The sequence below is a fragment of the Peromyscus maniculatus genome, chromosome 2 (assembly GCF_049852395.1).
Source record: "Peromyscus maniculatus bairdii isolate BWxNUB_F1_BW_parent chromosome 2, HU_Pman_BW_mat_3.1, whole genome shotgun sequence".
Lineage (NCBI taxonomy): Eukaryota > Metazoa > Chordata > Mammalia > Rodentia > Cricetidae > Peromyscus > Peromyscus maniculatus.
In genome coordinates this window covers 162,599,367-162,671,455 of record NC_134853.1, presented here as the reverse complement: position 1 = coordinate 162,671,455, position 72,089 = coordinate 162,599,367, and the positions used below count along the sequence as shown (strand labels likewise).

Here is a 72,089-nt window from a genome sequence, read left to right as displayed (position 1 = left end):
CAGATGGAGACTGGAGGATTTCTGAGCATTGGAGCTCAGCCTAGGCCACAGGAGTTCCAACTAACCTTAGCTACACTTTAAAACCCTGATCAAAACATTTACAACATAAATACATAGATCAGCAATTAATGACTCTGTTTGTGTTTGGATCGATGAATGAGTTTTGTTGTTCATGATGTTCCTGCTTTTGTTTTCCTTTTTTTCTTTTTTTTTTTTTTTTTTTTTTTTTGGTTTTTCGAGACAGGGTTTCTCTGTGTAGCTGTTCCTTTCCTGCAACTCACTTGGTAGTCCAGGCTGGCCTCGAACTCACAGAGATCTCCTGATTCTGCCTCCCGAGTGCTGGGATTAAAGGCGTGCGCCACCACCGCCCGGCTTCTTTTCCTTTTTCTAGACAGGGTGTTGAAGACGAATTTCTAAACAGTCTTATTAAATAAGAAACACAGAGCCAAATACAGGGGTGCAATCCATAGAGATCAGAGCAATCGCCACCAACTCACCTTAGCTCACCACTTCACCATAGCTGCCCAAGGGAGCCTCTTCCTGTCTAACCTGTGCCTTTATTGCCTTCCTGTTCTGCCTTCTGATTGTCTCTAAGCCCAGCCACATCACTTCCTCATCACTGCCTGTATATACAGACCTCCAGGCCTCTATGGTTGGTACTGGGATTAATGGCGTGTGTCACCAAGATTGCCTGTGTCCTTGAACACACAGAGACTCTCCCTGCCATGTGATAGGATTAAGGGCGTGTGCTACCACCACCTGACTTCTGTTTATCGCTCGCTATGACTTCTGATCTCAAGGCAAACTTTATTTATTAACATAAGAATAAAAAATCACATTTCAGCACACATAAAATATCACCACAGGGTATCTCTTGATATCTGTCTGTCTCTCTTTCCTAATAATAGGATTAAAGGCATGGGCCACCATAACATGGCTTCAGTGACTATCAGCTTCAGTGACTGAAGCTTTTTTCTTGGATTTAGAGTTGATCCTATACCATGTAAATCCCAAAAGCATTAAGTGGGTGGAGATTCAGTTATTGATTCAGACTGCAGGCTTAGGATGGGAGGGTGTGGCCACAATGGGGAGGGGTCAGTAGAAACCTATATAAAAAGTTAGAGCAGCCAGAGAAATGCTCAGTCTTGGATCCTGGAGTCACATCCTGCCCTTGCCTGAGTTTGGAGGCCTCTCACCAGTGTTCAGATCAGGTAAGACCTTCAGCTCTACAGGAAACCCCATCTCCTGCGGCTTAGTCTAGGCTTGTCCTTACTTCAAATATAGTCATTGTATTATTTCATCGTGTGGGGGTTAGTTGTTATATGTTTATTTGTTTGTTTGTTTAGTGTTGTTGATTTTTTAAGATAAATTCAAACAGATTCATCTACCTCAGCCCTTTAAGGTCAGGATAATCAGAATATGATATTGTGCTCTCGTTTATATACAGTAATGAATTTGGTCATTTATGGTTTTTGTATTTATTGGTTTAGAGTCTCACTAAAAATGTGAGGGTATTATTCCCAGCACTCAGGGGGCAGAGAGGCAGGCTGATCTTTGTGAGATCCAGGCCAGCCTGGTCTACACAGCAAGTTCAAGAATAGGATCCAGCAGGGCGGTGGTGGCACACGCCTTTAATCCCAGCACTCTGGAGGCAGAGCCAGGCGGATCTCTGTGAGTTCGAGGCCAGCCTGGGCTACCAAGTGAGCTCCAGGAAAGGCACAAAGCTACGCAGAGAAACGCTGTCTCGAAAAACCAAAAAAAAAAAAAAAAAAAAAAAAAGATCCAAAGCTACTCAATCCCCTCCCCCCCCAAAAAAAAGTCAGGATGAACTTGAACTCAAGGCTATTCAGGCAGGTCAGAACCACAAATGTGAGTCACTTAAATCCCATGACTAGGCTGATCTTTATGTCAATTGAACCCAGGCATTTTTGTGCATGCCTTTAATCTAGGAATGAGGGAGGCAGAGGCAAGCTGATCTCTGTGAGTTTGATGCCAGCCTAACCTAAATGATCAGTTAATTTTTTTGTTGTTGGTTTTTTGAGACAGGGTTTCTTGGTGTAGCTTTGGAGCCTGTCCTGCAACTCCGCTTGTGGACCAGGTTGGCATCACACTCACAGAGATCCACCTGTCTCTGCCTACCGAGTGGTGGGATAAAAGGCATACGCCACATCACCAGGGATATCAGTTGATGTTTAAGTTGAAATACACTCCCCCCACCAAAGTCCTACATCTTGGGGGTTTCTGTAGACCTCATGTAGGCTGCCGTGGTGCTCTAGAAGTAAACAATTATGGCATTGAGTAAGTGATTTTCCTACTTCCAAAATGTGAATTATCATTTCCAATTCCTAGTCTTCTCCTTTATACTAGTTTTGTATTCAGATTTTTGCTGGTTGTTCATATTTGTCCTCCCTCCCTCCCTCCCTCCCTCCCTCCCTCCCTCCCTCGCTCTCTCTCTCTCTCTCTCTCTCTCTCTCTCTCTCTTCTTTCTTTCTTTCTTTCTTTCTTTCTTTCTTTCTTTCTTTCTTTCTTGTGTCCTCTTTCCAGATACTTTACAATTGATTACAGACAAAGACAATGGCTACTGAGGTTGGCTGATTCTGTTTAGTGTTTTTGTCACACCCAGTTCAGCTCTTGAGCTTGGAGAGCTGGAGCTTGCAGCCCTTTGGACTCCTTTGCCCATACCCAAATACGATGGGTAACCAACAACTGTAGTCAGTAAGTAACAATACCCATTTCACAGATGGCCCTCAGTTGTTTCAGCCATGGTCAGCTGCTTGAGAGGAGGCAGAGAATAGGTTAGGAAATGGGTGATTCCTTTGCTTTCTTTGAGGACCTGGAGAGTTGACCAAAGTCTATTTTCAATATAAAACCTTGGGCTGAGCCTTGGTGATATTTCAGTTGTGATCTAACAGATAAAAGATCAATGTGCAGAACTAAGCCACTAGTTAGTCATAGAGGCCAGGCACTAGTGGCACAAACCTTTAATCCCAGCACTTGGAAGGCAAAAGCAGACAGATCTCAGTGAGTTCAAGGCCAACCTGGGCTACACAAGATTGACCCAGTCTGGAAGAGAAACAGAGCCAGGCACTTGTGGCACACACACCTTTAATCCCAGCACAAGGAAGGTGGAGGCAGGAAGTGACATGGCTAGGGTGAGAAAGGAATACAAGGCAAGAGACAGGAGTCAGTCTCTTTCAGGCTGAGGCTCCCAAAGGGGTAAGAAGTCTCTCTAGTGGCTGCTAATCTGCTTCTCTGATTTTTCAGCTTTCACCCTGGTATCTGACTCTGGGTCTTTATTGACAAGACAATTAGGATTCCTGCTACACTGAGTCTTCAAGGTTCTTGTGGATCCCATCCCAGTGGGATGGATCCACCCACCTGAGCTGTGTTTGGAACAGGATGGGGTCTGTGACAATGAGGGTGCTTTGGAAAGACTTGACACCCCAGACAGGAGAATTATGGCTTTATATCCAACAAGAGACGATCAGAATTGATACACTGAATTCTCCAGCATCACTTCAGCAGTGATCTTGCCCTGACAGTTCCCTGTGTGTGCAGAAAGGTTTCCCAAGTTTCCAGACATTAATACTGTATTTGTTTCCATGCTTCCCCAGGATATTGACTCCCAAAAGCCAGTCACAATGGGAAACCAAGCCCCACCAACACTCCAGCAGCTTGCAATAAAAGGGCTACTGAGGGAGGAGGCCTTGGCCATTTCTGCTCTGCAGGTGATGCCCTGGATGCTGCTCCCAGCAATGTTTGATATGGCCTTCAAGAACAGACAGACAAATATCCTGAGGGCCATGGTCCCTATATGGCCATTCCCTTGCCTTCCTGTAGGAGCCCTGATAAAGACCCCCCACCTGGAAATTTTGAAGGCTCTGCTTGATGGACTAGATGCCTTTACTACACAGATGGCTTGCTCCAGGTAAACACCATCATCTGGGGTGGAGGGATGCTCTGTGTGTGCTGAGAGAGAACTAGCGGAGACGAGGAGTATTTGACCAAAGGGAAATTAGAGGATTCTGTTAGCATCAGCTTAGAAGATTCTAGAGGCTAGAGCCCAGTCTCAACCATCTCGGGAAATAATGGCAAATGGGGAGGACAGAAAAGATTAGATTAGACAAGGCCACCTAGGAATACCCCAAGGAATACTTGTACTGCAAAAATACAGGTAGAGTGAGTGAGGCTGGGATTTAGGGGAATGAAATGGAAGGAAGTGAGACAGGGCTGAGGATACCAGCATGGGAACATTCCCTTTTGACAGAGCAGGAGGCTCTGGGCTTGATTTTACACATAGGGAGGAAGAACTATTTGGAAGGGATACCTGAAGTGTGAGATGTGGTTTGAAGAAGCCTGTAAGATGAGTCTTGTCTGATTGCTGAGGATTCTAGTCATTTCTCCCACAGAAAGGGGAAAGTCAGAGTGCTGGATTTGATGACCACGGACACTCACTTCTGGAGCATATGGGCTGGAAACTATGAAGGAGACTGCTCTCAACAGGTCAAGAGACATGAGCAGCCCATGGAGACATGTCATGACCCAGGGATGAAGAACAATTTGAAGGTGATAACTGACCTCAAACTTGTGGACAACGACACCAAAGATTATGCCAATCACTTGGTGCAGTGGGCCCAGCAGAGAAAAGGTTCCATTCATCTATGCTGTCTGAAGCTTCAGATTTGGGAATCATGCATCTCCAATGTCATAGAGATCTTAAAATCTGTAGATCTCCACTGTATAAGGGAGCTGCACCTGCGTGATTTGTGGATAGACGACATGGCTGCTTTTGGACCTTACCTGGGGCAAATGAGAAACCTTCACACTCTAGTCCTAGAAGGCATCACCAATACCTTCAGGATGGATGAATCCCAAGGGCTGGAAGAGGAGTGGATAAGCACATTGCTCTCTCAGTTCCCCAAATTCCATTGCCTACAGCATCTCTATATAAATGATATCTACCTTCTAGTTGGCTGCATGAGAGAATGGCTCAGGTAAGGAAGGATAGAGAGGGTCCACCCGACCAGATAGAACTCACCTCTTTTTCTTGTAGGTGAGTAGGTTAGTAGGCCAGTCCTTGATGGTGTGATGTTTGTGAGCAGACCACCAAGGGGGTTGACATCCATGGGCAGAATGAATTTGGTAGAAGTGCCACCTGCTTCCTTATCAATTCTACCATCGTCTTCAACACCATGTGACAGAAACCCATCTCTGTTCTCTCACCAGGTCCCTGAAGAAGCCCTTGGAGACCCTATCCATTACTTACTGTCACCTCTCCCAGGCAGACTTGGATCATCTGCCCCAGTGCCTGAACCTTTCTGAGCTCCGGCATCTGCACCTGAACTCTGTATTTTTAGATGAGTGGCTTGGACCACTTGGACTTCTCCTGGAAAGAGTCAAAGCCACTTTACAAGACCTAGAACTGGAGAAATGTTGGCTGGAGGATTCACAATTCAGGATGCTCTTGCCTGCCCTGAGCCAATGCTCCCAGCTCACCAAGGTCAATTTCATTGATAATAATCTGTCTCTGCCTCTCCTCATGCAACTGCTTCACAATATAGCCAAATTGAGCAAGCTGACCCAGGAGCTTTATCCTGCACCTCTGGAATGCTACGACCACAGGGGCCTAGTACTTGTAGATCAGTTTGACCAACTTTGCCCCGAACTCTTAAGTATAATAATGAGAAAAAGAAAGCCCAGAAAAGTGACTTTTGCTACAAGACAATGCTATAAATGTTTCAATCATTCTATCTATGAGCTGGAGAGCAGGCATTGCCTGTGCTGGCAATAAATTGGGAAAGTTTACTGCTTGGTACTGTTGTATTGTTTGTTGGTGTTCTGACAGATCAAGCTTGCTCTGAGACCAGGGGGCAGAGCTAGCCTTGGTTAACTATAGAGGCCAGTCAGTGGTAGCACACACCTTTAATCTCAGCACTTGGAAGCTCATTCCTTTAATTCCAGTACTTGGGAGGTGTAGACAGGATCTTGGCCTCTCATTAGGTCAGAGTAACTGGAGAGGTAAGAAGTCACTGGTGGTTGTTCCTTTGCTTCTCTGATCCTCCACGTTATTTCTCCATACTTGACTCCTGGGTTTCATTGATAAGACTAAATAGGATCATGCTTGAGTTCTAAGCTATGGAAGCCTACTGGGGGTAGGGGGTGGGGATGGAAGAAATCCTCCCTGGGATTATTGCAGCTTGAGACTGTTCCTCACAGAGATCCCGTAGCATGAGTAGCTGTACCCTTTTGCCCATTGCATATAATAATGTTCTGTGTTTTGGAGTTCCTGGTGCGGGTCCTTCACAGCACACTGACCACTCATCCCCAGCATTTCTCTACCTGTGTCCATGGTTTGTTTTTTCCCCATCACACTAAGCTAGTCACACTCAAAGGTGTGCAGGACATGAAATCCTAGGGAATTGTCTCAGCATTGGAACTCAGAGCACATGGCTTCACACGATGCTGAATGCTTTCGAAACAAAGTTGTATGAAATGAATTCTGACAGTTGGCAATATAAGAACTTTGTATTGCACTATTTTTTTTCTTCCTCATGTTTCTTGTTCTTAGAACTAGAGACAGGAAGTCCTACACTTGATGTGTCATGGTTGTTATGTGTTTGTTGACCTAAACCATGACTAATTGTGAAGGAATATCCATCAAGGATACTACATACACAAATAGTGGAAACTCTATTGTCTAATGACAGCACCTTCCATAGTTCAAATCAAACTAGAGGGAATTCATGAAAGCTGGATCAATGGCTCTGGAGCCTACATGGGACTGGACTAGGCCCCTTTGCATGGTAAGACAGATGTGTAGCTTGACCTGCTTGGGAGCCCCCGTGGTGGTAGGATCAGAATCCATCTCTGGTGCATGAGTGGATATTGTGGAGCCCACTACCTATGATGGGACACCTCATGAAGCCTTGAGGCAGGGGAAAAGCTTGGACTTGTCTCTCTACTGAATGTGCCTCCACATGGGAGGCCTTGCCTTCTTGTTGGAGGGAGTAAGGTGTGGTTTGGGAAAGAAAGCTGGGAGGGGGCAGGAAGAGGAAAGATGGAGAACATTGATTTGTGTGCAAAACAAATTCAAAAATTTCTAAATAATATATAAAAGAGGTACAAGGCAGTTTGTGTTTTGCATTTCGTGGTGGTGCATGCCTTTAACCCCAACCATTGAGTGGTTGAGGCAGGCCAAACTCTGATTTCACACCTAGCTGGGTCTACATGGAGTGCTCCAGGACATCCAGGTCTACAAAAAGTGACACCCTGTCTCAAAACAAACAAATACACACAACAAAAATAATCCCTGTGTTTTCAGGTCACATACTTTATTCCCTTCAGTGTAGGGGAAGAAAAAAGCAGGGAGATCTTCATGTGTTTGAGGCTGCCTGTATAAGATATTTATCAGTATCTAGATGAAAAGAGTTTTTCTTTCTTTCTTTCTTTTTTGTCTTTTTCTTTTTTTTTTTTTGGTATTTTTCGAGACAGGGTTTCTCTGTATAGCATTGTGCCTTTCCTAAAACTAACTTGGTAGTCCAGGCTGGCCTTGAACTCACAATGATGCACCAGGCTCTGCCTCCTGAGTGCTGGGTTTAAAGGCGTGCGCCACCACTGCCTGGTGAAAAGAGTTTCTTTTGGGAGAGACAAAAACCTGAGATTTGCCTGAAAGACAGGAGCCCATTATACTCAATTGTATTTGTTCATTAATTTAGTAGCTGTTTATGTACTCCATTTTTATTTCTTTTTCTAATGAAGAGTCTTGCTAGGTAGCTTTGGAGATCTGATACTCCAGTGCCCGACAATCCTCCTAGTTCAGCATTCCACCTAGTAGGTGAATTCCTGTGAGCCAACACACCTGGCTTAATTTCATTCATATGTGTTCTGAGTGTTGGTCAGATTGGCATTACTAACTTCCTGACAAGAGACATACACACAAAATCTCCTAAACATATCCTCACAGAACTTTGTGGCAAACATTGTCACAACTGTGCGATCTGTTCTAGAATATATAACCAAGTTGCATGTTCTCTCATTCTTTAGCCATGTTAGCTACTCAGAATGCTGAGGCAGAAACATGGCTTGCATCTGCTCCTGTAGGCCATGGTTCTGAAGATATAGCCAACTGGAAATGTATTTGCCTAGCATCACAAACTGTAGGCTCTCTCTAAAGCATTGCATGGACTAGACAATCTGGAATAAGCCTGTCATCCAGAACTAAGGTCATCTCTGGCTATCTGACAAGATAGAAGCCAGCATGACTATATAAAAACCATTTCTTAGAACAGTTTTTTTTTAATGAGGAATGCTGTTTGTTGAAGGAGGGAAGAGGTCTTAAATACAGGCTTACAGCACAATGGGAGAACCCGGGAGGGCAGAAGTATGCTACAGATGTTTTACAATCTTGCATCTAAGCTGTTAATGCCCATTATGTAGGATACACAAACAAGGAACTTATGTTAAGCATTCAGGAGGGTGGAACCTGGCAGGGAATTAGCATACAGAGGATATCAAGATCAAGGTCAACAAGCAAGGCAACAGTTACCCAGTCCAGGGGCCAGGGCCCTACAGATACCTCTTTTACAAAAAAAATGAGCTTCTGACTTAGGTTGTGTGGGAAGTCAGCAAGTCACTTTACCCGTCATGGAGTCCCCTGCCCAAGCCATACAGGCACTCTGTCTTAGGTTGGTGAGCACCCCCCAGGCATTACCCATCTCTGAATACTCATTATAATACAGGCTCAATCATATGTGAGCTGCAGAGTTTACTGCTGCTGAAGATCTCAAAGTGGCACTGGGCTTGCAATCTGTGTGTTCGACACAGAAAAGACCAATAGAAGTCCTAGCCCACCCATAGCCAGTAGGTTAAAGGCAGCTGAGCCATTCCCTTCCTTAATGAGCCTTACTTCATATTGGAGTCCTTGTACTCAGAACAGTTTTAAATCTGTGTCATGGAAGGAAATGGTGCCCTTGGCTTTCTGACAGAAGAGGGTGTTTCTGTAAAGACCAGTCCAGCAGAGTGAACAGAAAAAAAGTCACCAATAAAAGGAGCTGAATCAGGCATTGGTGAACACACTGTTAATGCCAGCATCATGGATGCAGAAGCAAGCTGATCTGCATAATACGGTTCAGAATAGGGCTGGAGAGATGGCTCAGAGGCTAAGAGCACTAGCTGCTTTTCCAGAGGTCCTGATTTCAATTCCCAGCAACCATATTGTGGCTCACAACCATCTCTAAGGAGATCTGGTACCCTCTTCTGGTGCCCAAGCATACATACAGGTGGAACACTTTATACATAACAAATAAATAAGTCTTTAAAAAAGAGTTTCAGAAAAGCCAGAACTACATTAAAACACCCTGTTTCAAAAACAGACTGTGGTTTGGATCAGATGCTGCCTCACATTTTTCACAACAGGAGACAAAAAGAGGATTGTCACTTCTTCAAGGCAAAGAAACAAATTTTGAACCCCTTTAACTTTAGTCCTCCAAGAAAGAAGGGAGCTGATCTCTGTGTGCAGGGCCCACAGGGCTACATGGTGACCCCAGGCCATTTGTGTCTGCACAACAAGACCATGTCTTCATCAACATTTATGAGCTGGATGGTGGCTCAGGTGTTTAGAGTAGAGATTGCTATCTGAGTACCCAACTAAAATTGTGAGCATCCATATCATGTAGCTCAAAACCACCTGAAACTGTGAATATAAATGGATCCAATGCCTCTGGCCTCTGTGGGTAACTTTATCCCTATATACATTTCTCATCACAGACACATGCATGTATATAGTTAAAAATAATAAAAACAAATGTTTAAAAAGTGGGGAAAATGAAGTTTTCTTCACTTATTTAATAAACAAAATAAATGTATTGCACAACATTAAATTAAATACGTATTCAGTAATTAGTTTGTATATTCACATCCCCAGCTACACCTTTAGAAGAAAAAAAATCTGTTAGTGGCGAGCATTGGTGAACACCTTTAATCCGGGACTCAGGAGGCAGAGGCAGGTGGATCCCTCTGAATTCAAAGCCAACCTGGTCTACAATGGATATTTCAGGACAGTTAGGGCAGTTACATAGAGAAATCCTGTAAAGAAAACTAAAAATTCATTGATATTCTCTTATTTTCAATGACACTACCTACATGTTATAGGTAAGCACTTTCCTACTGAACCATCTCCCTGGCCTTTACAAAATCTATTCGGTAATTAGTTGGAAGACTCATTCATGTATTCTTGCTGTTTGAGACAAGATTTCACTCTGTAGTGCAGGCTACCCTGAGATTCTAGGATTAGACATGTTGGTTGCAAATACAAGGAAACCTGCCTGATTGACTCAGCCTACTGAGTGCTGAGTTACACATTAGCCTGTAACCAGTTGTTTCTACTGTCATGAGTAGGAAATGGACATGCATCCAGGGCTACCCACTAATTCACACTGTGAACCATGCCGCCTTCCAGCTAGTGGTACTGAGCCTTTAACTTTATAGTATTTCAACGAGTTTTACAAACAAAGTCTGAAACATTTGTGTTGGATAAGACAAGCAGGGATATGTTCCATCACCCTGAGGCAGGAATCATCCCTGAAGGTGGCCTGTGGGTACTAAACTCAGTGGTCTCTGCATGGGGCGATCCACCTCCAGAAGGTCAGGCAGTGACTCAAGCCTATAGAATTATAAGATTTTTCATTGCTTTATATGATAGTTATTTTTGTTGGCTTGCTTGATGGATTTTGAGTGTTTACTTTTGTTATGAGACAGGCTATCAAGTGTCCCAGGCTAGCCTTTAACAAGCCATGTCCCTGGGGGTTGACTTGAACTTCAGGAGCTTCATGCCTTGCCACCCTAATGTAGGAACTGCAAACATGTGCCACCATGAATCACCTGTGGGTAAATGTCTAAAAGACTTTGAAGTTACATACACCCTTCCCTAAAACTGGCTTCCAATGTTCATCAGATTCCTGAATCCCCACTCAGAACATCCACATTGTTTCCTAAACCAACTTTACTTCCATTTCATGGCATACCTAATTCTTCTGACTTCCTAAGGCTTCAGACACACACATAGGTAAAATACTTAGACACATGGTGTAAAATACAATCATTCTTCTTTTGTTTGTTTTTTTTCACAAACAACAGTATGTCCATATGTTACTATGGCTGGGCTGGAATTCACTATGTCGAACATGCTGGGCTCCAGGTCACACAAATTCACCTAACTCTGCAGGGACAAAGGCCTATGCCACCACTCCCACAAAAAATAAAACTTTAAAAATTATTTTCAAAGCCCAGACATACTAATCTGAAGTGAGTCATGGGGGAAAACAAAACAAACATACAAACAAATAAACAAACAACACTCTAGGCTTCTTCTACATATTTTAAATATTTATCTTATCTTCTGTGTGTGTGCATCAAGTTCATGCAGTGCCTGGAAAGGTCATAACAGGTGTCTGGTCCCTTGGAACTGGAGTTACAGAGGGTTGTGAGTCACCACATGGTTACTGGGAACCTAACTTAGGTCCCTGAAAAGATCAACTGCTTTTGACTTCTCAGCTGTTTATCCAGCCACCTTCTGTTGACATTTCTACTTTTTTTCAGAACATAATAGGTGGCCCTGGAAACATACATACAAATGACACTATACAGATGTACCAGGGTATATTGAGGAATATTTATATATGTACATATACATATATGCATGCAATACCATTTAATGAAAAAGGAGATCATGCTTTTGAACATCAATGAGAAATATACAGCAGGGTTTTTAAGGCAGAAATGTTTAATTATATTAAAATCTCAAAAGAAAATTTATATAATTGGTGAAGGACATTCACAATTATGTTTTATGGAATTCAGCATCCACTCACAATATTGAATCATGGGATCATTAAGTATGTTTATTTAGTATCATCTTGTAGAGCTGCAGAAGCCTGGACAGCTCCCAAGGGTCCTGGTAGTGAATGTCTGTTAAGTATGCTGCACTGCTTGGAGCTGTAGCTACAGGAGAATGAGTCTGTTCCTGTGTCTCCACCAGCTAATAGAAACAGTGACAGCAGAAGTCCAGAGAAATGAGTGGAGGAAGCTGGGCAGGTCTCCAGAGCCTTTGCCTGGCTGGCTCAAGTTACTGTGTGGAGACCCAGCACTGGAGAGAATAAATATGTAGAAGACACAGCAGAGCAGGGAACAGCTGACATGGGAGCTGCCTGAGAAAATATGACTCTGGGTTGGGTCTTTTGTGTCTCCTGACACTTCTGTTCTACTCACAGGAGGGAGAAGCTTCAAGTGCTCGACCTGAGGAATGTGCACCACAACTTCTGGGATGGATGGGCTGAAAGAGAGAATGGAGAGTGCTCAGCAGAGGCTGTGTGTGAAAAGCAAAGAACCAAGCACCTTCCTAGATATGCATGGGTGTGGCATTTGAAGGTGGTCAAGACCTTTGACTTGGGTTCAATCAGGATGAACACCAAGCATATTTGTTGTAGTGGGACCAGGAGCGAAGAGGTTCCCTGCAGCTGTGCTGTATGAAAATGGTGATTTGGGGATGGTCCCTGTACACTTCCAGGAAGGTCTTGAAGATTTTCCAGACGGATTGTGTCAAAGAGTTGCATACAGGGTGGAGCCCGTCCACAATGACTTGTTTCATACCTTGCCTTGGCCAGATGAGAAATCTTCTCAAGCTCTTTCTAACACTACTCCATGAGAACCTCTTCAGTCTTATAAATACACTAACAGACACAGAGGAGAAGATAGTCACCAAGTTCATTTCTCACTTCTCCAAACTCAACTGTCTCTAGCATCTCTACCTGGTTGGCACCTAATTTCTCAGTGGCTACATGATTCAGTTGATCAGGTAAGGAAGAAGGGAGAGTTCCTTCTGCTATCACAGCAAACATTCCTGTTTTCCCATATAGACTAGAGGGCATTTGATGACTGGCAGCGACTGTAGATATCACAATAATGATTGAGTCTTATCATGATGGTGATTGGCTGCAGCCTAGCATGGTATGACTTGACTGAGGAGGCTGTACTGGGTTCTCACTGCTATCCCATGGTCACACTGGCCCTGGATATGTGTTCTACTCTACTCTAGGTCAACCCCATCACTATGTGCCAAACTAACCCCTTGGGCTCTCCTTTAGGTATCTGAAGACCCCGTTGGAGTCCCTGTCCATCTCTCTCTGCAAGTTTTCAGAGTCTTTTGTCCAGTTTCTGAGCCTCCATCATCAGACATCTGGAATTGGGAGATGTCATTTCATCTGATCTGAGTACTGTGCCTCTCAGAGTTTTCCTAGAGAGTGTTGCAGACATTCTGCACAGCCTGGAATCATCATTGTAGGATGAAGGACTCTCAGCTCAGTGCTTTCCCGAGCCTTAGGTGCTGAAGTGAATTTTGGATGTATCCATAGTTTCTCAACTAAGGAATGCTGCATTTTAAATAATTAGAAATATGTTTTAAAAGGCTGTCTAGCGCCCACAACATGTGCTTATGTTTCTTATTGGGGTCTGTCAGTGCTAATGTAACAGAATTATTTTAAATGTCAAATAATATATCAAGAGCCCTTGTAATGAGATTGTGCCTAAAGTGTCCCGATCCTGGAAGTCACCACATTTCTGTGGGAGCCCATTTTCAGTTCCCGGTGGCTTTACCCAGCAGGTCTGCATAGAGACGATGATTAGACCAGGGGCCTGAGTGCAGGTGTCAGAGATGGTCTGCACTTGGCGGTGCTGGGGGGAGGTTTTTGGCTCCACCCATTGGCATTTCTACAAATATCCTAAGGCAGAGACAGGGCCCATTGGGATGGGTTCCAGGCCCTCTGAAGGATATCTTGTATTTTCTGTTTATCTCTACACTCTAAATCCTTCTATCTAATATTTCCTGCTGCTCTCACTCAAGAAAACTCTGGGGAAGTCTGGGGTTGGTGAGTAGCCACCCCACACATTTCTGAGTTTGCCTTCTATTAAAAGTGTATGTTTAGAAGTGTCTTCCACAATCAGTTACGGTTTATGGAAGTCAGCATATAACCACCGTGGCGTTTAGCACAGGACTTTGGGCCTTTTCTTTTAAACTTATCTTATTCTATTTATTGTTGTGTGTGTCTGAGTGCTGGGTGACCGGGGTGGAGTGGTTGAGGATCTCACCTGCCATGGCATGGAGGTTCTGCGTTGACAAAATCATGGAGTTCCTGACTGGATGTGAAGATACTCTCTGTATTGAGTCCCAGCTCCTACTGTTGTTCATTGGTTAGGTGAGGTAAATTACATTTTGTGGTTTAGGCTAGACTCAATCTGAAGACAGACTTCTTCAGCTTCCTTAAATCAGTGACAAGCTTGTTCCACCCTCTGCCCAGCATATACATACATATACACATGTATGTGTGTGGGGGTGGGGTGGGAGTTTGTGTGGTGGGGGGCTGGAGGGGGGTGTGTGGGGGGGGGGTGTGTTGGTGGGGGGTTCTAAACTGGGTTTCTCCATGTAGTTTTGGTACCTTTCCTGGAAATCACTCTGTAGTCCAGGCTGGCCTCGAACTCAGAGATCTGCCTGCCTCTGCTTCCCAAATGCTGGGATTAAAGCGGTGAGCCACCACTGCCCTGCCACCATATATTTTTTACATTTATTTATTTATTTATTTATTTATTTATTTAGTATGCATTTATTTCTATTTTGGGGGAGGCGTGGGGCATACATGTTGTGGTGGAGGAACAACCAGGGCAGTCTTTCTCTCTCTCAATCATGGGGGTTCCTGTAACTGAACTTAGGTAGTTAGGCTAATGCCAAGCTCCATTGTCAAATGTTCCCTTTTGCTAGCTGCCCAGCCCCCTTGTTAAATGAAAAATTTATTTTGTTTTTTTGTTATTTTTTAATTTTGAGACAGAGTCTCACTGTGAAGCTCTGGATTGTCTGGAATTCCCTCTGTGGATCTGGCTGACCTCAAGACACAGGAATCCTTCTACTTCTGCCTCCTGAGTGTTGGGATTAAAGGTGTGGCCCACCACACCCTACTCCCCACCCAGTCTCCATTTCCTCTTCCCCAAGCAGGTTGCAGCCAGATCCTTTATCTAAAGCCCTTACCCCCTGGGGAACTAAGGGCAGCTTCTCCCTCAAAGCCTTTCTTGTTCCTTTTGGTTTGTTTTTACTTAAGTTTAGAAAAAAAATCATTTCCATTAGCCCAGGCTGTGCTAAAGCTTGCTATGTAGCTGAAGATGACTTTGAACTGTTCCTTCTCCAGCCTCGCACCCCAGTCTTCTCAGAGCTGCCACAGTAGATGACTGAAAGAGAAACCAGTTCTGCCTTGAACTCCAGAACATACTCACAGTCATGACAATAATAATTTCAGCTTCTTTTCTTACTTTTTGTCTCTTATCAGGCACAGATAAACCATGGCACGACTCATACACAGAACAATATGGGGAACATAGAAACAAAATTCAGCCAGCTATAGGAAAGGTGAGGCAGGAGAATTGTAGAGTCCAAAACAAGATTATCTAGAAACTAAGAGTCCATCACTGCAGTACATTATAAGCCAAGCGCAATAATAAGCAAATAAATGAATGACTTTTAAAAAGTAAATGAACTCAGCGTTGTGAAGTGAATTCATTCACGGACTCCTAATATTCACCCTAGGCTCAGAATTCTCTTTGTTTCTTCCTTCCCCCATGGAGCCCAATGTGTATTGAGGAGGAAGTTCCTATAAGATAACATGGGTGGAGCAAAATCATCCAATCAGATGGCAGCTTTGGTTGGTGGGGCCGCTGCTAAGGGGTGAGAGGAGAAAGTTTTGTGAAAGTGCCCTTGGAGTCAGAGAAGACACTCAGAGCTCTGGAGCCTGTCATTCATGTCCAGGCCAGGTAAGTCCTTTACCTCCATCAGGATACTCCAACTTGTTGAGAGACATTTTAGACACAAGACAGTGCAGGGCACACAGAAATCACTCTCTTCACTAGGACAGAAGACATTGGGCTTCCAAATCCAGGTCTGCTCTCTTCTCCAATGGCCTCTGTTCCATTGGTTTAATTTTGGGTGTTGAGACAGGGCCTCACAGTGCTGCACAGACTCTCCTAGGCCTGGCTAGGTAGCTGCACTGGGTTGGGAATCAAGATCCTTTTGCCTCAGCCTCCTGTGGGCTGGAATGACCTGCATGCTCCACTATTTTCTGATTCTTATCAACTACTTACCTTGTGTTGGTTAATTTTGAAACAAGGCCTCATTCTTGAAACCATGAACCTTTGAATCCCTGGCAGGTCCTCTGCTTCAGCCCCCAACATCTGGCATTCATGTTGGGAGGTTCTCAGTGCCTTGATATAAGCTTTGCTTAGTGCACATTGAAAATGTGTTTCTTTGCTTTTTGAAATAGCCTGGTTCTCTAGTCCTCTTTAGACTCAAACCTGCAGGAATTCACTGGCCTGATCCTCCTGAGTGTGGAGATCAAAACCAACTGTATTATAAAATCCCTCTAGTGTTTGGTGACAGGATAACAATATAGAATATATTGACCTAGAGATTAATGTAACACAGGATGACCTTGAACTATCTTCCGGCCTCCACTTCCCAATTATGCAATAATATGTGCTTATAGCTGGTAGCTGTGGCACATACCTTTAATCCCAGCACATGGGATGCAGAGGCAGGTGGATTTCTGAGAGTTCAAGGTTAGCCTGGTCTGCAGAGCTAATTCCAGGACAGCCAGGCCTATACAAAGAAAGCCTGTCTTGAAAACACTAAAACAAAGAACAAAACAGGTGTTCATTTTAGAACTTTTATTTGGGTCAGAATCTCATTAGGTCATGAACTCTCTGTAATTCAGTCTGACTTTGAAAGAGCAGTCTTCTTTGTACCTCACAAGAGGTGGAATGGAGGTCACAGACCTGTTACTTCATATCTAGCTCATAAAATCAACAAATATTTTCTAAAATTGAGATAAATTCCTTCAGGAGGCAGGCTGGGATTTTTGTTTGTGTGTTAGTCTTGATTTAGTTAAGCTCTTTGTTTGATTTTTGAGACAGAGTTTCTCTGTGTTGCGCTGGCTGTCCTTGAACTCATTCTGTAGAACTCAGAACATTCTGTCTGGCCTTGAACTCACAGGGATTTACCTACAGTTTGGCTCCTGGGTGCTGGGATTAACGGTGTGTACCACCCCCACCCAGAGATTTAGTTGGTTTTAATGAGATAACTGATAGACTGTAATTTACATTCTAGATTGTTCAGTTCTTTGAGGGTTTTCAAGACAAGGTTTCACCGGCCCAGGCTGGTCTTGTACTCCGGATAGCTCTGTCCGGGTTTCTCTGCTGTGCTGGTCTCAGTTATGGTCTCACTGTTATTGAATGCGTTTGTAATCCCAGGAATTAGACTTCACAGGTGGCAGTTTTGTGATTCCTTTGAAAAGAAATTGTCTTGTGTTTGGAGACAGGGTTCTCTGTGTAACCCTGGCTGTCCTAGAATTCACTCTGTGACCCAGGCTGCTCTGCCTCTCAAGTCCTAGGATTAAAGGCATATGCCATCACCATCCAGCTAATTGAAATCATTTTTGACAGTGTCTTAAAAAAAGCCTGGGGATGGATTTTTCAGAGGGGCTACAAGACACCGTGGTGTTTTTGGACAGCGCTTATTGGATGCAGTTGCTTCAGCCTGGTCAGTTGGACAAGTTCACTCCTCAGACTGACATCAACAGAAGCCAAGTAGGCTGCTTGCACAATGCTGTGATCCTAGCACTGGAGATGTGAGTGATAACCATTGCTGTTCTAGGATAGCCTGGGGTCCATGGAGTGATTTGGTCTCTATACAAGTTAGAAATGATTAAGTTGAATGCAGCTCAGTGGTAAAGCACTTGTCTACCACAAAGCCAGGGCCTGGATCAATCCCCAGTACCAATCAACCTCAGGCAAAAAACAAGGAACTCATCAATCCATGTCATTCTTGTGTAGTTGGGTTGTTTTTGAAGCCTCTAATACTGGCCTAACCTCAAACTTAAAGTATGGACTAGATGGATGGAATCCTCCTACATCTGTCTCTACAGTAATGAAATTTCAGTTTCTTACCAACCAGACTGACGTCATGCAGTTTTGAAAAGCAATGTTTGATTCAGAACATGCTGAGCAATAAGGTCACTTCAGATTGGCTAGTGTACAATTTTAGGATCGTAGTGTGAGTTGAGTCCAGCCTGGATTACATAGCCAGCTCTGGGCTACACAGTGAGACCCTGTCTCAACAAAAACAGATAAGTTGCTAGAAGGACAAGATACCCCACTAGCCCCTAGCACATACCCAGGGAACTCTATACTCCAAAGTTGTCTGACATAGCTAGGTTCCCTAAACCAGGCTCTGAATCTTTGAACATTCAAAGCAATGATCCCATTTCACAGATTCTTCTCAGTCTTTGCCAGGCAGGATCAATTTGTTGAAAGCCCAATATGGGTAGGTTGTACATATAATACTTCCATTGTTTCTGAAAAGGAGTTAGTATCCTTTCTGCCATAAGAAACAGAGCTTAGATTCTTTCCTTCCCGGTGTCCCCCTTCCAAAGCGGTATGGGACTCAGAATAGCAAACTGGATGGGACATTGGTGCGTGTGAATGATTGTGAGAGGCTCCACATGCTGCCAGGCCAGCAGCATTTGCCTCTGAGACTGCCAAAGAGTGCTGTAGTGAGTAGACCCAAGTCTCCATCAAGGCCAGAGTGGTGACAGATGCTCACTGTGAGGGGGAGAAATCTTCATAAGACAGACTGAAGATAAATTTTCTCCTAAATTCTTCCCCAGGATCATCTCCCTTAACATCCATCAGAATGAGCCTCCAGGCCCCACCCCCACCCCCACTCCTGCACCTGGCAGTGCGAAGCTTAGTGAGCAATGAGACCTTGGACATCTCTGCTCTGCAGGACCAGCCAATGGAGTTCTTTCCCATTCTGCTGAAGGAGGCGGACACTCAGAGAAAAACAGAGATGGTTAAGGCCCTGGTGGCAGACTGGCCCTACCTTTGCCTTTCTGTTGGGTTGCTGATGAAGAACCCCGACTTGGAGATCTACCGGGCTATGTTGGATGGAGTAGGCACAAGGCTGCAAAGAGAGTCTCCCCCCGAGTAAGCAATAACCATATAATGCCAAATGCTACACACTGGTGTATATGGAAGGAACATCTGGGATCAGGGAGTATGGGGTCAAAGGTGGATCAGAGACTTTGACTGGTATACTGGAGGGCTGCAGGGGTCTGGACAGCTCTAGAGTCCTTGTAGCAAATAGCTATAAAGTATGAGATAGCTCCTAGTACATTTGTAGCCACAGGAGAATGACGCTGTATCCCTGTTGCCACCAGGTAATAAAAATAGGTTTATTCTGGGCAGCGGTGGCACATGCCTTTAATCCCAGCACTCAGGGAGTGCTGATCTCTGTGAGTTCAAGGACAGCCTGGTCTACAGAGCGAGATCCAGGACAGGCACCAAAACTACACAGAGAAACCCTGTCTCAGGAAGAAAAAAAAAAAAAAGAGGCAGTGGTGGTGCAAGCCTTTAATCCCAGCACTCAAGAGGCAGAGCCCGGCAGATATCTGAGTTCGAGGCCAGCCTGGGCTACAGAGTGAGTTCCAGGACAGGCTCCAAAGCTACAAAGAGAAATCCTGTGTTGAAAAACAAAACAAAAACAAACAAACAAAGCAAACAACAACAAAAACAATACTAGATGACAGAAGTCCAGAGCACCTGAATGCAGGGAAACAGGACAGGTCTCCAATATACATCTCAGGCAAAAAGCTCATGCTTGACAAGCTTGAGGTTCTGTATTGGAGACCCAGCACTGAAAAGCAGGAATATGAAGAAAACAGAGATAAGCAGGGGAAAACTCCATCAGAGCTGGAGAAAAAGTTTTGGGTCTCAACTTACCTTCTGACACTTCTCTTTTATCTACAGAGAGCAGAAGCTTCAAGTGCTTGACTTGAGGTATGTGCACCATGATTTCAGGGGGGGGGGTGTGGTCGGGAAGAGATGGTGGAAACCACTCAATAGAAACTTTGCCTGAGAAACTATTAGTGGAGGGCCTTCTTTCTCAACGCACACTGAGGAGGCAGCATGTGAAGGTTGTCACTGATCTTCACCTACCTGTGGATGAATATGAAAAGCAGTTGTTGGAATGGCAAAAGGATATAAAGGATTTCCTGAAATTGTGCTGTGTGAGGCTGAGGATTGGTCAAGAAAAGGGCAGCACTGTCAGGAATGTCTTCCAAATTTTACAGCTGCACTTCATCAAGGAGTTGGAACTGAATACAGTGGGTGAGCTCTCCACACTGGCCAGTTTTGTACCTTTCATCAGGAAGATGAGAAATCTTCACAAAATCCTGCTAGTACGTGTCTTCCAAGACCACACCCACGCTCCTGCAACTGGCGGTACCACTGACAGAGATGAGAAGTACGTCCGCAAGATCCTTTCTCAGTTCTCCAAACTCAACCGTCTCAAGCATGTCACCATAGATGATGTCTATTTCCTCAATGACCACATGAAACTGTTGCTTAGGTAAGAAAGGGTGGAGAGCAGGTCCTGCTACCAGAGCAAACCTTTCTTTTATACATTAGGAATAGTGGGCACCTGTTATCTGCAGACCTCTGTGCATTTCACAAGGAACATGTAAGGATGAGCTTACTCCATGGTAACTGATTCAAGGGCCCACATGACCACTCATAAAGCTGAGCAATGAAGTGGGGAAGTTTGTATGGACAGAGCTGCCAGGGTAGAAGGCCAGCATTGGGGGTTAGACCTAGGGAGGGTGGGTTGCGGTTTCCTCCATAGCAACCCTATCTGATCTAATGTGGAGGAACAGGAAAAGAAGAGGGCACTGCATAGGGAGGACTCAGACCTGCACAGTTTCCCAGGTGAGCTCTGTGTTTTGATCGGGGAGAATACATCCCAGTCTGGTTCCCAAACAGTGTAAGGCTCTGTTGAGAGCAGGAGTGGCCTAAGTGGACAGGACATGGAAAAGCTGGGGCGAGAGTCAGAGTCAGGGCTGAAGAGTGAACAGGTGCAGACACTGTGACAGGGAGTCAATGATTCTTCAGAAGGCAACCTGACATGGCCATATGGATCCTGTCTTTCTCCTTCCTGTGCATGCTCTAGCCTAATAGTCTCCATAGCAACTCTGGGTCTCTGCTTGTCATTGAAGAATAGGAAAGGTAGCTGTGGAATGAGCCAGTCTGCACCATGAAGATGACTCCCTAGGGCAAGAGTGTTGTGATTTGAGTAAGAAGACTAATGGGTTGTACTGTGTGCTCATGGCCATCCTGTGGTCACACTGACCCTGGCTATGTGGTCCCCTCTAGCTCTAGGACAACCCACCACTGTGTTTCAAAATAACCCCTTGGTCTCTCCCTAGGTGCCTGAAGACCCCGTTGGAGTCCTTGTCCATCTCTTTCTGCAATTTCTCACAGTCGGACTTGGAGTCCTTTGCCCAGTGGGGTCACTGCCAGCTTAAACATCTGTGCCTGAGAGGTGTCAATTTAAGTGATTTGAATTTCATGCCTCTCAAAGTCTTCTTACAGAGTGTTGCAGACACTCTGCTGACCCTGGAATTAGAAGATTGTAGGATGAAGGACCCTGACCTCAGGGTCCTTCTCCCTGTCCTGAGCCAATGCTCCCTGCTGACCAGCATCAATCTTTATGACAATGAAATTTCCACCAATGCCCTGAAAGACCTTCTGTACCACACTGCCAACCTAAGCCAGCTGAACGAGGAGCTGTACCCTGCTCCTAAAGAGGTCTATGATCACTCTGGTTATATCAAGGTAGTGGAATTTTCCCAATGTTGTGCTGAGCTGAAGAGCACACATGTCAATGTAAGGCAGCTCCAATCAGTCTGCTTCGGTAGTAATCCCTGTTTGGACTATTGTGAGCGTTATTTCTACAAACTAGAGACAACACTTTGTGATTGCTCATCGTAAATTCCTTCCGGATAATAAGAAATGAAGGCACAGGGATAGGCCTCTCTTCCAGAGGACCCTAGAACACATGGTTTTGGACACTGCTCAGTGTGGTGGAAATGAAATTGCATGCAGTGGGGACACAACATGGGGGCTGACATTGATGAGCACAGTGAGGTTAAGTGTCTTGTGGAGTCAGAAAAAGTGTTCTACATTTCAAACTGTAGCTCCTGTCAGGACTGGCACTTTTTCTTTTCTTTTTCTTGAGACAGGGTTTCTCTGTGAAACAGTCCTGGCTGTCCTGGAACTCACTCTGTAGACCAGGCTAGCCTCAAACTCACAAAGATTGGCCTGACTCTGCCTCCCAAGTGTTGCTGTTAGTGGTGTGTACCACCACCACCTGGTAGGACTGGCTCTTTCGGGCCTTCCTCCTGCATACAAAGTAATTGTCAGAAGCTGAGAACCTGGTGTTCTGTCTGTGGTGTGCTGCTTTGCTTCTCCATTAATCTGGTCCTCGATCATGCTCAGGGCAGTTCTTTGACTGTACACAAGAACTGAAAGATACTGTCTTGCCTCAGTTCTTGTTGGCTAAGATTTCTCAACATCCAAGTGACCTGAAGCTAATCTGACATTGTCTTCCCACTTGTGCATTGCAGTGGGTTATATGTAATGTTTTCAAAGCAGCAATGTTTGCAAAGCCAAGGGTTAAGGAAGGGAGTTTTGGGGAATGGGCAGCAGATGGCGATCCAGGGTACTGGGATGCACTGTGGGGACATCAAAGATGTCTGAAGCAGAACAAAAGACAACAAACAACAACAGAATGGGGATGAGCATAGTTCTTTTCCATTCTCTTTCTGTCTTTTCAGTGTAGCCTTAAACTCCTCATCCTCTTCCCTCCTCTTACAGGTTAATGGGGTTTCTAACAGAAAGCACCAAACCCAGCTTGTTGGCCACCTGACTGTGGGGCACTATACTTCAGGGCTCCCCATTCTGGCTGGCCACCTGCACATTAACACCTCCAGTAGACAGACAAAGATCCTGTTATTATACAGCACTCGGAGTCCCTGGCAAGTGGAGCCAAGGCGACCCATGGCGGGTGAGAGACAGAGATGCCAGGCAGACAGTGCTCAGTGAAGAGTTTTACTTTGTGGGGGAAGAGATGGGAAAGGGAAAGAGAAAAAGAGAGGGCAGGAGAGAGCTCAAGCTGGAGAGGTGCCTCCCTCTGACTAGGGAGAGAAGGGAGAAGGTGGAGTTTTCTCTTAAAAGTAGGCTTGAAGTCAGAACATGCACAGGGCAGGTCTTCCAGGGGCAGGCCAGAATGCCAACACAGGTCCCTGTCCTGTCCTAAAGGGTTGCCAGTCCCTAGGATCTGCATAGTAAATGTCCAGTGTCGAATTGTCTTTATTTTGTTAATGAGTCTCTGAGCCTAATTGTGTTTCCTTGTGTCTGTATAATCAGGTAGCAATAAAGATGTTTGTGTCTGGGTATGGATCTCTGCATCCGGTTCCCTCAGTCATTGGATGGGATTTTTAGCACAATTTGGGTGTTTGGCCATCCTATCACCAGAGTAGGTCAGTTCAGGCTGTCTCTCCATCATTGCCAGTAGTCTATTGTGGGGGTATCTTTGTGGATTTCTGTGGACCTCTATAGCACTTTGCTTCCTCCTATTCTCATGTGGTCTTCATTTACCATGGTCTCTCATTTCTTGTTCTCCCTCTCTGTTCTTGATCTAGCTGGGATCTCCTGCTCCCCTAAGCTCTCTTTCCCTCCACCCTCGCCCTTCATTACCCCCACTCATGTCCAGGGTGTTCATGTAGATCTCATCCATTTCTCTGTCATTGGGTGATCCCTGTGTCTTTCTTGGGGTCCTGTCTTTTTAGGTAGCCTCCAGGCCCCAGGTGGAACTCCAGGAGTCCAATTGGTAAGAAAGAGGAGGGTTTATATGAGCGAGAATTGTTGAGACCAAGGTTGGATAAAGCACAGGAACAAATAGCCAAACGAATGGAAACACATGAACTATGAACCAATAGCTGAGGAGTCCCCAGCTGGATCAGGTCCTCTGAATAAGTGAGACAGTTGATTAGCTTGATCTGTTTGGGAGGCTTCTAGGCCGTGGTACCAGATCCTGGGCTCATTGCATGAGTTAGCTGTTTGAAAACTGGGGCTTATATAGGGACACTTGGCTCAGCCTGGGAGGAGAGGACTGGACCTGCCTGAACTGAATCTACCAAGTTGAACTCAATCTTCAGGGGAGTCTTTGCCCTGGAAGAGATGGAAATGGGGGGTAGGCTGGGGGGTGGGCTGCAGGGGTGGGGGAGGAGAACAAGGAACATGTGGCTGATATGTAAAATTAAATTATAAAATAAAAAAAAAGAAGTTTGTGTCACAACTTTTGTTTTTTCTTCATTGGTAGGTTAGTTACAATGTGGGTAGTCAAGATTGCCCAATGGGAGCCGGGCGGTGGTGGCTCATGCCTTTAATCCCAGCACTTGGGAGGCAGAGGCAGGAGGATCTCTGTGAGTTCGAGGCCAGCCTGTACTACTAAGTGAGTTCCAGGAAAGGTGCAAAGCTACACAGAGAAACCCTGTCTCGAAAAACAAAAAAAAACAAACAAAAAAAAAAAGATTGCTCAATGGGTAAAGGGTACGTGGGGCCAACCTTGACAATCTGAGATTGATCCAGGACACCCATTTAATAGAAGGGGAGGGCTGATTCCCAACATGGACCTCTGACCTTCACAAGCAGGTAATGGCAAGTATGTTCTGTCATGTATAAGCACACAAAATGAACATACTTAATGATCCCATGATTCAATATTGTGAATGGATGCTGAATTCAATCAAATGTAACAGTGAAGGTCCTTCACCAATTATATATATTTATATTCTTTTTAGATTCTAATATAATTACACCTTTCTTCCTTTAAAACTTTGCCATATATCCCTCATTGCTATTCAAAAGCATGACCTTTTTCATGAATTGGTATTACATGCATTTATGTACATATATATTATATAAATTTTCCTTAATATATCCTACCATGGGGCTGGAGAGATGCCCCAGTGGTTAAGGGCACTGACTACTCTTCCAAAGGTCCTGAGCTCAATTCCCAGCAACCACATGGTGGCTCACAGCAATCTGTAATGAGATCTGGTGCCCTCTTCTGGCCAGCAGGCATACATACAGACAGAACACTGTATACATTATATATATATATATATATATATATATATATATATATATATATATATCCTACCATATCTGTATAGTGTCACTTGAATGTTACGTTTTCAGGACTGCCTATTACATTCTCAACAAAAGTAGAAATGTCAACAGAAGAGGGCTGGATAGACAGCTGAGAAGTCAACAGCACTTGTTCCTTTCTGGGACCTAGATTAGGGTCCAAGTAACCATGTGGTGACTCACAACCCTCTGTAACTCCAGTTCCAAGGGACCAGACACCTGTTAAGAATGAACTTGACAGGCACTGCATGAGTTTGGTGTGAACACATACAAAATAAAACTCATATTTAAAATATGTAGATAGAAGAAGCCTAGAGTGTTGGGGACTGAGTTTAGTTTCCAGAAGCCAAGTTAGGTGAGTTCACAAATATTTGTATCTCCAGCTCCAGGGTATCTATATATTCTGGCCTCCTTGGGCACCTGTACTCAGGTGCTATACCCAGCCATAGACAAACCCATCCCAGTATTTAAATTTTAATTGAAAAATTAAATCTGGGGAAACCTGAACATCCTAGACTGCCAGCATAGCAGTCTCAGACAGGATCCAATGGATACCTGCTAGAAAGTGCTACACATGATTTACAACACAAAAGCCCACAGAGACCTAACATCACAGACAGGCATGCACTCTGCTATTGACATATTTTGACATTGCCCAAGTAGTTTTATATTCCACCTATGAAAGTCTGCTCCCCCAGCCCAGCATGTTCTCAGGAAGTCCAGTGTGTCAGGGTACACCAAGTAGCACAAGAAAGAAGCTTAAGAAAGAAGGCACTCCAAGAAGAAATTTTAAGGTCTATGTGGCAGCAGAAAAGTCCAGATTCTCTGATGGACTGAACCCAGAACAGACATACAAAGGCATATTTATTGATTGTTACACAAAGTATTTCCTTATACCAAGGACCCTAATCTAATTTGCATGTCTTACTAAAGGAGAGCATCACATGCCCCCATGACTCTAGTCCTTTATTATGTATCATTTGCAATACATAATAAAATAAGAGCTTCAGGTGTGCCCCATATGCCTTGTGACCAAAGTCATGGGATGGCTGCAATGCCCCTTCAGCAAAACAGAAACTGTTTTCCTCAAGGATTCTTCAAGGTCAGTGTACTTCTAGAAAACAGTTGTTCATTCTAAACCAGATACAGTGACTCTGCTAAATTCCTAAAACACCAGTAGATCTCATGTGCATCAAGTATAACCTTAGGCCTTCCGGGTTGGTGGTGGTGGTAATTCACTGGCAGACAGACAAAGACATTAACTAGGGTCTTCATGCCAAACTCTAACCTGGCCCCATCTTTATGTGCTACCGAGGTCTTCAGGATAATAGAGTGACTCAAGTAGGAACATGGCCATGAGGACATACCCTTCAGAGGGAATCATGTCCTCCTCCACCCTGTTTCATGTCTTCCAGGTCCAGCTTGGGCTAAAAGCCCTGGATCTGAGACACTGGGCCTCTTCCTCAGCTGATTGTAGCTTCTGAATCGTGCTCTCCAGTCTGAAAGATAAAATAAGTTATTACTATGTGTGAAACATGGTTTTGTGTAGGCTGGTCAGGTCTTTCCCCTTCCAAATTGCGATACTGTGGCCACGCATCAGCAACCTGCAGTCAATGCTTGTGGGGTAGGAAATGGATGAGCTTCTGCCTTCACCCCATCTCTAATTCCTTCCATCTCTGGATGACACATTTGATGCCATCAGTCCCAGCCTGTGTAGGACATCTGGAGGAGGACCTGGGTGGGGATTCAGGAATCTGGTCAGGATTGAAAGCCACATTTAGGAAAGGGTGTGTGGAGTCCAACGATTCTTAGACATTTTGACACAAATGAGTCATGGTGGCAAATACCTGCAATTCCTGCCTTTGGGAGGGCAAAACAGGAGGATCCTAAAGTTCAAGGTCACCTTCAGATACATTGTGCATTGACTGCTAGCCAGGGAAACTTCAATAGTCTCTCTTATAACAAAAGTATACACACAAAATCAAGCAGGCAAGGAACCAAAAATAAATTTCAGAGAAGGTGATGGAGAATCTCAGAATCGTAGAGGCTAGGGCCACTGCTTAAACTCCCAGAGATCTGTCACCCCATGCAGACTCCATGGAGTCTACTCACAGGCAATCCACAGGGAACATACAGCTTAAGGAAACACACCCATATCCATCCCTGCTTTTCTCAGCCAATGCAAAGGTTTCAAACTTTGGTTGTGATCCTAATTTGGTGATACACTAAGATGTTTTGGATGGAGTATCTCTTGTTGGAAGGCAGCATGGCTCAGTGTGTGGGTTAAAGACTAGTTCTGGATACATGTCTATTCCCTGCTCATAAAGACAAAACAACAACAACAAAACTATTTTTGGCTCATGCCTGTAACTGAAATCTAAGTAGGCTGATGCAGGCAGGCAGGTTCCCATGTATTTGCCTGTCTACTCCAAGAATCCCAGTGTAGCCTCCACTAGAAAATGAAATGTAGTCTCAAACAACATGAATGTGTGGATGAATATACAAATGAATTGCTGAAGGAATTCTGAAAAGGCCTGGGGTATGCTTCAGTGTGAAAGTACTTACCTTTACCGTGCATGCATCATCATAGAAAATAGGGGATTTAAACCTTTTGTAAATGGGGGAATGGAGAGATGGCTCTTCAGCTAAGAACACTGGACGCTCTTCCAAATGACAGGTGTTGAATTTCTAGGACTCAAGTGTTAGCTCAAATTTCTCTGCCTTTCCGGGTGTGGGAGTGCAGCACCCTCTTTTGGCCTCCACAAGAACCAGGCATGCAAATGGTTGACCAAACCCTAGCAGTACATAAAAGGAATCTACCTTAGAAACATTAAAGTACGGTTGGACATTTAATCACAAAATTGTCCCAGTCTTCTGTATATAAATAAAATACCTCTTAGAAATCATCTTTATTTAATTTTATTAAAAACATATTCATTTATTTATTTATTAAATTTATGTGTGGATAGGCTCATTTATCCCACTTTTTTTGTTTTTGATTTTTTGTTTTTTGAGTCAGGGTTTCTCTGTGTAGCTTTGCGCATTTCCTGGAACTCACTCTCTAGCCCAGGCAGACCTCGAACTCACAGAGATCCACCTGCCTCTGCCTCCTGAGTGCTGGGATTAAAGGCATACACCAGCACTGTCAAGCAATAGTAAAGTCGGGGGGTGGGGTGGGGTGGGGGAAGAAAGCTGGTAACCTACAGGAGCTTGAAAGCACTGGAGGTGCCAGGAATTGAACCTGGGGCCTCATGAATGCTAAGCATGAACTCTACCACTGACCTACACCTCCAACTTATCCCACTTTTCAAATGATTGTTTTTTTTTTAATTTTTAATTATGTGTTTGTTGTTGTCTGTGTTTTGAAAAGTTCACAGGGAAGAAGGTGACACAAAGGTCCAAGAAGTTGGGTCACTCTGGATCTGGAGGTTGACATGGTTGTGTGCTACCTGATATTGATGGTGAGAATTAAGCTGAGGTCCTCTGAAAGAGCAGTCTGTTCTCTGAACATCTGAGTCATCTATCCAGCCAAAAAACTATTTATGAAGACAGGATCTCACTGTGTAGAAATGACTGGCCTAGAAGTTACTATGTAGACAAGGCTGGCCTTGAACACACAGAGATCAGCCTACTTCACTCTCTAGAGCACTGAAATGAAAAGGGTGGACACCATGCTTAGCTTATTGTTTGTTTTGATGTTTTTGTTTGTTTTCCCAGAAGAATTGGCAATACCATTTCTGTCTTCTGTTGGAATAAGTGTGAGCCACCATCCCCTCCTAAATCCCAATCTGTTTTTGAAACAGGGTCTGACCATGTGGCTTTTGGTGTTCTGAAACTTTTTATGGAGTCAAGGAGCCTGCCTCTGTCTCCCAGATGCCAGGATTAAACGTGTGTGGGTGTGTGCTCTAAGAAGCAAAGTTTGCCTCAAAATCAGAGGGAAGAGCCAAACACTAGATTAACTATAGAGGCCAGGAAGTTGTAGCATACATCTGTAATCTCAGCACTTGGGAGGAGAAAGCAGGGAGATCAGGAGTTCAAGGCCACCCTGGGATACAGGAGGTTGAATCTGTCTAAAGGAGAAACAGAGCCAAGCAGTAGTGGTTTCTCCCACCTGTAATCCCAGCACTAGCGAGGGGGAGACAGGAATATGAGGGGGGAGGAGACAGGATCTCAGAGCCATTCAGTGTGAGGACTCCAGAGACAGGAGCTCAGCATTTTCAACGGAGGATTGGTGAGGCAGCTGACTGCTCTGCTTCTCTGATCTTTCAGCATTGACCCAGATATCTGGCTCCAGGTTTTGATTATAAGACCAATTAGGATTTGTGCTACATGTGGGGCCATGTCTGGTTCAGCTCTCAGTCTTGACTTGCTTTTCTGCAGCACCTCTTCCAACAGAAAGTCATGGGCCCGGCCTTGCTCTGTGAGAGAGGTTGTTGTATAGCCCAGGCTGGATTCAATCTTGCTGGGTAGTAAAAGATGACCTTGAATCTCTGAGCCTCAGGCCCAAAACTCAGTTCTGGAGTGACCAGCATATCTCTGTGTGTCTTGTTCATGCAATGCTGGAGAGAGAACCAGGGTTTTGTGAATGGAGGAAGAGGGCAGAGACAACCTTCCTCTATAGTTTTCTCAGCCATTCCTTCCCTGAACCGGTAGGCAACTGCTCGGCTTTTTAACACCAACATGATTCCTTGGGGGTGGGAACCAATAACAGACATCACATACACTCTGGATTTCTCATCAATGACTCAATACCACTTGATGATACAGCTGTTTTCTAGCCTCATCTAGACAACAATTTCATCAAGAGCATTATTGGTACAGGTATGGAAAGAAAGAATGAAGCAAGGGAGGGAGGAGGGAAGAAAGGAAGGGAAAAAAGAAAGAAAGAAAAAGAATAAAGGAAAGGAAGTTTGAGTGTTGGGGCAGTAACTCTGGGAATGGATCCTTACCTTTACCAAGTAGAATCTTATTCTCTCTACTTTACAGAGATCAAATAACCTGAACACACTCTGTTACATAATCTCTAATGAGGCAGGAGGATTACTGAGAATTACAGGTCAGCTCAGGTAACATTATGAGTTCCAGATAGACTTTAGCTACAGTGTGAGATCTTATCTGATAAAAAAATGTAGTAGTAATGTAAGAAAGACAATGAATGCCAGAGCTGAAAGTTTGTCTAGAAGGATCATGGATGGTCCAGGGACCTTGACCATAACCTCTGCTTTCATACTTTCCCACATGGAGATTTATTTCACTCAAGCTACAGATGCAAAATTCCAAATAGAATTATAAGGTGGAAGCTCCATCATCCAACCAGGTGGCAACATGTGGCTTAGAGGTGGGGCTTCAAAGGAAATGAATGGGGGTGCTATAAGGCTCAGAATGGCCAGACAAGATATTCTGAGCCTTGGGCTGGTATGACTGCCTGGAGCTGCTAGGTTTGGAAGACCTAGCAGAGGGTGTGAGAACTTACACCACACATTGCCCCATGTCAACTCTGTACCCAGAACTATGTGAACAGTTTCTAGCTGCCTCTGATTCCTCATGGGTCAGAGGCTGTTCGAGCACAGGTAGTGGCTGTAGTATATTTGAAATGAGTGATCGTGATTATGACCACAGTGTAACACTGTGCTATGGAGGTGGGGCTCATCATGCCAAAGGTTGGCACACCCAGGGACGGTTCTGAGTGTCTCCTGGTTGTTCTTTGTGGGTTTCCTGCTGACATATCTATCTAGTGGTCTTGTTTTCTGCTTGATAGTGCAGAGAAAACTGTAGAGCTAGAGGCAGAAACAGTCACAGTTCTGCCTAGAAGGACAAGACTTGAGTTGTTAACTTTCTATCAGGGAACATCCTGGTCTTGACCTTCATGGTCTTGAGCTCAGAATGATCTTGGGCCTAACTAGCCTCTGCTACCTTGAAGTTATAGCCATCTCTCTTTCACTATAAAACTTACTGAGGTGAGCTCCTTTGTCTCTCTCTAGGGCTTAGAGAGTCACTTAGAAACACTCAATGCTATCAGATATGAGTTATCTGTCTCAGTGCCTGAGTGTCCATCAGCTTAAACACATACTGTTCAGCTATGATTTCACATTTTCATGTCTGGGGAGACCCTAATGCTGGATGTATTCTTTCCCACACCTTCTATGGCATGATAATTTCCCATAGGTTTCAATAAAATAGTTTTGCCTGAAAGCATGGTTGTATCCTTTACATACACTGAGTGAGTTCATTGACAATCTATTCCTTTTACAGATAGATACTATCTATTTAGCCCTGACTGACCATCCTGAAACTCATTATGTAGACAAGGCCAGCCTTGAACACATGGACATCTGCCTGCTGTGCCTGCTGAGTGCTGGGAATGACAGTATCCAGTGGACATGCCTGGCAGAAGAGCTCCTACCTAGCACATCTGTATCCCTGGATGTTGTCCTCTGCACAGTGAAAAGGAATCCATGAGAGAATAGAAAGAAAGGTCCCAAATAAGAAGACAATCTGGTTTCTGGGGTTTTCAATAAGAATAGAAAATTCAAGAACTGATTGGTGAAACTGCAAGAACTGATTGGTGGAAAGTACATCAGATTGTCCCATTGTCTGTGGGTTCCAGTAATTCCCCAGCCTCAGACTTCTGAACAGCCACTACAGTCTTCTGGGAAATACCTGGCTAAAGTATTATGTCCAGAACAACTAAGATCTACACCATGTGACCCCATCTGAAAAGACAAACAAAACAAAACAGTCGACAATTACTGAGTGCTGGAGAATTGCCAGTGGTTAGGAGCACTGACTATTCTTCCTTAGGATCGCCTTCCAATTAATAGTCACATGACAGATGACTACTGTTTGTAACTCGAGCTCTGGTGGCTTTGAGATGTATTTATGCAGGTAAAACACATATAAAATAAAACAAAAATAAAAATAACAAATTTTAAAGTAAATCAATATTAACAGAAAAAGGTTCTGGTTTCTTTTCTTTTCTTTTTTTTTAAATTTGACCAATCATCAAAAAGTTTCTTTTCCTTTTTTTCCTTTTTTTCCTCCAGCTCTTTGAGACAGGGTTTCTCTGTGCAACAGTCCTGGCTGTCCTGGAACTCACTTTGTAGAACAGGCTGCCTTTGAACTCACTGAGATTCTCCAGCCTCTGCCTCCCAAGTGCTGGGATTAAAGGTGTGCACCACCACCATCAGGAAAAGATTTTTATTTATTATACATACAGTGTTCTGCCTGCATGTATGCCTGCATGCCAGAAGAGGGTACCAGATCTCATTATAGATGATTGTGAGCCACCACGTGGGTGCTGGAAATTGAACTTGTCCTCTGGAAGAGTAGCTACTGTTCTTAACCTCTGAGCCCTCTCTCCAGCCCAAGTTAATTTTTCAGTTTAGTCAAGAACATAATAATCTAAAAATTTCAATATGGCAATTATCAAAACCTCTTGAAGACAATTCATGAACCCTGATTGCACTCAACTCTTAGTCCTCCCGTGCATACCTCTCCCACATGTCCTGCCCCTCCAAAAGACTATTTACATTGTCCATATATTCACTGTGGTTTGGTCAAATTCCTACTGGCCAGTCTGCTAAGGGAGGGTGAATCTTTCTCTACCTGCATCAACACTAGACACCATGAACCGAGGAGACACTGGCCATAGCCAGTTCTCACCCACTATTGCCACAATCTGCACTGCAGTGCTGTGGGCAGGCAAGCCATTGGGCCAGCTTGGTGGCACCCATGCTGTCACCTGTTTTACACTGTCACTGTGCTGTGTGCTGGCAAGCTGTAGAGACAGTTCTCCCATGATGTGCAGGGCCAGCTCACTTGCATTCACAGCGTTTTCAACATCACTGTGTATTGGTGACTGGGGGGAGGGGCAGCCTCCGGTCACCAGCAGAGTATACAAAAAAAAAAATCCACAAAGGTGGCAAGGGCTCGACTTTTTCTATCTGATGGGAAAATAAAGAAACACACTCTTTCTCATGGTAACTTTCTCCTGTACTTCATCTTAAAAAATCCTCTCTGAAATTCTCTCTTGCTCCCCATAGCCACATCTCTTTACATACAGCTCTGTATCTCTCTTTACATACATACATCTCTCTCCTGCACACCCATATATACAGTTACATCTCTTTTTTACATATCTCCATTATCTCTCTTTTATACATATTTCTTCTCTCTACTCTGTTACTTTTCTTCATACATTACTGCATCATTCATTCATTCTCTCACCTTATTCTCATGCTTCTTATTCTTTTACCTCTCATACTTTTTTCCGCATTTCTTCTTCTTCATCTTTTACACTTCTCTCACATTTTTGCTTCTTCATCCTCACATTTTTCTCTCTACCCATGTAGCTACATCCCTCACTCAGCACACACCCCTACACACACTCACACACTCACTGCCAGCTCTTTTTCACATCTCTTCTGCATAGCTCTGCCCAGCTTCCCCTCAAAGAAATCTCTGCACAAATATGACTTAGATTTTCAGGGTCACAAGGCATTTCTTAAATAAACAATCAGAGACAGAGCCAAACTGATACTCGTAAAAAATCACATGGCTTCTCTTAGTCTAGGAAGGTCACATCAACTGGCCAGTGAGTAATGCTTGGCTAAGCATGTAGCCTGAGTGGTTAGTGTTCTCAGATAGGAAATGCCATTGAAATTCAGAACTAGCCGGGCAGTGGTGGCACAAGCCTTTAATCCCAGCACTCAGGAGGCAGAGCCAGGTGGATCCCTGGATCCCTGTGAGTTCGAGGCCAGCCTGGTCTGCAGAGCGAGATCCAGGAAAGGCACAAAGCTACACAGAGAAACCCTGTCTCAAAAAAACACAACAAAAAAAAAAGAAAGAAAGAAAGAAAGAAAGAAAGAAAGAAAGAAAGAAAGAAATAAATAAATTCATAACTAGCAGTAAAAATATTATATTAGTTGGATGAATCTTGAGCCTAAGAGTATGTGCAGTCAATTACTGTAGGGGGTTGTGTCTCAGTGTAAACAGCCTGACCTTGATTTAGCAATAAACACCTGGGAACATGTCTTGTGTATTTTCTGCAGGGGCAGCTTAGTCCTTTTGAATTTGTTCTGAAGTCTAAAATTAGCTTTCTTTGAGACTGGGAATACTGTTATTTTCCTGTGTCAGTTAAGAAAAATATTCTGATATTATTTCTATTCATCAGAATTATACAGCTTAAACAGAAATCATCTTCTTGACCATCCACAGCTATTACTGTGCCCAAAGATGGAATATTTTCTTGAGATAAACTCACAACCAGTGGGAAAACATCCATAGCAGTTCTTAGGAAAGAAATGTAGGGGCACCTGGAAAAAATAAGAGACAGACACATCCAGTCATTACAGGCAGTACCTCCACAGCCTTGCTAGGTAGGGCTTCCCATCAGGTGGGTCTGGTGGGTTGACGTGTTAAATATCAGTTGTCACCTGCTGTATACTCCCATGGCCCTCGGCAATTGGGGGGGGCAGTTCTCCTGTGGCCAAGCCATTGCTAGTGCCTCCATATGTTGATTGGCAAGGGGAAAGGACCAGATCTCCTGAAGATGTCTAGGCCAGTTCTCCCTTAAATATGGGGCAGCTCTCCTGTGTCTAAGGGTTTGTTGACACCGCTGTTTTGCTGCCACCAAGAGGTGGAGTCAGCTCTGCTGTGAGGGACAGGCTTGTGCTCTCTCCCCCACACCACCATCAGTGTCCCACATGCATTGGCAGTGTGGTGCAGGCCAGCACTCCCAGAAATGTGGATATTAACATGACTTGAGGTGGCAGCCCAGATAATAACACATGGTCATAGACATCAACTCAGCCCCTGGCAGTATCAATACTATTGATCCACTCATGGTCCTCAGTGGCTGGCATGGGCTCACTTCAACTTGGTGCCCTGTGGCATCTAAGCCTGAACACATCACCTAGGAAACAGGCAATGGCACAGACTGTATCCATTCATGTGAGTTTCAGGCTTCATCATCGTCTAGGGCAGAAGCATGGAACACCAGTATTACCAGGGCCTCTCAGGCCATGGTGGTCCTTCAAGGGAGTACAATCCAGAAAGTGAAACTTTCCTCATCTCCAGCCTCTGTTATTGTCAGAGCGTGGACTTTCTGTGAAGGCAGCAGGTTTGGAGATGTTCTCTGTATCTACATAAGCTCTAGGCTGTTGTATACCATCCCACCGACCCTACTGGGCAATGACAGCATGTTGATCTTAGCCCTCCCTCTTACTGGTCACTGCCATCAAGGCTCCAGTTCTACCTCTCTCCATAGCATGTGTACTGCTCAATTTTGCTATCTTACCCACCTCTTCATCACATATTTGTTCTATTTTTAATTAAAAATTGCATTTATTTGGGGTTTACTGTTGTGGATTTATCTATTGCCTGTTTTTTCGAGTGTGTATCTGACTTCCTTCGGTTGGAATTTTCCTTCTAGTGCTTTCTGTAGTGCTTTCTGCTGGTGGGAATGCAAGCTTGTACAACCACTTTGGAAATCAATATGGCGCTTTCTTAGAAAATTGGGAATCAATCTCCCCCAAGATCCAGCTATACCACTTTTGGGCATATACCCAAGAAATGCTCAATCATACCACAAGAGCACTTGCTCAGCTATGTTCATATCAGCATTGTTTGTAATAGCCAAAACCTGGAAACAACCTAGATGCCCTTCAACTGAAGAATGGATAAATAAATTGTGGCACATATACACAATGGAATACTACTCAGCAGAGAAAAACAATGACATCATACGGTTTGCAGACAAATGGATCGAGCTAGAAAAAATCATCCTGAGTGAGGTGACCCAGACTCAGAAAGACAAATATGGTATGTACTCACTCATAGGAAGATGCTAGATGTGGAACAAGGATGACTGGACTGCTACTCACATCACCAGTGAGGCTACCTGGAAAACGAGACCCAAAAAAAACACGGAGAAATGGATGAGATCTACATGAACAACCTGGTCATGAGTGGGAACAATGAAGGGCAACGGTCGAGGGAAAGAGAGTGGGAGATCCTAGCTGGATCAAGAAAAGAGAGGGAGAACAAGAAATAGGAGACCATGTTAAATGAAGACCACATGAGAAGGGGAGGAAGCAGAGAGCTAGGGAGGCCCACGGAGATCCACAAAGATACCCCCACAAAAGACTGCTGGCAATGGTCGAGAGACGGCAGGAACTGACCTACTCTGGTGATGGGATGGCCAGACACCCTGTTAGTTGTGCCATAAACCCCATCCAAGGAAGGTCTGAGGAATCTGGATGCAGACATCCACGGCTGGGCCCCTGGTGGAGCACTGGGATTTTAATTAGTGAGAAAGAAGAGGGTTTATATGAGCGAGAATTGTTGAAGCCAAGGTTGGATAAAGCACAGGGACAAATAACCAAATGAATGGAAGCACAGGATCTATGAACCAAGGGCTGAGGGGCCCCCAACTGGATCAGGCCCCCTGAACGGGTGAGACAGTCATTTGTTTTGATCTGTTTGGGAGGCAGCTGTGTGTTGGTGCTGGGTCCTGGGCTTGTTGCATGAGTTGGCTGTTTGAATCCTGGGACCTATGCAGGGACGCTTGGCTCGGTCTGGGAGGGGGGGACTGGACCTGGCTGGACTGAGTCTACCAGGTCGATCCCGGTCCTCGGGGGAGACCTTGATCTGGAGGAGGTGGGAATGGGTGGTGGGGTGGGGGGAGGGGGAAGGGGGCGAGAGTGGGAGAACAGGGGACTCTGTGGCTATTATGTTGAACTAAATGATGTTGTAAAATAAATTTACAAAAAAAAAAAGCCTCAGAGATCCCAACCCCTCTTGGGCTCCAACTTTATCAAGGAAGCACAGAGCAGTATTCGGTAGCATAAGAATGCTACTTATTATGACTTTGTAGCTAGGCTTTGCCTAAGAGAATTTCTGTATCACTTCAAGAAAATTAAGTTAGTAATGCGCACCCTCTGGTTTGGGGAAGATATTTTTTATGGGATAAATGCTTTGTAGATCAATTTGTCATTGATTCTAGGCTCAAGTAAATGAATTAGTGATACTCAACCATGGCATCATGGAAATATGCATTGCAGAGGTTGGTTTGTGGGAGCCCACAAAGATTCCAATTTGTGGTTTTGTAGATGTTACCAACCATCTTATGAAATAAGAAGCACAGAACCAATGTAAAAAAGAAAGCCAAGAGGTCAGAGCTCAGAGCTAAAACCTTACCCTTCCTCCTGTGGTGGTCCTACCTCTCTGAAAAAGAGCTACTTCCTGTGTGTTTGTCTTTATATAGTCTTTCTGTTCTGCCTTCTCATTGGTTGTAAACCCAAATACATGACTGCCTCGTCACTGCCTGTATGAACAGCCCTCCAGGTCTTCTATAGTATTGAGATTAAAGGCGTGTGTCTCCAAAAAAAAAATTGCATTTATTTACATCCTGACCACAATTACCCTTCCCTTTTCTCCTCCCATGTCCTCCCCACCCCTTCCCTCCACCCCTCAAATCCACTCCTCCTCTGTTTCTGTTCAAAAGGACCACACTTCCAATGGGTATCAATAAAGCATGGAATATCAAGTTGAGGTAGGACTGTAGCATGAATCTTAAAAGGTCTTCTTAATAAAATCAAATCGAGAGCCAGGTATTGGCATAAATACTGGAAGATCAGAGAGACAGAACACAAACAACAGCCGACCTCATCTCGCCAACTTCTCAGCTGATCCTGTATCCGTGAACTGGGAGCCTCTGAATCCTCCCCCGAATGAATCTCACCTGAACTTCTGCTGAAAGCCTAAAAGCTTAACCAGGCTCTAGTTCCTGGTCCTCATGCCTTACATACCTTTCTGCTTTCTGCCATTACTTCCTGGGATTAAAGGCATATGTCACCATGCCTGGCTGTTTCCAGTGTGGCTTTGAACTCAGAGATCTGGATGGATCTTTGCCTTCAGAATGCTAGGTTAAAGGTGTGGGTGCCACCATTTATTTTCTGGCATCTATATCTAGTGGCTGTTCTGTTCTCTGACCCTAGATAAGCTTATTAGAGTTCATAATATATTGGGGAACACAATACCACCAGTAGGACTGAGCTGCTCCCCTTATATTAAACCTGGGCAAGGCAACCTAGTATGAAGAACAGGTTCCTAAAGGCTAGACAAAGCATTAGGGCCATCCCCTACTCACACTTCTAGGAGTCCCCCAAGTTGACCAAGCTACACAACTGTGACACATATGTAGAGGGACTAGGGTGGTCCCATATTGGGGGTGGTGTGGATGGATGGGGAGAGTAAAAAGAAATGACTGGAAAGAGGGAGCATTTCAGATTCGGGTAGAAACTTGGTGCAGGGGACACTCCCAGGAATCTACAAGGATGGCCCCAGACAAGACTCGTAGCAAAGGTAGATGCACAGCCTGAAATGGCCATCTCCTTTATTTAGTAATTTAGCACAGGATTTCTGTTTTTTTTCCTTTTAATTACTGTATTCTATTTACTAGTGTGTGTGTGTGTGTGTGTGAGAGAGAGAGAGAGAGAGAGAGACAGAGACAGAGACAGAGACAGAGACAGAGGCACAGAGAGAGTGGGGGTAGGGTAGTTGAGGATCTCACCTACCATGGCAGAGATGCTCTACATTAACAACATCATGGAATTCCAGACTGGATGTGAAGATACTCTCTGTATTGAGTCCCAGCTCTCACTGTTGTGAATTGGTTAGGGGAGATATAGTTTCATTGTGTAGATTAGGCTAGACTCAAAATTATGGCAATCTTCTCCACTCTCCTCAATTCTGAGACATAAGCTTGTGCCATAACCCTTTCATTATTTTCCATTTATTTACTTACTTATTGTTTAAGTTTTTCTATTTTAGGGGATGGTTTTGTTAAGAGTGGCCAGAAGACATGGTAATTCTAGGGACAGTGTCTATGGGAATGCAGTTGCTTCAGCCTCATCAATTTGACATCTCACTCCTCTAATATTAAAAGGAGCTAGGTTAGGTGGGCTGCTTGGACAGCCCTGGAATCCTAGCACTAGGGATGTGAGGGAAACCAATGTCTTGTTGAAGGATAGCCTGGGATACATGAAGCAACCCTGTCTCTACAAAAAAATGAAAGGAGATGATTGAGTTGAATGCTGCTAAAGTGGTAGAGCACTTGTCTAGCACAACCAAGGACATGAAACAAACCCTAGTACCAAACAATCTCAGTCAGAAACAAAGATACTCATCATTCCATATCATTTTTGCTTGTTTTGGTTGTCTTAACAAGCTCCCAAAGCAATCCATCCTGAAATACAGTGTATAGGCGAATCTGATGGGATCCTCCTGCATCTGTTTCTAAAGGGCTGAAAGCACACTGTCTTCTAACAAGCCTGACATCCATGCAGCATTTGAAAGACAAATGTTTTATGAGAATTCTGTGACCAGTCCTCTAGTCAATGGAAAGGAGCATTTGTGTTCCAGAGGTTGAGTTTTCTTTGGGATTGGACACGACCCAAATGTAAGGCAGGGCCGAGGGATGCATGGTCTTTTTGGAATGAGGAAAGAGAGTGGAGTAGCAGGTGACTCGGTTAGCATTTCCCATTCTGTCTTGTGATAACTGTGCATGGATTTTGCTTGCTAATAAATGTAAAGTAATCTTTTAACATCCTTCTTCATCTGGCACCCAGCGTTTGGGGCTTGCTAGAACACATGAGAGTGTGCCCAGCTGGGCAGGGTTGCTCTGCAGTTCAGTGAAGGAATGCTCTTGCCTTCCCAGTGCAAAAACCCCTACTTTGCATTTCTGCCTTCCTAGGCATAGACTCTCAGAAGGCTGCTACCCTCCCAGATTGGTTCTGCTTGATGCACACATGCTGGTGTCCCGGGTGGCCCACAGGTATTAAGGCAGGTTTGCTCCCAAAATCTAGTGCAGCTTACAGCTTCCCTCTCAAACAAACTTTATTCAGAGGGAGCAAGTGCTGGAGCAGAGTTTGCTGTGGATCAGGGAGGAGGAGCCTGAGCTGCCTTGGTGCTGCACCTGCTCCTCCTGCTGGTCAAGCACGTCACTACATCTGAATACCTTCCCAGTACCCAGCCATGCAAGCACCAGATGCCCATGATGGTCAAACATCATGATTTTCTGAGGATCAGAACTCTGGTAACTCACCTGGGGACTACTGATGAGAGAGAGAGAGAGAGAGAGAGAGAGAGAGAGAGAGAGAGAGAGAGAGAGAGAGAGAGAGAGAGAGAGAGAGAGAGAGAGAGGATAGTAAGGGGAAAGGACAATCTTAAACTTAAAAATTTTTTCTGGTCAATGATTGGGAATATTGCAATGCAAGGAATGAGGACCCTGCTCACTGCTACTATGGAAGAGATGCTAGAAAAACTGAGGAAATAAACAACTTAGCTGGGATCCTTCAGTCTCAGTCATAATTGTTATCAGTCTCACAATTCATATTTTACCTGAAAAATGGTTTGATAGTGGTGCCAAATATGAGAGATTGACTGAAAAGATACAGGCCTGCTGTAGGATGGTCTTACTGTACATTGTGAATATGTGTTGCTGCTACTGGGTAATAAAGAAGCTCTTTTGGCCTATGGCCACACAGGTTATAGCCAGCAGAAAATCCAAGAGAGATACAGGAAGAAGAAACACAGAGTGGATGAGATGCTGTGAGTCGCCAGGGGAGCAAGATGTAATAAAACACAAAAAAGGCAATGAGACAATTGTCGATAAATAGATTTTAAAAAATGGGTAAATTTAAGATGTAATAGCTAGCTAGCAGTAAGCCTGAGCCACAGACCAAACAGTTTGTAATTAATATTAAGCCTAAGAATGATTATTTTATAAAAACAACTGCTACCTGGGCAGAACCAGGCAGGACTGAGAAACTTCAGTCTACACAGGCCTTAGAAAAGGCAAATACTGATGGTATGCAAGCCTTACAAATAGTTACTAAGGAGAATAATACAGTTTGATTAACAAGATAAAGGCTTTAGAAATATTTACTGATGAAGAGAACAAGGTGATTGATAATATGCAAACCTTAGAAAAACTTAACATTCAAAAGATACAGGTCTTAGAAAGGGCTACTACTGATAATATGCAAGCCTTAAAAATGGTTCCTAAGGAGAACAATACAATCTTGACTGACAAGAAAAAAATCTTTAGAAATATTTACTGTTGAAGAGAGGAAAAGGGTGATTGATAATATGCAAACATTAGGAAAGCTTACTATTTAAAATATATAAACCTTAGAAGAAGCCACTACTGATAAATTACAAGCCTTAGAAAAAAATTTTTAAAAGCGATAATAAAAGCATTCAGACACAGACAGAAGAATTCAGAAGAGACCCAACCTCACCATTATCTTATGGAAATAGAGAGGAGTGGCTGAAGGTTATGAAAAAACCAACCTTGATTTATTCAATTACCATTCAAGAAAGACTACCAGATGATGGCTATCCCCAAGGATATACATAAGTTAAATGGGATCCTATAGATATGATAGATTTAAGGAGATTTAAAGAAGCAATGGTTTCCTATGGTATACATTCCTCTTATGTGAGGCAGATGTTGAATAAATGGTCCACTCCGAACAAAATCACTCCAAAAGACTGGAATAATATAGTTATAGCCATATTACAGTTGAACAGTTGGTTGAGAGAAGAAGCTAAGGCCCTCAGACAGCAAGGTAGGATTAAAGATTCTAAGACTTCCCAAGATAAAATCTTTGGTGAGGGCTCTTCTGATGATGTGGATAGTCAAGCTACCTTTGGTGACAACACCTTGTCCTTATGCCATACAGCAGCCTTAAATGCTTGGGACAAAATTCAAGAATCAGGAATGAGGACTGAGTCATTTACTAAAGTTTTACAAGGCCCAAAGAAAGTCTTCACTGAATTTTTGCAAAGACTGATTTCAGTTGTAAAAAGGGTGGTATCAAATCCAGAAGTTAGACAAATATTAATTGAATCTCTGGCTTTTGAAAATGCTAATTCAGCCGGGCGGTGGTGGCGCATTCCTTTAATCCCAGCACTTGGGAGGCAGAGTCAGGTGGATCTCTGTGAGTTCAAGGCCAGCCTGGGCTACCAAGTGAGTTCCAGGAAAGGCGCAAAGCTACACAGAGAAACCCTGTCTCGAAAAACCAAAAAAAAAAAAAAAAAAAGAAAATGCTAATTCACAATGCAGAAGGGTAATTGGGTCTTTAAAGATAAGATCAGCATCCATAAAGGAATAGATCCCACACACAGTCAATATTGAATCTCATAAGCATTATGATGCTTGGATAGTAGAGGTGATTTCTAAACGGTTAAGGAAAGATCAAAATATTAATTGTTTTAATTGTAGTAAACAAGGCCATCTAAAAAGTAATTGTTCACAGGGCATTCCTAGAAATAATGTTTCTTCTAGAGATAACCTGAACAGAAGGCCCCAACATTCTGGAGTATGCAGAAGATGTGGAAAAGGCCAAAATTGGACGAATGAATGTAGATCAACAATAGACAGGCAAGGAAACCCTTTACCATTGGGAAATGCCTTGGGGGATTTCACAGGCCCCAATGTCAAATTTTTTCAGTCATTCCCTGTCTCTATGGGGGAAACTCCTCCCCAGAGCAAATAAAGGACCTAATGCCTATTGTAAATTACCATACCGCTCTGGATGATAGAACAGCATTTGAGGATAAAGCAGAAATTTCAAGAGAAACCATAAAGTGAATATTTTGGCAAAATTTTATAAATGATCAAAGACCAAAGCTAATAGCATGAATAAATGACATTGTAATTGAAGATATTTTAGACATAGGGGCAGATATAACAATTACACCAGAATCTTGAAATCTAAATTGTCCTCTTTAGGAGGTAAATGTCTAGCTTTTAGGGATTTGAACTTTATCTCAAGTAAAACAAAGCACAAGATGGTTCAAATGTATAGGGCCAGAAGGACAGAGAGGAAAATTAAAGCCATATGTGGCCAATATAGCAATGAAATTATGGGGACATTATTTGTTATAGCAATGAAATACCTAGATCAACACTCCTCCAATCTTAGAAACAAACCATAAACTAACATATATTTCTGGTAAAAATATTGAAAGGTATAAAAAACAGTTAATGACCATTCAGATTGTACAAAAACAAGGCACAACAGCTGTTAATCTTTCAAAGGTACCCACAGCCCTACCTTTAAATGGTTCACTGACAAACCTGTCTGGGTAGATCAAAGGCCTTTGACATTGGAAAAATTACAGGCCTTAGAACAGCTGGTACAGGAGCAAATAAATGCACAACATATTGAAGCATCACTCAATCTTTGGAATTCTCTTGTATTTGATATTAAAAGAAATCTGGAAAATGAAGAATATTGACCGATTTGACAGTCATAGATAAAGTAATGCAGCTGATGGGCTCTGTACAACCTGGAATCTCCCTGCCTTCTCTATTACCTAAAGGATGGTCTATTATAGTTACTGATTTAAAAGGTTGTTTCTTCATTATACCTTTACAGGAAAAGTATAGAGAAAAATTGGCCTTCACAGTGCCTACTTAAAATAGTTCTCAACTTGTTAAGAGATATCAATGTTTCTCCCACAAAGAATCTTAAACAGCTCCACCCTGTGCCTCAATCTATTTATACCATTATATGGGCAATATCTTTCTAGCTAATTCAAATGTAGATAATTTAGAGAAAATGTTTGAAGAAGTAAAGAAAATTTTACCTTGTTAGGGATTACAAATTGCTTCTGAAAAAATACAAAGAGGAGATTCTATTAATTACCTAGAATATAAAATAGGTTTACAAAAAAAATTCAACGCCAAAAGGTATAAGTCAGGAGAGATAAATTGCACACTCTTACTGACTTTCAAACATTTCTGGGAGATATTAACTGGCTACAGCTCACAATTAGAATACTAACTCAAGAACTGAGTAATTTGTTTCAAATCTTTCCAGGTGACAAGCACTTAAATGGTGTGAGGAAATTATCAACTGAATCTGAGAGAGAATTGGCTTTGGTAGAAAAGAAATTACAGGATGCACATGACTCATTTCAATCCAGAGTTTGATTGCATTCTGGGTATTTTACCTTCTATGCATTCCCCTATAGGGATCTTACTGTAGAGAGGGGATAATATCTTAGAATGGATATTTTTAACCACACATACAGAGTGAAAAATTAGAGACCTATGTAGAAATGTTTCTAAGTTGATTCTAAAAGGAAAATTGAGACTTTGTAAATTGGCAGGAATGGACACAACAGAAATTGTAGTTCCTTTTACTAATGCTGAAATTTTCTCTTTATGGGCATAAAATGAACATGGGAAAGACTTGCAGTAAATTTTTGGGAGAGAGTAACAATAACTATCCCCAGAAGCAAGAGACTTTAATTTATTAAAAGAACCAATTGTATCCTACCTACATTGTACAGGGAACATCAATATCTGCAGGCCCTAAATTCTATACCAATGCAAATAAATCAGGAAAGGCAAGTTATAAACCAGAAAATTTAAATATATAAAGTGGCTCAAAGTCATTATGAGTCTGTTCAAAAGTCAGAATTATATGCTATTCTCATTGTATTATTGGATTTTTCAGAATCTCTTAATATAGTCACTGACTCTCAATGTGCAGAAAGAGTTGTTTTATATATTAAAACCACTGAAATTATTCCTAATGATTCAGAATTAACTATGTTACTTACATAATACAGGAAATAGTCAGAAATAGGAATCATCCCATATATTTAACACATAACAGATCCCATATGAGTCTGCCAGGCCCTCTAGCATGAGGTAGTGATGAAATTGATCAGTTATTAGTAGAAAATGTGCTGGAGGCCTCAGAATTTTATAAAAAAAAAAAAACCCACCATGTCAATAGCAAGGGTTTAAAAAAGCATTTTTCCATTATTTGGCAATGAGAATATGAAATTATAAGAAAATGTCCTACTTGTTCCTTGTAATATCAAACTCTACTATCTACAGGAAATAACCTAAAGGGTGTTCAAAGAAACAAAATTTGGCAAATAGATGTGTTTAATTTTTCATAGTTTGGAAAGTTAAACTATGTCTACCATACCATAGATACATATTCAGGATTTCAATGGGCAACTGCCTTAAGTTCTGAAAAGGCTGATTCTGTAATTACACATCTATTAGAAGTTACAGCAATCATGGGAATACCTGTAGAAATTAAGACTGACAATACTCCAGCATATGTCTTTAGCAAAATTATTTTGTGCATATTACAACATAAAGTATATTGCATGCAGGAATACCACACAGATCCAACAGGACAAGCAGTTATAGAAAGACCTAATTATAATTTAAAAGAAATGCTTAATAAACAGAAAGTGGTAAAAAAAAAAAGACCCACAGAGATAGATTGCATATTGCTCTATTAACTTTAAATATTCTAAATGCTAATGAGATAGGAGTGACAGCTACAGAGAGACAGTGGACAGTATTAAAAAGAAACTACTGAATTAAATCAGCCTGCATACTTTAAAGATGTGTTGACTTCATAATGGAAATCAGGATATCTGATATGTTGGGGAGGGGATTTTGTTTTTCTTTCCACAGAAGATGAAAAGCTATGGATATCACCAAAATACATAAAGATCCGATATGAACAGGAGAGATCTCTTGATGAGGAGATGTGACATAGTTCCTCAACTGATGTGGTGATTCAACCTGTCAAAAGGAAAAACTCACAAAATTATGGTCAGGGCAGGTGCCTGTTTTTGTCTTTCCAGGAAAATATAAACATCCATCTGGAGGAATTTAAAGACCTTTGGACAAATGTGCATCTAAAGAAGTAGGGAGAACTGTCTGGAAAAAATTACAAGAAAAGGAATAATCTGGCCTAAGTTTATAAATCACTTTCAACAGGGTAAAATTTTTATATACCCTTTGAAATGTTTGTGTTTGCTGTTCTCTACAGTCATGTTAAACAGGTGGTCTTTATGTAGTCCCGACTCAGTTGATAACTAAACTGCCTTTGGAGTTAGAGTGTGTGTGGTTCTCTCCTTCTCTAAACCCAAGCATGTTGTCAAGAGAAAACTCAGTATCTGTCTCATATCAGAAGAGCCATATTAAGATCAATCCACATGAGTCTATTTGATGGGTAATATGAATTTATTAAGATATAAATTGAGGAAATACACTCATGAATACAGAACAGAGGAGACAACTGAAGTCATCCTCTGATCTGACCAGGAGTGAATCCACTGTGCAGGCAGCAGGGAGAAGAGACATGTGAGCCTTCTCCCTTTTCTTTTAAGAGGTCATGTACAATGGCAAGAAGCACCACCTCCTTAGGGCTCTATATCCCACGGCCATGGACAGAGCAAATACCACTACATTTCCTCTTTTGTCTAAATAAGAATGTTCTAAAATTAATGTAAACTGTATACATTAAGAATGATTATCATGTATTGTCCAAGAAAAACAAAGGATAATAACAAACAAAAATGGAACTATAACCAACAATAATATCATCAAAAAGAAAGACATGCTAAATATCCAGAAGTATTAAGAACATAGGTAATTGGCAAATTACTGTGATTATTCCAATAGTTGTCTTATCTTGAAGATTCTAACTCTAGTACTAATATGTTCTAGTTAAGATGAGAGAAGATGGTAACTTTATCTAGCTTTCAACTCCATCAAAGACCTGAGAAGAAAAATAATAATATTTGAGAAAACAGAAAATGCAAGCAAGCAACTTCTGAAACTCTTTCAAGAAAAGACAGAGACAGCCTAGACAGTCACCAAAGTTTCTGAGCACTGTTGGGGCATTCAATTTGCCTACAGGTCTAGAATATCTGACAGACCATTTTCAGAAGCAGGCATTTTGAAAGACCATCTTACCTTGTCTTGGCAGAGTTCAGTAGTCACTTTGCCTTGTGTCCTGCTAGTCCAGAAAGGACAGCATTCATATTGTTAGCAGTTGAGGCAAGGGCAGTTCTTTGCCCAGCAGGCCATTTTGTGCCAAGAAGAAGACAAACTTCCAAATGGAAATGTCTGGAAACCCAACATTCTCTTGGGATCAGATAAGTGCTGTCAGGAGCAATCATGTCTCACATCAACAGAATTCTAAATTATCAAAACATTTAAATGCCATATTCTCTAGGACTATGAAGTGTTTTAAGAGTACCTCTCCATCTGACATATGTTTCTGTAGAGCTGGAGAACCTAACTAATATAACTATAAAAATGACAAGCATAGGTGACTATAAATCTGTAAATCTTCTATTCCTAAATAACCTAAAGACTAAGGCTTCACATTAACAAGGTAAACAGTCTGTAAGCAGATGTACCATACAAGGACAATTACTTCAAAATTGTGACAATACACAAATTATCTTCAACAGAATTAGAAATATATAGTACAATATACAATATGACAACAATATCCTTAATATGTATCAATATACAAAATATTTCAAATAAGAGTAGAAATATATGTATAATACAAAAAACATAGTTCTGTATTTGTATCAAAGTACAAATTATCTTAAATAGGAATATAAGAATAGTTTACATTTATATCAAATATATAAGAATTCATATCAATGTAAATTATCCAAGGCCAATAGTTTGCTAAAACAGTTTATTAGGCCAGGCTGTGGTGGCACATGCCTTTAATCCCAGCACTTGCGAGGCAGAAGCAGGTAGATGTTTGTGAGTTTGAGGCCAACCTGGGCTACAGAGTGAGTTCCAAGAAAGGCACAAAGCTGTACAAAGAAACAGAGAAACCCTGTATCAAAAACCAAAAAAAAAAAAAGAACTTTACTAGTAGATCCAATAATCTGCCTAAGTATACTATACCTATCCATTCCACTTTTTCTTTACTAAAGGAGAATATGGAGGTATATTTTTGCACCCCAACTCTATAACCCTCCATGCATAACCCAGAGAAAAATGAAACTTTTGGGAGAGGGGTGTTATTTCCTTAGGATTGCTTCCTGCTGTTTAGGGGATCATGGTATCTCTGTGGAATCCTGTAAGAAAGCTTATATAGTTAGGTCTCAGTAGGGCTAGCCATAGAGTCTGCAGTCAGTCTCAAAGTAATGGATAAGATTATATGAGATTCTGGCTAAAAGTATATTATGATAAACCATCTCATCTTGGAACTGTCCTGAAGAGTTTTCAGTCCAAAGCTGATCACTGAGTAATGTTCTTAGGTACAACTGCATCTTTCTGAACTGAGTAGAGTTGTTGTTGTGGGGCCCCATCTTCCTTCTGGAGACTGCATAGATTGCTGTTGTATAGACTTATTTTCACTATGTAAAACTTGAACATTTTTTTTTAATTTTATTTATTTACTATGCATACAGTGTTCTGCCTGTATCCCTGCAGGCTGGAAGAGGGCACCAGATTTCATTACAGATGGTTATAAATCATCATGTGGCTGCTGGGAATTGAACTCAGGATCTATGGAAGAACAGTCAGTGCTCTTAACCTCTCAGCCATCTCTCCAGGCCCAAACTTGAACATTATTAATATCAAAATGGAAAGTTTGGATTTTAGGATGACATGACATGTGAGGAAGGATTCTGAGAAATCAAGAATAAGCATGGAGAGAAACAGAATCTTGACAACGGTCCTTGGATTTTTGTTTTTCTTCTGTCTCACACCAGTCAGCTCTTCCAATATGAAACAGAATCTCCTAGTATTTCTTTTAGCGATATGCTTGGGTTTAGAGAAGGATAGAGCTACATTCTAACTCCAAAGCCAGCTTGTTTTATAATTCAATCAGAGCCACAACTATTCTAGAGTTAGAGATATTGAGGTTAGGCAGTGAGACATTACCCTGTAGAGTGTATAGGTACCAATAGGTCCTTCCTTTTTTGTGGTGAACATCTAGGTGTCCAAGGCCTAATGATTTCTTGAAGACGGGTATGTCTATTATCCTGTAAAGACAAAAAACAGAACCCTTTCCTACCCTTGTTTGCTGAGTAATTCTTACAGTTTGTAGAGTTGTCACATTGGTAGATGAGCTATTACTTCCCTTCATCAAGGGGTTTCTGCTGGTTTTTTAATTAATTAATTTAGTTATTATGTATAGAGTGTTCTGACTATATGTATGTCTGTAGGCCAGAAGAGGGCACAATAGATGGTTGTGAGCCACCATGTGGTTGCTGGGAATTGAACTCAGGTCCTCTGGGAGAGCAGCCAGTGCCCTTAACCTCTGATCCATCTCTCCAGCCCCCTTGAAGTGAATTTTTAATAATTTTGTTGGTATTCATAGCTTTTCCTCTCCTGAAGAAACAAAAGCAAAACCCCTTCCCCAATGTAGGACATATCCTGGTTTCCATTCTGAGATCAACAAAACTTTGAAGTAAACTGGTTGATTTAGCTCAGCTTATTCTGTTGTCCAATGTCTCTCTGCAGTTGTGCCTTTCTCATCAGCATTGAGAAAATTCAAGATTAATAAAGCATTATGTATCTATTTCTAGGAGTTATTGTTACCTGTTTCTGTTTATTTAGCATATCCTTTAAAGTTTAATTAGCATATCCTTTAAATATGAGCCTTTTCAGAATCCATAGGAGTTGCCCATTGAAATCCTGAATAGGTGTCAATGGTATGGTGAATATATTTTAATCTTCCAAATTCTGCAAAATGAAACACATCCATCTGCCAAATTTCATTTATTTGTATACCTTTAGGATTACTTCCTGCAGGCAATGGAGTTTGGTTATAGAAGGAACAAGTAGGACATTTTTTTTACAACTTGCTTGGCTTGTTGCAAAGGGATGGAAAAATCCTTCTTCAAACTTTTGCTATTTACATGATATTTTTTATGAAATTCTGAGACTTGAATCATATTACCTATTAAAAACTGATTAGTCTCATCATTACTTTGTGCTAAGGACTTAGAAGACCTGCATGATGTGATATATATATATATATATATATATATATATATATATATATATATATATATATATATACATATATATCCCTCTTTCTGATGATTTCCTGTAATCATTTAAACAGTGAAGTTAACTCTGTTATCAGGAATAAACTAATCAGTTTCAATATGTAAAACAACTCTCTCTGCGTATTGAGAGTCAGTAACTATGTTGAGAGGTTCTGAGTACCTTAAGAGTGGCATACAGTTCTGCCTTTTGTACAGAATTGTAGGGGCTTTGAACCACTTAAGTCTCCTGACATATCCTGCCTTTCCTGATTTATTTGCATCTATATTGAATGGGGACTCCAGAGATTGTTTTTTGCAAACCAACATGAGGAAAAACACATTCAGTTCTCTTTACAAATTCTATTCTCTTTCTTTTGGGATAGCAATTGTTTCTTTCTCATTTATTTATTTATTTATTTATTTATTTATTTATTTATTTATTTATTTATTTATTTATTTATTTATTTTGGTTTTCTGAGACAGGGTTTCTCTGTGCAGCTTTGCGTCATTCCTGGAACTCACTTGGTAGCCCAGGCTGACCTCGAACTCACAGAGATCCGCCTGCCTCTGCCTCCCAAGTGCTGGGATTAAAGGCTTGGGCCACCACCGCCCAGCAGGGATAGCAATTGTTAATCTCTCCCAAAAAGTTACTGCAGGGTCTTTGGCAGTATTCATTATCTTTCAATAAAGAGAAAATTTCATCATTAGTTAGAGGTACTACAATTTCTATTGGGTCCATTCCTGTCAACTGACAAAGTCTTAATTTTTCTTTTAGAATCAAATCAGAGATCTTTTCTACATAAGTCTTTAGCTTCTTGCTCAATTCAAATGGTAGAAATATCTATTCCAATATAATATCTTCCCTCTACAAAAAAATCCCTGTGAGGGAATGTCTGGAGGAGAGTATGACCAGAATGCAGTTAAGTTCTGGATTCACGTGATTCATATGTGCCTCTAATATTTTCTTTTCTACTACACCCAATTCCTTCTCAGCTTCAGCTGATAATTCTCTTGGACTATTTAAGTCCTTGTCCCCTTTTAGGTTATTGGCCAAATTTACTAGTCCATCTTTAGGTATTTCAATGATGATCTGTAAGATGGAAATGATTCCTAACTATTTTTGAAAATCATTAAGAGTCTGCAATTTATCTTTCCTGAGTTGTCCCTTCTGGGATCTGATTTTTTTTTTGTAGTTCTATCTTATATCCTAAGCAATTAATAGAATTTCGTCTTTGTATATTTTCAGGAGCTATTTGTAACCCCAGTGAAGCAAAACTTTCTTTACTTCTTCAAATACGTTTTCTTTTTCTTTTCCTTTTTTTTTTTTATAAATGACTTCTTTTTAGGAATAGAGGTTGGGCAGTGGTGCAAACGCCTTTAATTCCATTACTTGAGAGGCAGAGCCAGGCGGATCTTTGTGAGTTTGAGGCCAGCCTCTTCTACAGACTGAGATCCAGGATAGGCACCAAAACTACACAGAGAAACCCTGTCTTGAAAAACCAAAATACTAATAATAATAATAATAATAATAATAATAATAATAATAATAAAAGAAAGAAATAGAGACCATCACTTGTATGTTGGGCATAGGGAAAACTACCTAGGAGTTTTCAATTTTATCACAAAAAATATCATTATAATATGAGTCATATGATGCTTTAAGAATGTGAGACATTATTTCTTTGTGCCTTTAAAACTGTTGACATCATTGGCAATGATCGTGCCAAACAACTTTTAGACTTAGCACTGAAATTTCTGACTCTCCACTCTATCACAGTTACTAATGAAACTCTACAGGCAACCTATTCCAGTGAAGATTGTCACACCACATCATTTCATTACTTGACTTAGTCTTAAAATAAGGAGTCATTGCATGCATTTATATTATGCACGTTGCTCCTATGCATCCCTTCTATTACCCTTTCATAGCCCTCTATTCTATTTCTGTTTTCTACTTCCAAATTTCTTTTTTATAATTTTTTAATTTTTAAGAAATTTTCTATTCATTTTACATACCGTCCACAGATCCCCCTCCCCTTCTTCCTCCCACCCCCAAGCCCAACCCCCCATTTCCACCAAGCCCCTTCCTCTCCACTATTTCTAGTAGTCTAAGGTGGGATCATCCTTGTGGATTCCTGGGAACTTTCCTAGCTCCCAGTTTCTCCCTATTCCCATGATGTCTCCCTCTCTCATGGTTTCTCTTTCATTGCTCTCCCACTTCATCCCTGTTCTAGCTCAACCATCCCATTCCCTTATGTTCTCATCTTCCAACCCCAACCCTCCTTTGCCTCCCTCACCCACAGTTTACTCATGGAAATCTCGTGTATTTCCCCTTCCCAGTGTGACCCGTGCTTCGTTCCTAGGGTTCTCCTTGTTAGTTAACCTCCCTGGATCTGTGGGATGTAGTCTGTTTATCCTTTGCTTTTCATCTAGTATCACTTAGGAGTGAATACATACCATGTTTGTTCTTCTGAGTCTGGGTTACCTCACTCAGGATGATATTTTCTAGTCCCATCCATATGCCTGTAAATTTTATGATGTCATTGTTTTTTACTGTGGCATAGTACTCCATTGTGCATACATGCAACAATTTCTTTATCCATTTTTCGGTTGAGGGGCATCTATGCTATTTCCAGGTTCTGGCTATTACAAATAATGCTGCTATGAACATAGTTGAGCATATGTCCTGATGGTATGATTGAGCATTCCTTGGGTATATGCCCAAGAGAGGTATTGCTGGGTCTTGAGGTAGATTGATTCTCAATTTTCTGAGAAAGCACCATACTAAATTCCAAAGTGGCTGTACAAGTTTGCACTCACACCAACAATGTAGGGGTGTTTCCTTGTTCTACATCCTCTCCAACAAAAGCTGTTATCAGTGTTTTTTATCATAGCCATTCTGACAGGTGTAAGATGGTATCTCAGAGTTGTTTTGATTTGCATTTCCCTGATGACTAAGGATGTTGAGCAATTCTTTTTTTTTTTTTTCCAGAGCTGGGCACTGAACCCAGGGCATTGTGCTTGCTAGGCAAGCACTCTACCACTGAGCTAAATCCCCAACCCCTTCAGCAATTCCTTAAATATCTTTCAGGCATTGGAGATTCTTCTGTTGAGAAATCTCTGTTTAGCTTTGTAGCTAAGATATTTTGCATACTGTCACAATTGTGAGGTTACTGCTTTTATATCATATATCTGTTTCTATTTTTACATAAGGTATTAACTCAGCAACTTCTTTATTTTTATAATGTGAAGCTTTATTCCTTAAGGAACATAAGCTAATAAGAATTACAGGCCAATAGTCACCATGTTTGTCTGACTCACAGTCATGTTAGTTAGCTTTTCATGGTCATACTGAGATATATTTCAAATAGATAGGCCATCTGCAAACACTTCAAAGACCTACAAGTTATGGCATTTAAAATGTTTTAATAACCAAAATTCTTTTGATGTGAGATACAACTGCTCCTGGCAGCACCTGTCTACTCTCGAGAACAGGTTGGGCACTGAAGATACTCCATATGGAGTTATTTTCCTTTGGGCAAAACTGTCCTATTGGCAAGACACTGCCCTTGCCTTTACTGCTGACAGTAAGCATGCTATCTAATCTGGACAAGCAGGACACAAAGAAAAGTGACTGCCAAACTTTGCCAGGACAGGGGAGGACAGTCCTTGAAAATTTCTGCTTCTAAAAAGGGTCTGTCAGATATTCTAGACATATAAGAAAAAGTTGGTAGCCCAAAAGTTGCAGAGAAACCTTGGGTGCTGGTCCAGGAAGCCAGCTGGACCGGCACCCAAGGTTTCTTTGCAACTTTTATTTTTTGGAAGTTGCTTGCGTACACTTCCTACTTACTCCGGTAATATTAATTATCTCCTCAACTCTTGATGAGGTTAAAGACTAGATACATACAGTTACAATCCTCCAGACTCTTTTTTTTCCTTTTTTTAAAGATTCATTTATTTGTTATATATACGGTATTCTAGCTACATGTAAGAAGAGGGCACCAAATCTCATGGTTGTAAGCCACCATATGGTTGCCATGAATTGAACTCAGAACTTCTGAAAGAACAGTAAGTGCTCTTAACCTCTGAGCCATTTTTCCAGCCTCCCTCCAGACTCTTAACTATGGACAGATTAACTACAAAACTCAGATTTTTCAGGAAAGGAAAACTATTGGAGTAGTCTCTTAAAAATTGTCTATTACCTGTGATCTGCATATTTAGGATGTGTTTCTTACTTGAAAATTGTTCTTGTTGCATGTTGTTTCAGTGTCTGTTAAGATTATTACCTCTCCATCCCTCTAGGCAACACATGTTAATACTTCCTTGTAGTGGTATTGTGTTCCCCAAAATATTGTGCAGCCTAATAAACTTATCTGGGGTCAGAGAACAGAACAGCCACTAGATATAGAGGGCAGAAAATGGTGGCACACAGACCTTTAATCAGAGCATTCCAGAGGCAGAGACCCACCTGGATCTCTGAGTTCAAGGCCACACTGGAAACAGCTAGACTTGGTGACTCACGCCTTTAATCCTAGGAAGTAATGGCAGCAGGCAGAAAGGTATTTAAGGTGTGAGGACAAGGAATTATAGGTGGTTAAGCTTTTAGGCTTTTAGGCAGCAGTTCAGCTGAGATCCATTCGGATGAGGACACAGAGGCTTCCAATCTGAGGAAACAGGATCAGATGAGAAATTGGCAAGGTGAGATAGCTATGGCTTGTTCTGCTTCTCTGATCTTCCAGCATTCACCCCAATAACTGGCCTCAGGTTTGATTTTATTAATAAGACCCTTTAGAGATCCGTGCTACACTTACTAATGTTATAGTTTTTACTAGGTTAGGATTAGAACCTTCCTTTTTATTTTAGACAAAAAGGGGAAATGTTGTGAGAATTCTGTCATTTGGCCCAATGAACAATTGGATGGAGCATTTCAGCCTTATGGGCAGGGTCTTTTCTGAGGATACATGCCACCTTAAAAACTGGGGAGAGTTTGTGCATGCTCTTGGACTACAAGGAAGAGGACTTCCCATGTTTTATTCAGGTCTAGGGCAAGAAATACAGTATCAAAAACACCTAGTTTTATTTGGTTTTTAAAATGTGGTTTTTCCCTACAGTGGAGGCTAGAGTGGAACTGGCTATGTTTCCTGATTGGAACTCATTAGGTGGCCCACACTAGCCCCTCCTTACCATGCTTTTGCCGATGGTTGGCAGTGTTAAAATTCTGTTTTAGCTATGATACCTGTTTAGTGCACTCTGATTTTAAAACACTGCATAGATGCCTGGTCTGGGGGCAGGAGCCTATGGTTTTACACTTTATGGAAAGTGTCAGGAGGAATCCAGGGCAATCGCATCAATGTAGTGTGCTTCAGGTCAGTCCAGGTTAGGGGATAGAAAATAAAATAAGATACGAAATGCCTTGATCAATATGGTTTGGTTGCAGGATTGGAGCCCAATACATAAGTGCTCTAAGACGGAGCCACTTTCTCAGGTCATCTACCTGTTTTTGTTTAATTTTATGTAGACACAAGGTCTCTTCATGCAGGGATGTCTTGCCTGGATCTGTTATCTTCTATGCTCAGGATCTTAATTCTTAATCCCAGTGTGTCTTGTATGTGCTACTTGGGTCTTTTTTTTCACTCTCAGACAATGTCAAGTCAACTAGTCAAGGCCACAGCAACCACATCCCTAAAGATTGCTTCTCAGATCAGCTGGGACACATGGCTTCTGTTCAGAAAGCTATTGGCAGATCCCAAGACAATTTGTAAGCTACAGTTAAGAGGAAATTACAATTCAATCAACTGCAAAACCCTAGCCCATGAAACATAATTTGTTTAAAAAGGATTAAATTACAGAACAGGTTCTAATATGAAATCTAAAATGGGCCTTGGAATATGTGCAGAGCTAGAAAGATCTGGAGTTCAAGAACATCCTTGACTATTATTGAACTCAAATTTCATACTTTCCCACATCAGATTCGCTCAAGCTAAAGATGGAAAAGTATAGAGGGACTCACGGACAATGGGGTCTTCAAAGAAGCACCATGGAGAGAAGGAGGCTGCCAGGACCATGGGGGTGAGGGTGAGGTAGCTGCTAACAGGGGCGCCAGGGGCCACCACTGAGGTGGCTTGAAACTGGAAAATATTTTCTCTGTAGAAAATAGTAAAAATGATAACATGAAGCTGACTAAGGCCTGTATTGTTCTCTCCCTTGTCCATGAATACAAAGGCCTCATGAATCAACGGACCTTTGTGGGGAGAGGCACCTGTTTTCCCCCTCTCAGAGAACTGAAATCTAAATTCAGTTGTGAGAGTGGGAGATTTTAACCCCTTCACAATGTGCTGGGTGGGCTAGATTTTTGGATTTAACAGAAAGCTTGACGCACGTCAGTAAGACCAAGGTATGGAGGAAAAGAGAACATGTGGATGGAAAGAAGTGACTACAGAATTCAGAATGTGCTCCAAAGTGATGATGGCACATTTGATGCTATCAATTCCATGGACCATCTTGAACTCCATGTGGATGAGCATGGTGGGGATTGAGATCACTGATCCCTCCTTCCTGGGACTGGAAGTCAGTGGTGGATTAGAGGACCTGTGACTCAAATGGTCCTTCAGAGTCAGAGTCTCAGGGGAGTCACTGAAGCCCTCTACAGTGATGGAGGCTGCACTCACTTGCTGGATTCAGTGTCCTGCCATCTGGTCCATAGATGGTGATTCAGTGACCCCTAAGGAATCTAGTCCATCCTCTGCTAATATCCAGGGCTAAGACCAGCCCAGGTGACACAACAGACATTCCTTTATATTCTCTAGATGAAAACTATTAACTATTTGTTTGGGTGAGATACGGAAAAATGGAAATAAAAGCAATGTTGACATTTGGATTTGAGATGAGTATGATTGTGTAGGCTTGTAAGATGAAGCCAACCGGATCAGGTACTCCAGGCCAGCTGGGACAAAATTGGGAGGTCCAGGCAAGTTTGGGCTATAGTGAGAATGGTGTCAAAGGGCAGGACAGCAGCTTCTGGAATAAGAGAATTCCAGCTAGAGAATCTTGGATCAATGCTGAACCTCTCTGGAAGAGGGCTTCCAGGTGTGTGGAACTGCTCCTGGGACATGCATGCAGCAATGATTAAAGGAACCTTTCCCTCTTCCCACAGGCATGGGAAGAAAGTCCAATCTGTATCTCAGGGTGAAGGATGCTAAGGAGTAAAAGTGAGCTTTGTGGCTGTCTCTCTGAGGAAGTGGAAGTTCTATTGTTTTGTTTGTGTGTGTGTGTGTGTGTGTGTGTGTGTGTGTGTGTGTGTGTGTGTGTGTGTTTGACGTGATACTATTTATGTAGACTAGAATGATCTCAACCACAGGACATCTAGGTACTGTGCCTCCTGGGTGCTCGAATAAACGGTGTGCATGACCGCACATGGCAGAAGAGCTCCTGCCAAGCACATGGGAAGCCCTTGATGCTGTCTGTAGCACCATGGAACGGTACCCAAAGAAAGGATGGAAAGAAAGATCCCAAGACAGAAGCCAAGCTGGTGTCTGAAGTACTGAATAAGAATAGTCTGAGTGCTGGGAGCTCCTCTCTAATCTCAGACAGTGTGGGAACTACAGGAGCTGACTGGGGGAACATGCATCAGAATGTCTGGGTGGAGCTGGACTTGGGAGAGCACCACCAACACTCCTCAGCTAGGAGGATCTAGAATTCAACCTTAGCCAGGGCTCCATGGTCAAACCTAAAATCAAAAGTCAAAGAAGGAAACGAACCCAGTGTCTGGAAAATCCACAGAAGCCAAAGGAGTGAGCATATACTACACAGGCCATTGTATTAACAGGATAAAATTTATTTTTTAAATACAAAACAACCACATAGAATTTTAAACGTAAACAGTCAGTCATATTCTGTACATTCATGATAGTGTACAATCGCCTCTCTCCAGTTGTAAAATATGGTCATGTTCCCGAAAAGGGATCTTCCTCGAAGTACTCTTTCCCTCTCCCCTCACTCCCTAGTCCTGACAAGCATAATCCACTCTCTTGGGATCTGCCTCTCCTGGACAGTTACTGTACATGGAATCACAATGCACAACTTGGTCGATCTGTTTCTCTCGCTTTCTATACTGTAATCAGAGTTTAGCCATGTACCAGTGTGTATCATCACTTCACTTTGATGTCTAAACATTGTCTCATTGTAGGGAAATGTCATGGCTTATAAATTATCTGTCATACACTGATGGGCATGTGAGTCCACAAGCCATAGAAAACTCATTTTCATGTAGGGTAGGAGCAGGAGGGGTGAACACAAGAATCTAAGGTGTTCTATCGGCATTTAAACACTATCGACATAGTGTCTAAAAAAATAATTAGAAAGGTAGTTATCAAAGATCACTCCTTACTGTGTAAATATATAAAAAATTTCAGAAATCAAAGTTCTAAATGATTCATTTCTATTAAATTTTTTTTTTCAACATTTACAAAGATGAGGATTCATTCTCACCAATGTCCTTATCTGGATCCTATTGGGCAGCTTCTTTTTCTTGTTGCCGTTTCTTCCATAGCTTGGCCATTGCCAGAAACTTGAGGTTCGGCTGGTTGGCAGCATCCTCTGGAAAGATGTAACCATGGTATTCTTCCCAGCCGGCATCAGACCCATCTTGGGCCTGGACCTTTCTCCTCTTCTTGACCTTTTCTGGCATGAGTTTGTCTACTCTTTCCTTGTCTGATACTGTTCCAAATTCATCTTCAAACCCTCACCAGGATTCCAGCAACATAAGTCTCTCTTCTTTCTCTTCTCAGTTTCTCATGGTCCTGTTCGCCTCTTGATAAATCTGTCTGCATTTAGTCACACTTGCTTCTTTTCCTGAGGATAACTCAAACCGAGCCAAACAGATCCATACCTTGACATCCTGTGTTCGCTGAAGCAATTGTCAGTAAAGGTTTCGTGCTCTTTCAGTTTCTTCCTGCTCAATCTCAAAATGGATATAGGATGTCCAAAGGACCTCTGGCATGTCTAAGCTTGGCTGGCTGATGGCTAATTCGTAGATGGCCCGGGCTCTATCGATATCACCAAGGATTGTGTCTAATTCTGCAAACTTAATCCATGAGGTACAACTTTCAGGTCCAAATTCCAAGAACTTGTCATAAAGCTTGCGGCATCTGTCAAATTCTCGAAGCTGTAGTTCCAGTTCTATATAGCCTTTGAATAACTTGTTCTTTGGGCATTTGCCTATGGAAGTCCCCAAAGCTCTTCTGGCCAGTGGCAGATTTTTGTGTCGTATTTCAAACTGTGCGTAATATAACCACATTTTGGCAAAGGTGAACTTTTTGTGAGGAATTAGTGCCAAAGAGGCTTGATAGACCTGTCTTGTCTTCTCAGCATCTTTGGCTTCCAGCTCTTCCTAGAATGCATAGTTGATCCAGAGATAGATGTAGCGCTTCCAATGCCTCTTCTCCTGGATGGGCGGCACGTTGGCAATGGCCCTCTCATAGACTTCCCGCACTGTGTCGGCCTCCGCCTCACTTTCCTCCAAGCGCAAGTAATCAAACCAGGCATCGTAATTGTATGGATTAGCCTTCACTTCTTCTTCATAGTGGCATCTCCGTTTGCTCACGATGATATCTTCAACAGCCCTGCGGTCCCCAAACTTCTTCTCAAAGACGGTATAGTTTTTCCAGAGTTCTTGCGCCCCTGGTTTTGAAATTCTAGCCAGGGCATATTTGTAGATAACTCGTACCCTTTCCAATTCTTTCTGGTTTTCCTCGAATTTGGCAAAGGCCGCATACAGGTGTGCGTCCATATGCTCCTCTCCAAAGAACTCCACTGCTCTCTCGTAGACTTGCCGCGCATGGGCAAAAGAAGCATGCTTCTCTTCGAATCGGGCATACTTGACCCAGTTCTTCACAGCAGGGTGCACGAGCACCAAGCATTCGTAAAGGGCACGGGCCCGCTCCACCTCTTTGTGTCTCAGCTCGAAGCTGATGTAGGAGTGCCAGGCCTGCTCCTCAGGCCGCCATTCCATCCAGCGCTCAAACACTTGACGGGCACCGGCGACATTGCCCAACATCTCCTCCATGGATGTGTACCTGTGCCAGAACTCACTGACTCGGGGCAGAGTTGTTAGGGCTCGCTCCCAGATATTTCGGGCATGGTTCACCTGGCGGTTCTTCATTTCCATTTCTCCATACTTCAGCCAGAGTGGAATACTCCCATAATCTACACCCAAGGCACGCTCGTATATGGACCGAGCCCTTGGGATTTCCTTGAGACTTTCTTCCCACTGGGCATATTTGATCCAGTTACTAATCACAGTCCTGTTTTTTCTTATGTTATCTTCAAAAGTCTTCCTATTCCAAAGTTTGTAATCATTGAGCTCCTCTTCATCTGTGATCTTCTGCTGAGGCGGGGGTGGAAGGAGCTCGAGTTCTCTCTCTTTAGCCTCTCTTAGGAGCTGCTCTGCAGTTAGCTGTACCTCCCTCAGCTGGTGCTTTGTTTTTCACCTTGGCCACTTTGGGAATCCGCTGTTTCCCCGCCGCTGTAGAGGACGCCATGTCTGGGGCCGCTGAACCGGAGTAACCCCCGACACCAACACGCACACACACCACACCACGGGACCTCAGAAATGGGCTTCAAAAACCAGCCAACACCAGAGAGTGGGCCCGGGACAAACTAGATCCCCAAACAGAGGTCCACGCCTATAATCCCAGCACTCGGAAGGCAGAGGCAAGAGGATCTCTGAGTTTGAGACCAGCCTGGTGAGTAGTAACGGGTTATATAAGCTTCAGAGGAAGCAGAGAAGACTCTGTCCGGGGGCTTAGAGTCACACCCCGCCCTGTAAATGAATTTCTAAATGGTCTTTTTAATTTTTTTTTAAAAAAAGAGCCAAATATAGGGATGAGAGCTTTAGATATCAGGGAAATACAGGGAGCCACCAGCTACCTTACCTCACCAGCTCTGCACCTTCCAAAATGCCCTGACTTTCCTTCTACCTAGGTTTTTATTGCCTAGGTTTGGATTGCCTTGCTGTTCTGCCCTCTCAGTGGCTCTTAGCCTAGCTACCTCACTTCCTTATCACCGCCTGTCTGCACAGACCTCAGGTCTCTATGGTGGGCCCGGGATTAAAGGAGTGTCTCACTACACTTATTGGTTCCCTAGTGTGTCCTTGAACACAAAGAGACTCTCCCTGACCTGTGTTTGGATTAAGGGCGTGTGCTACCACCGCTTGACTTCTGTGTTTCCTTAAAAATGCCTGGCCTTTTTCCCCTTGATCTCCAGATGTGCCTTATTGATTAACGTACAAATAAAATATCACCCCATTTTGGCACAGAGTATCATCACATTTCCCCTATTTTGTCTAATGAAAATAAAAAAATAATTTAAAAAGTAAAACTAAAATAAGAAAAACTATATACAATAACTATATATAGTATATACAAGAAATAAACAAATTAAATCATCCCTTTTAATTAAACATAAATGGAAAAGATAAAAAAACAAATAAAGGGGAATATGATATGGAAATATAGGATATAGATATGTTTGGATGAAAGGGTAGATTAATGTATCTGCTTTTAAAGAGCAATAATTAGTGTAAAATTTTTTCCACTGCTGTCGATGTTAGTTTATTAATACAAATTTAAAGTTAATTTTGTTATATTGTATGTACATTTCTGCTCTCTTTTAAGTTATTCAGTTTATGTAACTCATTTAAAATGTAATGGATAATTGAGAACTACAGATGAATAGTTAGTCTTCTATGAGAGTCAAACTAATGGGCATGTTAAGTTTTCAGGGTACACATAGACATAATTCTATCAGGTAGGTAATATTCAAACCCTTCAAAGACCTACAGAATATGGCATTTAAAATGTTTTTAAACTTGGACTTTCTGGACAGTGAGATGTCTGCTCCTGTCAGCACCAATTTACTTCAAAGAGGATGGGTGTAAAAGACATTCCATGTGGAGTTGATCTTCTTCTTGGCAAAAATAGCCATTTGGGCAAGAAACTGTTCTTGCCTGGACTGCTTTTAAAAAATGTTGTGTCGACTGGACATGCAAGACCCATAGGAAGGTGACCACCAAACTTTGAAAGGGAAAATGGTCCTTTAGGACCCCAGACTCAAATGGTACCTAAAAGGCAAGACCGTGTCTTAATGAATATTCCAGCATGTATGTGAGGTCTACCCTGAGGAGAGTGTTCAGGCTCCTTTGAATCACAGCTGGGGGAGTGTCAGGGACAGTTAGGTCATCTCATACATAATTGGTTAAGCAAGCGGCAGTTATAATAGTAACTTTTAATTGGCTGAGATTTAGTCTTCTCCTTTTTGGACTCACTTTCACAAGCTTGGGCAAGTCCACACGTGACTCGGAAGGGAGCTACAGGATTTGTCCTTGAGATATTGTGAAGCTGACTTACGATTTTATTTGTTCCCTCTGTAGTCCATGAATATAAAGGCCTCATGATATATGGCCCTTTGTAGAGAGAGATACCTGTTTTGCCTGTTGGCTGGAGGATTCAGAATTCAGAGTGCTCTTGCTTGCCCTGAACTAATGCTCCCAGCTCACCAAAGTCAATTTCATTGATAATAATCTGGCTCTGCCTGTCCTGGTGCAACTGCTTCACCACATAGCCAAAGTGAGCAAGCTGACCCAGGAGCTATACCCTGCACCTCTGGAATGCTACGATCATAGGGGCCTAGTACTTGTAGATCAGTTTGACCAACTTTGCCCCGAACTCTTAAGTATAAGGACAAAAAGAAAGCCCAGAAAAGTGACTTTTGCTACAAGACAATGCTATAATTATTTCAATTGTTCTATCAATGAGCTGGAGAGCAGGCATTGCCTGTGCTGGCAATAAACTGGGAAAGGTTACTGCTTGGTACTGTTGTATTGTTGTTCTGACAGATCAAGCTTGCCCTGAGACCAGGGAGCAGAGCTAGCCAGTACTTAATCATATCGGCCAGTCAGTTCTGGAACACATCCTTAATTTCAGCACTTGTGAGGCTCACGCCTTAATTCCAGTGCTTGGGAAGTAGAGACAGGATCTTGGCCCCTCATTAGCTCAGAGTAAATGGAGAGGTAAGAAGTCATTTGTGGATGTTCCTTTGCTTCTCTGATCCTCCACATTATTACCCCATACTTGACTCTTGAGTTTCCTTGATAAGACTAAATAGGATCATGCTTGAGTTCTGAGCTATGGAAGCCTACTGGGGGTAGAGGATGGGGATGGATGAAATCCTCCCTGGATTTATTGCAGCTTGAGACTGTTCCTCACAGAGATCCCATAGCATGAGTAGCTCTACCCTTTTGCCCATTGCATATAATAAATGTTCTGTGTTTTGGAGTTCCTAGTGTGGCTCCTTCACAGCACACTGACCACTCATCTCCAGCATTTCTCTACCTGTGTCTGGTTTTTTTTTTCTTTCCCCATCACACTAAGCTAGTCACACTCAAAGCTGTGCAGGACATGAAATCCTAGGGAAAGATCTCAGAAATGGACTCAGAGCACATGGCTCACAAGGTGCTCAATGCTGTAGAAAACAAGGGGTATGAAATGAGATCTATCAGTTGGCAATATAAGAACTTGGTATCACACTATTTTTTTATCATGTTTCTTGATCTTGGAAATAGAGATAGGAAGTCCTAAACTTGGTGTGTCATGGTTGTTATGTGTTTGTTGCCCTAAACCATGACTAATTGTGAAGGAATATCCATCAAGGATACTACACACACAAGTAATAGTGGGAACTCTATTGACTATAGACAGCACCTTCCATAGCTCAAATCAAACTAAAGGGAATTCATGAAAGCTAAATCAATGTCTCTGGAGCCTACATGGGACTGGAGCCTACAATAGGCCCTTTGCAGGGTGAGAGAGTTGTGTAGCTTAATCTGCTTGGGAGGCCCCCTGGTGGTACGATCAGTATCCATCTCTGGTGCATGAGTGGGCATTGTGGAGCCTACAACCTATGATGGGACACCTCATGAAGCCTTGAGGCAGGGGAAAGGCTTGGACTTTAGTGTCTCTCCTAATGTGCATCCACATGGGAGGCAATGCCTTCTTGTTGGAGGGAGTAGGGAGTGGTTTGGGAAAGGAAGCTGGGAGGGGGCAGGAAGAGGGAAGATGGGGAACTTTGGTATGCAAAATGAATGAAAAAATTTCATTAAAAAAAAGATAATAATAGGAGTTAAAACAGTTTGTGTTTTGCAGTTCGTGGTGGTGCATGCCTTTAACCCCAACCATTGAGGCAGGCCAAACTCTGAGTTCACCCCTAGCTGGGTCTACATGGAGATCTCCAGTACATCCAGGTCTACAAAAAGAGAGACTCTATCTCAACAAACAAATACCCACAACAAAAATAATCCCTGTGTTTTCAGGTCACATACTTTATTTCCATCAGTCTAGAGGAAGAAAGAAGCAGGGAGATCTTCATGTGTTTGAGGCTGCCTGTATAAGAAATTTTTCAGTATCTAGATGAAAAGAGTTTCTTTTGGGAGAGACAAAATCTGAGATTGGTCTGAAAGACAGGAGCCCATTATACTCAATTGTATTTGTTCATTAATTTAGTAGCTATTTATGTACTCCATTTTTATTTCTTTTCCTGATGAAGAATCTTGCTCTGTAGCTTTGGAGATCTGATACTCCAGTTCCCGACAATCCTCCTACTTCAGCATTCCACCTAGTAGGTGACTCCTGTGAGCCAACACACCTGGCTGAGTTTTATTCACATGTGACCCACATGGTTCTGAGTGTTGGCAGATTGACATTACTACCTTTCCTAGCAAGAGACATACACACAAAATCTCCTAAAAATATCCTCAAAGAATTTTGTGACAAACATTGTCACAACTGTGCGATCTTTTCTAGACTATATAACCTAGTTGCATGTTCTCTCATTCTTCAGTTATGTTAGCTACTCAGAATGCTGAGGCAGAAACATGGCTTGCATCTGCTCCTGTTAGACAATGGTTCTGAAGATATAGCCAACTGGAAATGTGTTTGCCTATCATCACAAACCCTAGGATCTCTCTAAAGCATTGCATGGACTAGACAATCTGGAATAAGCCTGTCAACCAGAACTAAGGTCATCTCTGGCTATCTAACAAGATAGAAGCCAGCATGGCTGTATAAAAACCATTTCTGCCAGGCGGTGGTGGTGCACGCCTTTAATCCCAGCACTCTCGAGGCAGAGTCAGGCGGATCTTTGTGAGTTCAAGGCCAGCCTGGACTACCAAGTGAGTTCCAGGAAAGGCGTAAAGCTACACAGAGAAACCCTGTCTCAAAAAACCAAAAAAAAAAAAAAACATTTCTTAGAACAGTTTTAAGTCTGTGTCATGGAAGGAGTTGGTGCCCTTGGCTTTCAGACAGAAGAGGGTGTTTCTGTAAAGACCAGTCCAGCACAGTGAAGAGAAACAAAAAGTCACCAATAATGGGAGCTGAACCAGGCATGGGTGAACACACCGTTAATCCCAGCATCTTGGATGCAGAAGCAAGCTGGTCTACATAAAAACTTACATAAAAGGGCTGGAGAGATGGCTCAGAGGCTAAGAGCACTAGCTTCTTTTCCAGAGGTCTTAAGGTCAATTCCCAGCATCCACCACATGGTGGCTCACAACCATCTATATGAGATTTGGTGCCCTCCTCAGATGTACAAGCATACATACAGGCAAAACAGTGTACACTTAATTAATTAATTAACAAACAAATAATTTTTTTAAAAACAGTTTCAGGAAGGCTAGAACTACATGATAACCCTCTTTCAAAAACAGAGTGGGGTTTGGACAAGAACCTGCCTCACACTTTTCACAACAGGAGACAAAAATGGTAATGTCACTTCTTCTATGCAAAGAAACAAATAATTAGTCAATGACTTTGAACCCCTTTAACTTCAGTGCTCAAGAAAGAAGGTGGCAAGTACGGTGGTGGTGGTGGCGGCGGCGGCGGCGCTTGCCTTTAATCCCAGCACTCTGGAGGCAGAGGCCGGCAGATCTCTGTGATTTGAGGCCAGCCTGGACTACCAATTGAGTTCCAGGAAAGGTGCAAAGCTACACAGAGAAACCCTGTCTCGAGAAACCAAAAAAAAAGAAGAAGAAGAAGAAGAAGAAGAAGAAGAAGAAGAAGAAGAAGAAGAAGAAGAAGAAGAAGAAGAAGAAGAAGAAGAAGAAGAAGGGGGCTGATCTCTGTGTGCAGGGCCCACCAGGTCTACATGGTGATTTCCAGTCCTTTCGTGTCTGTACAATGAGACCATGTCTTCATCAACATTTGTGAGGTGGATGGTGGCTCAGGCTGTGTTGTAAACTAACCTCATCTGAAATACCCTCCGCTTGCTGGGGTAGACAAGGCTTCATGTCCTTGCCTATCCCGCCTCCATCTGCCCCATCATCTGTTTGCATGCAATATCATGATGGGTTTAATTTTTCAATTTCTTTTTTTTGTTGTTGTTGTTGTTTGTTGGGGTTATTTGAAACAGAGTTTCTCTGTGTAGTTTTGGTGCATGTCTTGGATCTCACACTGTAGATCAGGCTGGCCTCGAACTCACATATATCCACCTGACTTGGCCTCGGGAGTACTCAGATTAAAGGCATGTGCCACCATTGCTCATCCTTCTTATAAAAATTGTAAAGCCATGAAACTGGGCATGGTGGTGGTTGTGCATGCCTTAAATCCCAGCATTTCAGAGGCAGAGGAAGGTGGATCTCTGTGAGTTAAGGGCCAGCCTGGTCTAGAGATTGAATTCCAGGACAGGCTCCAAAGCTACACAGAGAATCACTGCCCTGAAACAAATAACAAACAAAAATAAACAAATGCAAAAATCCATGAAACTACCTGAGAGCATCTGGAAAGAGGGTGGGCTCCACAGGCTGTCCTGCACTACTGCAGATCAGGTCTCTGAAAAACAGAGACTGTTAAGTGGAAGTAAACAAAAAGATGTCCAAGATGTCTCAGTAACTAACACCAGTAGTTTCAGCCATTGGGAAGCTACAAAAGGAGAAATAGTCTGTAGTGTGAGTGAGAGGCCAGTCCGACCTACATAGCAAGAGCCCACCTCAAAAACAAAAACAAAAGAATGAGAAAACCTTGTGTGGTACACGCTTGTAAGCCCACTATCCCTTTGTGGAAGGTAAGTGGATAAAAAGTCTTTGGCCAAGTAGGGCTAAATATTGACTTCAGGCCAGCCTGAGAAAAGCAAATTACATAAATAAATGAGCCTAGTAGCTGATTAATAACTTAAAATGACCTGGACACAAACATGAGTGACCATCTTTCTTTGAGGGGTTGGATGACTCCAGAGATGGTACATGGCCATCCTTGTACCCCAGCCTCTTCAAAAATTCTGGGATGTGCCTCAGAATGATGGTCTCCCATGCACAAAGCCTGGCTAATATCTCAGAAATCCACAAATAGGACACAACGATGCACATCTGCAATCCCCTGACTCTTGAGAATATGACAGAGGAGCAGAGACTCAAGGTCATTCTAGCTTCCTAGCTAGGCTACCTGACAACCTGCCCCCAAAATTGCAGAAAGTGTGAAAGAAAGTACAAATGCATCTGTGTTTACCTAGAAGCCAAATGTTCTGGCAGGTATATCCACTCTAGAATGCTTTTTATTGTGTTTTATATTTCTAGTTTAAATTTTTCAAATTTTGATTCCTAGTAGCAGTTAGAATTGAGTGGGATGATGGGAATCCTAGCCAGATAGATGCTGAAAGGGGCTTGTCATGCTGAAGGGAGTCGAATGGAGGCTTTGTGAACAACAGACAAGGACTAATGCTAAAGACTGTAGGATTCCATGGCTGTCTGCCATGCTGTTCTCCAACACGGGGCAACAGCTCTCAGTGTTGTCCATTCCTTGGGACAGGGTTTTATCATGGAGCAGGCTAGACTCAACCTCGCAGCTATCCTCCTGTTCCTGCATGCTGCTATAACAACTGTGAGCACACTAGAGAAAGACTCTATCAACTGAGCTGAATCACCAGTACTCTCTTCACAAGAGGAACGCACTCACACCATCCTCCTGCCTCAGTCTTCTGTGTAGCTGTCCTAGCAACCGACTGGCACAGCATCCAGCTCAACCCCTGATCAGCTTCATGAAGACCTGGACAAAGGTCTTTTAACAATGAATGACATTCTCAGCTCTATGGTTCAGGTCGATCATGAGACACAGTCCTGTAAAAGATGGTCCAAATCACTTCTGAACTATGTTGTTCACACAAGAATAAAACTCAGGTGTGACAGCTCACACCATAACAAAAGGTAGATGGAGACTGGAGGATTTCTGAGCATTGGAGCTCAGCCTAGGCCACAGGAGTTCCAACTAACCTTAGCTACACTTTAATACCCTGATCATAACATTTACAACATATATACATAGATCAGCAATTAATGACTCTGTTTGTGTTTGGATCGATGAATGAGTTTTGTTGTTGATGATGTTCCAGCTTTTTTTTTTTTCCTTTTTTTCTTTCTTTCTTTTTTTTTTTTTTGGTTTTCCGAGACAGGGTTTCTCTGTGTAGCTTTGCGCCTTTCCTGGAACTCACTTGGTAGTCCAGGCTGGCCTTGAACTCGCAGAGAAAGCCTGACTCTGCCTCCTGAGTGCTGGGATTAAAGGCGTGTGCCGCCACCGCCCGGCTTCTTTTCCTTTTTCTAGACAGGGTGTTGAAGATGAATTTCTAAACAGTCTTATTAAATAAGAAACACAGAGACAAATACAGGGGTGCAAGCCATAGAGATCAGAAAAATCGCCACCAACTCACCTTAGCTCACAACTTCACCATAGCTGCCCAAGGGAGCCTCTTCCTATCTAACCTTAGCCTTTATTGCCTTCCTGTTCTGCCTTCTTATTGTCTCTAAGCCCAGCCACATCACTTCCTCATCACTGCCTGTATATACAGACCTCCAGGCCTCTATGGGTGGTACTGGGATTAATGGCGTGTGTCACCAAGCTTGCCTGTGTCCTTGAACACACAGAGACTCTCCCTGCCATGTGATAGGATTAAGGGCATGTGCTACCACCACCTGACTTCTGTTTATGGCTCGCTATGACTTCTAGTCTCAAGGCAAACTTTATTTATTAACATAAGAATAAAAAATCACATTTCAGCACTCATAAAATATCACCACAGAGTAGCTCTTGATATCTGCCTGTCTCTCTTTCCTAATGCTAGGATTAAAGGCATGGGCCACCATAACATGGCTTCAGTGACCATCAGCTTCAGTGACTGAAGCTTTTTTCCTGGATTTAGAGTTGATCCTACACCATGTAAATCCCAAAAGCATTAAGTGGGTGGAGATTCAGTTATTGATTCAGACTGCAGACTTAGGATGGGAGGGTGTGGTCACAATGGGGAGGGGTCAGTGGAAACCTATATAAAAAGTTAGAGCAGCCAGAGAAACGCTCGGTCCTGGATCCTGGAGTCACATTCTGCCCTTGCCTGGGTTTGGAGGCCTCTCACCAGTGTTTAGATCAGGTAAGACCTTCAGCTCCAGAGGAAACCCATCTCCTGCAGCTTAGTCTAGGCTTGTCCTTATTTCAAATATAGTTATTGTATTATTTCATCGTGCTGGTGTTGTGTGGGGGTTAGTTGTTGTTTGTTTATTTGTTTGTTTAGTTGTGGGGCGTTTACCCACCACCCCCACAGCTTCCCAGAGTTTTCTTGAGTGCGAGCAGCAGGAAATATTAGATAGAAGGATTTATAGCGGAGAATGTTGCGGAGATAAACAGATAGAAAATAAAGGATAGCCTCGAGAGGGCCTGGAACCTATTCCAACGGGCCCGGACTGTCTCTGGTCCAGGGTTTTTATAGAGACGCCAAGGGGTGGAGCAAAAGACCTCCTCCCCCAGCACAGCCAAGTGCAGGCCATCTCAGACACCTGCACTCAGGCCCGTGGTCCTGATCATCCTCTATTCGGACCTGCTGGGTAAAGCCACGAGGAACCCCAGAACGGGCTCCCACAGGTCCCCCCTTCTTAATATATAAAAAAAAATAACTTAATGGCTTACAGCAATCTCCATAGCTGTTACACCTCCCAGTATGGGAGTAGAGGATGATATAAATGGCATTTCTCTTTTGAATTAGGTCCAAGGTGACCACAGCAGTCTTAGCTGCCTCAAGCCCTTTCTAAACTAAAAACTCTTAAGGCGACTACAAACTTAAAAAATCCCTTAGGTTCATCATTACCATTAACAGGTTAACATAAATATCGCTATACATAGTCACAATTCTCTCAATCTTACAACTCAAAGCAAACTCTTAACAGAACCATTAGAATTAGCATATATGGTGCTATATATAGTTAACAATTTTCTCCGTCTTACAACTTTAACTCAGTCATTTGAATTTTCTTGTTAACAGAACAAAGGAAAAACTTCGATGTATTCACATCAAACTAAAACATTTCCTCAATTTTACAAAGCCAGGGTGCATTAATATCAATAGGTTTCTGCGAACATAATTCAATCTCATAGCTCCTCCTTTTCTTTATAATTTTTAAGCAAAATCTCAAGCCTAGTTAGAAAACCCAAACTTTTCTGTTTAAACAGTTCCATTTGTAACACAAAACCAGTTCCATAAGTAATTCCATTTTTACATAAACAGTTCCACAAAACAATTCATAAATTGCCAGTTAATAAAGCATATATGCATACACAAAATTGCATCTCGATTCTAAGTAGAAATACATTTCTTCATTTAAACAGTTCCATTTTTAACCCAATTCCAGAAAACTGTTCCTAGGTCATTACTATAAGTAAGCTCAAAATTGTCCCATTGCAATGAAATCTCTATTGTTCATTTCATTTAAGTACCAAAATTCAAATGATAAATATTGGTACTAGCCTTCCAAATTTGAAGAAATCCATAACCAAAATGTTTTTGTAATTTTATCTCATTTTAAGTTCAAAAAGTTCAAACAAGAAATAAATTCTGGTATCAGGCTTTCACTTCCAAATATGAAGAGACGTTTTTCAACCAAAACTTTTTGCAGTTAATAATTTTTGTTCAAACAAGCGTCTCTGCAACTTTTGTTCTCACAGACAGACCTTTTTAGTTTAGTAATATTTTAAACCGCACCGTTTTTGCTGTTAGCTCACGTTTTTCTGTGCTGCGTTGATATTCCATGGATCTCAGCTGCAGATGCCTTGTGCTGGTTCTGGCGTCCGCCATTCTTAGCTTCTTAGCGGCTTCTGGAGCTTTTGAAACCATTCAGACTGCCTACTTTGCAGTCTACTAGGACACTATCTCCTGTGTCTCAGGTGTTTTCACCATATACATTAGACTCACACTTAACATTTACACTTTTTCACAAACTCACATATAACATTTTTTTGCCTTGCAAAGCATTTAGACTCATATTCAACATTTACACATTTTTACAAACTCACATACAACATATTAACATCTACTTATTTATACTTTATAGAACTACTTTAGCAAATATATTTCCTATTAATTCTTATATACTTATCTTATTTCTTATTTAAACTTACATTTACAACTAGCATCTTACAAGCTTATATTCTTAAAGGAACTCTATAGATCTATTTTACAAACTTATATAGGTTATCATTAGCATATATCTAACTTAGCAAACACCTAAAGATTTCTTAACACAGATCTAACAAGACAGAATTTTTACAAACTCACATATCTTATTTTCATCTTTCTACGTCTTACTCTTTATTATCACCATCTCTATTAGAAAGATTCTCTTAACTAGACAGGAAGTACATACATCATTTTTAAAGTTTCCAGTTTCCAGTTAGCTTTGTTATAAAGCACTGGGATATAGTGAGTGTTGTCATTATAGAGTTGTGATACTTGTTGCTAGGGGATTGTAACATTCTCAGGACGAAGCCACACCCCAAAGTTGCGAGTGGGCCTTTTCAAACCAGCAGAGATGCACTGTCAACAGTAAACGGTTTTTAACTAGAGGCTGTCCCTTCACCCAAATTCATAATAGCTCCCCTAAGAACTTCAACTCAAACGTTTCTATCACAGCAGTACTTTTGGTTTGTTCTACTGAAAATTTTACGCTGAGGGTGAAATTATCATATTTAGCTGCTGCAAAGCTCTTCGCCAAAAACTGCACAGCTATTAGG

At 42.3% G+C, this 72,089-nt stretch overlaps 1 non-coding gene and 2 pseudogenes across 1 annotated transcript; 1 reads left to right on the top strand and 2 right to left on the bottom strand.

Moving 5' to 3' along the window:
* Positions 1-4,437: 4,437 nt before the first annotated feature.
* LOC143271754 (preferentially expressed antigen in melanoma-like protein 7) lies at positions 4,438-21,980 on the top strand (annotated as a pseudogene).
* Positions 21,981-28,354: 6,374 nt separating this feature from the next.
* Trnaa-agc (transfer RNA alanine (anticodon AGC)) lies at positions 28,355-28,426 on the bottom strand. The gene has a single exon. It is a non-coding gene; the product is annotated as a tRNA-Ala (tRNA).
* Positions 28,427-58,462: 30,036 nt separating this feature from the next.
* LOC143271753 (crooked neck-like protein 1 pseudogene) lies at positions 58,463-60,542 on the bottom strand (annotated as a pseudogene).
* Positions 60,543-72,089: the final 11,547 nt, after the last annotated feature.